Here is a 72,089-nt window from a genome sequence, read left to right as displayed (position 1 = left end):
CCACTTGTTCATCTCACCTCATTGTGGTATCCCTTTTCTATGGAACAGCCAGCTTGACCTACCTACGGCCCAAATCCAAACAGTCTCCCGAGAGCAAGAAGCTAGTATCATTGTCCTACACTGTCATCACACCGATGTTAAACCCCATCATCTACAGCCTAAGGAACAATGAAGTGAAGGGGGCAGTCAAGAGGACATTCACTCGAAAAGTCTTGCAGAAGTTAGGTGTGCTTTGAATTAAATTGTGTCAAGTTTTTCTAGACAAAGTAGGGGCACCAGAACCCATGAACAAAAGCTGTGAAGGAGTGGAAGATTTGCTCTTACTTTGTCAGGGTCACCTACTATGATGGGTGGATCTCAGTGTCTCAGTCAGAGTCCCAGTTCAGACGGGGATAACTGAGTTCCTTTATGAAGGAATTATTCAAAAATTCACAAAAAAGACCACCTGACCTGTCTCTTGAGAAACCTGTATGCAGGTCAGGAGGCAACAGTTACAACTGGACGTGGAACAACAGACTGGTTCCAAATAGGAAAAGGAGTACGTCAAGGCTGTATATTGTCACCCTGCTTATTTGACTTATATGCAGAGTACATCATGAGAAACGCTGGGCTGGAAGAAGCACAAGCTGGAATCAAGATTGCTGGGAGAAATCTCAATAACTCCAGATATGCAGATGACACCACCGTTATGGCAGAATGTGAAGAGGAATTAAAGAGCCTTTTGATGAAAGTGAAAGAGGAGAGTGAAAAAGGTGGCTTAAAGCTCAACATTCAGAAAACTAAGATCATGGCAATTGGTCCCATCACTTCATGGGAAATAGATGGGGAAACAGTGGAAACAGTGGCGGACTTTATTTTTCTGGGCTCCAAAATCACTGCAGATGGTGACTGCAGCCATGAAATTAAAAGACGCTTACTCCTTGCAAGGAAAGTTATGACCAGTTATGACAGCATATTAAAAAGCAGAGACATCACTTGCCAACAACGGTCGATCTAGTTAAGGCCATGGTTTTTCCAGTGGTCATGTATGGATGTGAGAGTTGGACTGTGAAGAAAGCTGAGCGCCGAAGAATTGATGCTTTTGAACTGTGGTGTTGGAGAAGACTCTTGAGAGTCCCTTGGACTGCAAAGAGATCCAACCAGTCCATCTTAAAGGAGATCAGTCCTGGGTGTTCATTGGAAGGACTGATGCTGAAGCTGAAACTCCAATACTTTGGCCACCTGATGCGAAGAGCTGACTCATTTGCAAAGACCCTGATGCTGGGAAAGATTGAGGGCAGGAGGAGAAGGGGTTGACAAAGGATGAGATGGTTGGATGGCATCACTGACTCGATGGACAAGGGCTTGGGTAGACTCCGGGAGTTGGTGATGGACAGGGAGGCCTGGCATGCTGCAGTTCATGGGGTCGCAAAGAGTCGGACACGACTGAGCATCTGAACTCAACTGATTAACAAATTGTGGGGCAGCTCATATGATGGAAATGCTATGTCGCTTGATCTGAAAGGCAAAGAGAAGAGGTATTTACTGGAGCTTTGAAAAGAAAGAAAGTGAAGTTGCTCAGTCGTGTCCGACTCTTTGCGATCCCATGGACTACAGTCTAGCAGGCTTCTCTGTCCATGGGATTTTCCAGGCAGGAGTACTGGAGTGGGCTGCCATTTGCTTTAGAGAATGTTAAAACTCTAAGAAAAAGCTGCTCATTGGAAGCTTTTTTCTTTAGTAGAGAAAGGCAACCATCTCAGCCTAATTCTGCTCTGACTCTCTTACATCTACTGCTGGTATCTTTCCTTTTTTTTAATATACATTTATTTATTTTAAATGGAGGTTAATTACTTTACAATATTGTATTGGTTTTGCCATACATCAACATGAATCCACCAAAGGTATGGTATCTTTTCTTGATCAAACCAATTTGAGACAGAGGGCAAGAGTGTCCACTGGTGCAATATAATGGAAGCAATATAATAGGAGCACAGATCAGGATGGGAAAAGTTATGGAAGGTAAAGGAAAATATCTGCCACAAACCACTGTATATTCTGCAGTTAATGTGATGCAAAGACTATCATGTAATGTGTTTTAAGTGAATTTTTAAAAGATAATGAAAGGTAGAGATTTGTAGTTGCCAAAAATTCATGGTGCAAATCCTTTATAAGTGTGGTGGGTTTAAATGAGGTTACTTAAAAAATTACCTTAGTTTTAATATTTGTTAACATGCTTCTGGACTTCGTTGATCATTGGCTAAATCTGCTATTAATTTGGATTAATCAGCTATTTGTTGTTGTTGTTGTTCAGTTGTTGTGTCTGACTCCTTGTGACTCCATGAATCCAGGCCTCCCTGTCCTTCACTGTATTCTAGAAGTTGCTCAAATTCATGTCCATTGAATTGGTGACACTGTCTAATCATCTCATCCTCTGCTGTTCCCTTCTCCTTTGCCTTCAATCTTTCCCAGCATAAGGATCTTTTCCAATGAGTCAGCTCTTCATATCGTAGCCAAAGTATTGGAGCTTCAGCTTCAGCATCAGTCCTTCCAATGAATATTCAGGATTGATTTCCTTTAGGATTGACTGGTTTGATCTCCTTGGAGTCTAAGGGACCCTCAGGAGTTCTCCAGCACCACAATCAGCTATTAGAATTTAAACAACAATCTTTGCTTGACAATATTGTAAGTGAAAAATAGTAAAGTTAGTAATAGCTAACATGATTTTTCAAGTCACTGCCTTTAATAAATGCACCTGCAACAAGCCAAGAGATAGATTTTCTTTTGCTTTTATTTTTTGTAAAAGAAAAATTAGGGTCAGAAAATTAATTTGAAAAGGCAAAGAGTTATGCAGAGCTGGTCCTGAGAATTTGAATTCATACTCTTTTGAATTTGAAGTCCAATATCTTAACCTCTTAAAAGTCTCTAGCACATTTTCATCATGATAAAGTCCCCACTTACATGGTAATTTGGCCTTTCAGGCATCAAAGCACCTTGGGGCAGCATAGAACAAAATGAATAATTTAATTTTTGAAAAATCTCATATTTCTACTAGCATAAGAATATATTGACTTTGAATATGCAATTCATATATAATGATAACAGTTACTCTAAGTCTTTGTTAGCCAGTGGTTTTTTTTTTTTTAATTTTACAATTTTTTTCTTTAAGCAATAATGACTCTCAATCATTGTCAATTTTCAACAAAATTTAAAAGTCATCTCAAATTTCCAACTTTTGTTGACTATTTTAGTTTAATTGTGGTTCCCTGAAGTTTGTATCCATTGAATGTAATGGGAATTTGGGGCAGGAAATATCAGTTCCTTTAAATATTTGTCTTTCAGTGGCCTTTTAATTTTTTAAGCCTAACTCAAGTATTTTATGTTACTAAGTTCAGTGACCCTCTGGCAAGACTCTATTGCAGTGGTTTACTACTAGCTTCATGTGACTCAGAAGTAAATTTTGAGATTGTTAAATCTATTGAGTAGTGCATGTGTATGCATTTAATAAACTAGCATAATCAAACATAAAGAAGAATGAAATAAGCAGTATAGTAAAAGAACTTATGAGAGCACCTGATACATGGTAAACACTATCTGGTTGTTTGATAAAATTATTGCTGCTGCTGCTAAGTCACTTCAGTCGTGTCCGACTCTGTGCGACCCCATAGATGGCAGCCCACCAGGCTCCGCTGTCCCTGGGATTCTCCATGCAAGAACACTGGAGTGGGCTGCCATTTCCTTCTCCAGGGCATGCAAGTGAGAAGTGAAAGTGAAGATGCTCAGCGACTCTTAGAGACTAACAGAAAATATGGGATGGACCCCACATATTATAGGGTATGTTTTTGTTATGCATATATTCCCTTCTGATCGAAATGCAAATTAATTTCTTCTATAAGATGAAAGAAAAAATGTTCATAAATCGTATACCTATTGCATATTCTGTGTGATTGATAGTCTACAAGTTTTTACAGAGAATTTATAATTATTATGATTCAAATAGTTTTATTAAAATTGATAAAAGTTGCTTAACTGAAAGGAGGGGGGATGATTTGGGAGAATGGCATTAAAACATGTATAATATTAAAAAAAAAAAAGAAATCCCCCCCCCCAAAAAATAGATTTAATTGCAAGATGCATTACATGTAAATTCAGAACTCTTCACAGCTCAAAAAGAAAAAATAATAAATAAATAAACTTTTCAGCCTCAATTTACAAGTTGATTTTTTCTGTTTTTATAAATTTTTATTTATTTATTTTGGCTGCACTGGGTCTTCACTGCTACTCACAGGCTTTCTCTAGTTGCATGAAGTGGGGATTGTTCTTCCTCATGGTGCGTGGGCTTCTCATTGTGGTGGTCTCTCTTGTTGCCTCCATGCTCTAGAGGAGCCATGGAGCATGGGCTCAGTTGCTCTACAGAATGTGGAATCTTCCTGGACCAGGGATGGAACCGCGTGTTCCCTGCATTGGCAGGCGAATTCTTATCCACTGAGCCACCAGGGGCATTCTTTAAAGTTCCAAAAGCTAATTAATGAAGTCATTATTATATCTAGAGTTATGATTGAAAAGATTGATTTGATGACTTTTTCCTCTCAAATCAGTGGTGTCTAACATTTTCTTTACTAACAGTAATTCCTGGATTTGTGGTAGTGGTTTATTCTCTCAGTTGTGTCTGACTCTTGCAACCCCTTGGATTGTAACCCACCAGGCTCCTCTGTCCATGGGATTTCCCAGGCAAGAAAGGGGTTGCCATTTCCTTCTCCAGTGGAATCTTCTCAACCCAGGAATTGAACCGGTTCTTCTGAATTGCAGGTGGATTCTTTACTGACTGAGCTACAAGGGAAGCCCCAGGGTTTACTTTGGGCCCTATATTTTTATCACTGTTACTATGATGATATCATTGACATTTTTGCAGAAAATGTTTTGCATACAGTCCTTCCTTTGTTTTCAGTTTCATAGATGGCTTTCAAATATATGTCCCCACATTGTTATTTACAAGCAATTCTGGAAATATTTCCTTTAAATGTCCTTAACTTTGCGTATTAGAGGGTGTCCTCCAATGCCAAACCTGGTACACAAAAGAATTAGCTAGATTGGTTAGTTTGCATAGTATCCAATCCTGTTACATATATGGGAGCTGAGGTAAGAAGAAAAAGTGATCAAACATATTTCATATTTCAGTATAGCTTAAAAAGTTTGTGTGGTTTATTTCAGTGGCACTCTAGTGAAATTAATGAATCCAATCCAATGTATATCATAGTTTATATTTATATTTTAACATGAAATAAATAAAACTGTCCTAAAGGAATTTTAGATTTGGTTAAGAGGTATGACTTAAGAACAATTAGCTAGTAAAAATACAACTATATAATGATGACATAAAGCAAAATTCTTAACCTCCAAAGTCAATATTATAATAACAAATACATGCACATTTATAAACTTATTATAAATACTGATAGTGAGTTCTGTGAAAGTTCAGGTAGTATAGAGAATTAAATGTATGTAACATGGTGATTCACTGTGAAATAAAACCTACAGACTTGATAGATAATCACTAATTTGAATTCTGAACCCAATACTGAGTAAGTATTTATCTTCCATGAATTTTCATTTCTGTCCATGTTTTTGGCAAAGTCATTTGAGCTTTTATTGTGCTATTACAATTTAATATATTCAGAAAGGAGGGGGCAGGAGTTATCTATGGATCACTTAGCCTCTGGACTCCTCATTTTACGATTCTAAAGGCAAGGAAGAAACCGTCTACCATGGAGAAGAGATGACGGTCGGATAGACCATGTTTTACCAGATTCCCTTATGGCTAGTTTGAACATAGGTAACTTAAGCTCAGTTAATCATATTTTGAATTGCAATTTAACCGTGTAAAGAGATAGGACAGTGGGGATTCACATGAAGCCAGTGGCTCCCAGCGTCCAGGAACAAAGGAGACCACAGTGACTATGGCAGGTCCCCGTGTCCAGTACTCGGGGTGCAAGCTTAAGCCATGGCATTCAGATGATAGTTGTGCCACAGCAGAGTACTTATACAACTGATTCTGGAGTATAAATTTAAATTTCACAACAGTCTTGATTTTTTTTACATTTTCCTTTCCATTTCTATGCAGTAGGCTTCTAAATATGTTTTGAATGTTTCTCCTATGTAAATCATCAAAAGTCAGTTTATTTTTTAAAAATGAAAAATTCTAATGAATAAAAAATCAAACAATTCAGGAAGCAAATGCCATTTGATTGAATTTATTTATAAGTTCCATCAAAATATCTTAGACAGAAGCCTATGAAATGAACATTTTGAAATGAGAGGCACATTTTTTTGCATATATATGTAACAATCATATATGAGAATTTGATTTCTCTTAAGCACTTTTTAAAATTATTATATTTTTTTTACTTTATAATATTGTATTGGTTTTTCCATACATGAACATGCATCCACCACAGGTGTACACGTGCTCCCCATCCCAAACCCCCCTCCCACCTCCGTCCCCATACCATCCCTCTGGGTCATCCCAGTGCACCAGCCCCAAGCTTCCTGTATCCTGCATCGAATCTGGACTGGCGATTTGTTTTTTATATGATATTATACATGTTTTAATGCCATTCTCTCAAATCACCCCCCCTCCCTCTCCCACAGAGTCCAAAAGACTGTTCTATATATCTGTGTCTCTTTTGCTGTCTCACATATAGGGTTGTCGTTACCATCTTTAAATTCCATATATATTTTGATAGAATATATATGATCACTCTTGTGGACTGATTTGTGTCCCCCAAAAGATATGCTGAAGTCCTACCTTATTTGGAAATAGAGTATTTATAATCAGATGAAGATGAGGTTATAATGGATTGAAAGTGAAAGTCACTCAGTTGTGTCCAACTCTTTGCAACTCCATGGACTATACAGTCCATGGACTTCTCCATGCCAGAATACTGGAGTGGGCAGTCTTTCCCTTCTCCAGGGGATCTTCCCAACCCAGGGATTGAACCCAAGTCTCCCCAAGTCTCCTGCTTTGCAGGAAGATTCTTTACCAGCTGAGCCACAAGGGAAGCTCTAATGGATTAGAGTGGGTGATAAATCCAATGACTAGTGTCATTACATAAGGAAAGATTTAGAGACACAGAGATATACAGACCTGTAAAAACACAGCCATGTGAAGATGGAGGCAGGAGCTGAAGAGATGTAGCTATATGCCAGGAACACCGGGATTGTTGGCAAGTTCCCATCCTGCTCACAGCTTGGTTTCAGACTTCTTGGCTCCTGATCTGTGAGAGAGTAAATTTCAATTATTTTAAGCCACTTCCTTTGTTGTAATTTGATTGCAAAAGCCCTAGGATGTACTAAGACACATCACAGTTTTGAAAGTAATTAGGTAATTCCTCATTAACTGTATGGTGATGAATAGACAGGTGGTCATATTCTTTAGAATGTGATTCTTCATCTCCATTGGAGAAATGCCTATTTTTTCCATCCTTTGAATCTAATCTAGACCTGTTGACTTGCTCTTGCGAAAAGAATGTGACTAAAGAAATGTTGTACTAAAGTGTAAGAGTCAAGAAACCAAGCACACATCCTCTATCTCTTGGACCATGTGATTCTCATGAGACACAAGACAAGGCTAATCTGCTGGAACAAGAAAGATATACTTAAGCAGAGCTCCTTCATCCCAACTGAAGCATTCTAGATCAGCTTATAGCCAATTGATTTCCCCAAATGTAGGAAAATCCAGACCAGATCAGCAGAACCTCCTAGCTGAACCATAGACTCATGAGAAATAACAGAAGTTTGTTGTTTTCAGACACTAAGTTTAGGAAAGATTTGTTATATAGAAATGACAAAGTGATAAAAGATGCATAACTAATTTCAGATAATGAAATTAAGAAAACATCTGTCAGAACCACCCATAACTACCACTGAAATTGTTTGTGGTGTGCAGCATGGTATAGAGAAGCTATAAATATTAGCCATTTATAGCCACTGTGTGTGCGTGCATGCTCAGTGGCTTCAATCATGTCCAACTCTTTGTGACTCTATGGACTATGGCCCAGCAGGCTCCTCTGTCCATGGGATTCTCTAGTCAAGCATACTGAAGTGAGTTGCCATGCCCTCCTCCAGGGGATCTTCTCCCACCAGGGATTGAACCCAGGTCTCCTGCATTGCAGGTGGATTCTTTACTGCTGAGCCACCAGGGAAGCCCTCAAAGCCACTGTAGCAGAGCCTATTTCCTATACTTACCTTAATACTACGCACCTGATTTATTGAAATCTACCTCCCTTCATCTGTCTGTCTCTCTGAATATTAACTCCATCTTCAAGCTTCAAATATTTTTTCTGTCTTCTACTTGGACTCCTTTACAATCTGAGTCTGACTTTACATTGATCATGGCATGAATCATAGCTTTAGTTAGGAAATACAACAATCTCATTAACCCACAAATACTACTGTTCTTCAGTTCAGTTCAGTTCAGTTGCTCAGTAGTGTCCGGCTCTTTTTTGACCCCATGAACTGCAGCATGCCAGGCCTCCTTGTCTATCCCCAACTCCCAGAGTCCACCCAAACCCATGTCCATTGAGTCGGTGATGCCATCCAACCATCTCATCCTCTGTTGTCCCCTTCTGCTCTGATTCTTAGTATAGTCTATACTGTAAATTACTTTATAGCAAATAAAATACTCATTTACTGAGGTTTATAATAAAAAGTGATTGATAATAACTAACCATAGATAGCATTGGTGTTAGTCACTATATACTATATATTTAAAAACTGTAGATAAGAAAACAAGGGTTGCACTCTGATATTGGGTATTCATGGAAAATATGCAAAGAAACAGAATATCAAAACATCTTCCTTTATGCTTATTATATGTAATTGGAGAAATTAGAGTTGGCAGTTGATAAAAATAGGTCCTCTATCCATTTCCATCTGAATAACACTTAACTGCACAGTTGCGAAGTTGATAGTTCCCTGATAGCTCAGTTGATAAAGAATCCACCTGCAATACAAGAGACCCTGGCTGGATTTCTGGGTTGGGAAGATCCACTGGAGAAAGGATAGGCTACTCACTCCACTGTTCTTGGGCTTCCCTTGTACCTCAGCTGGTAAAGAATCTGTCTGCAATGTGGGAGACCTGGGTTCAATCCCTGTGTTGGGAAGGTCCCCTGGAGAAGGGAAAGACTGCCCACTCCTGTATTCTGGCATGGAGAATTCCATGGACGTCCACGGAGTCACAAAGAGTCAGACATGACTGAGCAACTTTCACTTTTCCTAATGAACCTATCTATTATGTGAAAGCTGGCTCAGAATAGAATAATATTAGAGCTTAACACCTATATAGCACTGACTATGTGCTTATATATCCCAGTAAACTAAAGTAAATGCTAATATAATCTCCATTTTACAGATGAGGAAACTGCAGCATAGATGTTAGAAATGTAATTGTTATTTTCTTACTCATTTTTTTATGGCAAATTCACCTATCAATCACTTCCTTGACCCACCTTTCAGCCCAAACCCTATGACCTTATCTTCTTTCATGAGTGATATCAAGCTTTCTTATTAAATAAATTTAGTTTGTTCTCTAAAAAGAAACAATGTTCAGTTCAATTCAGTCACTCAGTCATGTCAACTCTTTGCAACCCCATGAATCGCAGCATGCCAGGCCTCCCTGTCCATCACCAACTCCCGGATTTCACTCAAATAGGTCCATCGAGTAGGTGATGCCATCCAGCCATCTCATCCTCTGTTGTCCCCTTCTCCTCCTGCCCCCAATCCCTTCCAGCATCAGAGTCTTTTCCAATGAGTCAACTCTTTGCATGAGGTGGCCAAAGTATTGGAGTTTCAGCTTCAGCATCATTCCTTCCAAAGAACACCCGGGACTGATCTCCTTTAGAATGGACTGGTTGGATTTCCTTGCAGTCCAAGGGACTCTCAAGAGTCTTCTCCAACACCACAGTTCAAAAGCATCAATTCTTCAGTGCTCAGCTTTCTTCATAGTCCAACTCTCACATTCATACATGACCACTGGAAAAACCATGGCCTTGACTAGACGGACCTTTGTTGGCAAAGTAATGTCCAATGTTAGCTAGTGAAAATAACAATCGTTTTCACCTCTCATCCTGCTACAGTTATGGGAAGTGGTATGGAAGGTGTCCTGAGGCATATCTTGTACTTGAGTATGTCCACATCATGATCAGAGGGCTGTAGGTTTGCTAGTTTGAGGTGCTAAAATGTTTGAAGTTAATTATTGGCAAAAAAAAAAAAAAATAGATTTGAAATGTGTGTTTATGCCATAGTGCAGAAGAATTGGATGCCAGGTATTATATTAGAAATAGTGTGTGGTTAATGGGGTGGTTTTCAAAAAAGATAATTACAACATTAAAAGGAGAGAGATGTGAATTTGTGAACATTAAATGTGGTACAAATGTGAACATTACATGTGGTACAAATATATGAACATTAAATGTGGTACAAATGTGAACTTTAAAATGGGAGAAAGTGAAAGTGAAGTCGCTCAGTCGTGTCCAACTCTTTGCGACCTCATGAGCAGTAGCCTGCACCAGGCTCCTCCGTCCATGGGATTTTCTAGGCAAGAGTACTGGGGTGGGTTGCCATTTCCTTCTCCAGGGAATCTTCCTGACCCAGGGATTGAACCCAGGTCTCCTGCATTGTAGACAGACGCTTTACTGTCTGAGCCACCAGGGAAGTAAAATGGGAGAAATGTGGTGCAAAACACAGGCTTGATTCAGACATACCAATTAGGATATTACTGTAGCAGGTGGCACTAGTGGTAAAGAACCAGCCCCTCAATGCAGGAGACACAGGAGATGCAGGTTTGATCACAAAGAAGTTATTTGATAATTCCTTGACTTTACAAGGCAAGAGAAAAAGAATAACAAGTGTATTTTAGAGGCTAGGAAAGTAGTGGAGTTAGTAACAGATTATAGGCTTCTGTACAGGGATTTGGAGAACAGAAGATAGGGAACAGTTGGAAGGACAACACATATGATGCTTCTAATCATGGAATTTTGTATCCATTAATATCTTTATATAAAGCTAACCTACTTCTTTGGATACATATATGTGCTGTGCTAAGTCACTTCAGCTGTGTCCAACTGTTTGTGACCCTATGGACTGCAGCCTGCCAGGATCCTCTGTCCATGGGATTCTCAAGGAGAGAATACTGAGGTGGGTTGCCATGCCCTCTTCCAGGGGATCCTTCTGACCCAGGGATTGAATCCACATTTCTTATGTCTCCTTCATTGATAGCGGTGTTCTTTATTATTAATGCCAATATATGCATGCATACTCATACATATATATACATACTCATGACTTTTTCTTTAAATGCATAATATAAACTCTGTACTGCAGGATTTTTTCCTTGTTCTATTCTCATATTTATTACTGTTGTTCATGAATTGGAAGACTCAATATTGTTATGTCAGTTCAACCAAAAATTGTTTCAATGAAATTCCAATAAAAATACCTAGGAATAAACTTAACCAAGGAAGTGGTTACTATACTATACTTTGAGAGCTGTAAAAAATTTATGAAGGTATTTGAAAATGATAAAGAAGGAAAGATATCTTGTGTTCTTGGATTGGAAGCATGAATAGTTTTAAGATACAATAGTTTTTAGACTACCCAAACAGTCTAAAGATTTAATGGCACTGTATCAAAATACCCCTGACATTTTCCCCAAAACTAGAACTGATACTCTTAAAATTTATATGGAACCACAGAAGATCTCAAATTGCTATATTAATCTTTAGAAAAAAAAATGAAAACTGGAAGCATAACTGTCCCACACTTTAGACTACATTAATTAAAGCAGTATGGTGGGAATTTCCTGGTAGTCCAGTGGTTGGGACTCAGCACTTTCACTGCAGGGGCCTGGGTTTGGTCCCTGGTTGGGGAACTAAGATCTGTAAGCTGCTTGGCACAGGCAAAAAAGAGAGAGAGAGAGAGAGAGAGAGAGAGAGAGAGAGAGAGAGAGAGAGAGAGAGAGAGAAAGTATGGCACTGGAACAAAAGGAAAAAAAAAGGACACAGAGATTAATGGCACAGAATACAGAGTCCAGAAATTAATCCACACATTTATGGTCAATTAATCTGTAACAAAGGAGGCAAGAAAATACAGTGGGCAGCTACATGTAAAAGAATGAGATTAGAACATTTCCTCACACCATATACAAAAATAAACCGAAAATGATGGGTTAAAGACCTAAATGTAAGTCCTGAAACCATAAAACTCCTAGAAGAGAACATAGGCAGAACACTTTGATGTACGTTGTAGCAATAGTTTTTTTGATCTGTCTCCTGAGATACATATAGCGCAATATTCATCAGTTCAGTTCAGTTCAGTCTCTCAGTCGTGTCTCTTTGTGACCCCATGAAAATCGCAGCATGCCAGGCCTCGCTGTCCATCACCAAATCCTGGAGTTCACTCAAACTCACATCCATCGAGTCGGTGATGCCATCCAGCCATCTCATCCTCTGTCGTCCCCTTCTCCTCCTGCCCCCAATCCCTCCCAGCATGAGTCTTTTCCAGTGAGTCAACTCTTCCCATGAGGTGGCCAAAGTACTGGAGTTTCAGCTTTAGCATCATTCCTTCCAAAGAACACCCAGGGCTGATCTCCTGTAGAATGGACTGCAAAGTATCATGTCTAGTAAAATTGATAACTCAACAATTTTCAACCATTTTAACTTCCAGGATTTCTCAGTTAAAACATTTGAGAAATGTCTGTGTGAATAAATCTAACCAGTTTATAAATGGCAAAATACTCGTGTACAAAAACAGTAGAACTAAAGAGTTAAAGGAAATGTAGATATTTCCAAAAATAATACAATAAGGGCCATAAGAAGGTATAGAAGACTGCTGACTCTTGGGGAAATGACCAACATATTAATGACAAAAAATACCTAACCCAGGTTTCAAAAATCACTTGGATATACAAGCCTACTTCCTATGGTTTGTACAACAATAAATGAGTTGAAGGAATTACAAATCATAAATAGTACACATATTTTCCCATGTATCATAAGGAAGATGATAAAGGAAAGCATTTTTGGTTTCTGTTTCACTCAGCTTTCTTAAAGCTCTGTCCTTTTATATGATACAGATTTTGAAAGTGTAAACTCATTCCTTGGACTAAAGATAAAACAATATAATAAATATATCTGCAGGCTAATACATTTAGCAAAAAATAAGATACTTATTAAAAAATAATAAATGAGATTTTCTGTGTTAAATGAACACTGGTGGTTATAAGGGCTGTAAGTTAAATTCAGATACTGATGGAAAAATAAAATGTGAAAAGTATGAAGTGAAGTGAAAGTTGCTTAGTCATTTCTGACTCTTTGCGACCCCATGAACTATGCAGTCCATGGAATTCTCCAGGCCAGAATACTGGAGTGAGTAGCCCTTCCCTTCTCCAGGGGATCTTCACAACCCAGGGATTGAACCCAGGTTTCCCGCATTGCAGGCGAATTCTTTACCAACTGAGACACCAGGGTAGCCCATGAAAAGTATAAATAATTTTGTGTAGAAATATGTGTAGAAATAACATGCTGTGATGAGAGACTAAACGATTTCCTAGAGTGTAGCTAATTATTTTTTGACACTTTTGGGGATCTTCCAAATTTTATATTCCTATGTTTTGTGACTACTCTGTTGTGGTTCAGACTGTTTTATTGCCTGATCATTATGTACAGCAAAATGTGCTATCAGCTTGTACTTGGCTCCTTGAAACTGGATTACTAAATTAATCTTTTGATAATTTAGCACAGAACATAATTATTTTGATGGTATTTGGGTATCCACTTTTTCCTGTAGTATTCAGTTCAGTTCAGTCACTTAGTCGTGTCCGACTCTTTGTGACCCCATGAATGGCAGCACACCAGGCCTCCCTGTCCATCACCAACTCCAGAGTTCACTCAGACTCACGTCCATCAAGTCGGTGATGACATCCAGCCATCTCATCCTCTGTTGTCCCCTTCTCCTCCTGCCCCCAATCCCTCCCAGGATCAGAGTCTTTTCCAATGAATCAACTCTTCACATGAGGTGGCCAGAGTACTGGACTTTCAGCTTTAGCATCATTCCTTCCAAAGAAATCCCAGGGCTGATCTCCTTCAGAATGGACTGTTTGGATCTCCTTGCAGTCCAGGGGACTCTCAAGAGTCTTGTCCAACACCACAGTTCAAAAGCATCAATTCTTTGGTGCTCAGCTTTCTTCACAGTCCAACTCTCACATCCATACATGACCAATGGAAAAACCATAGCCTTGACTAGATGGACCTTTGTTGGCAAAGTAATCTCTCTGCTTTTCAATATGCTATCTAGGTTGGTCATAACTTGCCTTCCAAGGAGTAAGTGTCTTTTAATTTTATGGCTGTAGTCACCATCTGCAGTTATTTTGGAGCCCCCCAAAATAAAGTCTGACACTGTTTCCACTGTTTCCCCATCTATTTCCCATTAAGTGATGGGACCAGAGGCCATGATGTTCATTTTCTGAATGTTGAGTTTTAAGCCAACTTTTTCACTCTTCTCTTTCACCTTCATCAAGAGGCTTTTAGTTCCTCTTCACTTTCTGCCATAAGTGTGGTGTCATCTGCATATATGAGGTTATTGATATTTATCCCAGCAATCTTGATTCCAGTTTGTGCTTCTTCCAGCCCAGCATTTCTCATGACGTACTCTGCATATAAGTTAAATAAGCAGGTGACAATATACAGCCTTGATGTACTCCTTTTCCTATTTGGAACCAGTCTGTTGTTCCATGTCCAGTTCTAACTGTAGTGTTGGGTTGGCCAAACATTTCATTCAGATTTTTCTACTGGATGTAACATCACAGAAATACAGACATATCGAGCCAAAATTTCAGAATCAATTATTCTGGAACTCTGGACACAAGCAAATGTTTATAACAATCAAGAAAGTGTTGAATAAAGAAAAATAAACTGAAATCATAGGAGAGGTTTGCAGCATTTTTATTTTCCCTTGTTCAGCCCCGTCTCTGGGTTTGTATTGGTCCTGGTAGTGGCAACCCTGTGTTCACTGTGTGGGACCTTGTTTACTAAGTTGAAGTAAAGTAGAACAGACCTTATTTTCACTTCTGCATTTTATGATTTTAATAGCTTAATTAATGTGTGGCTTGCTGTGATTTTCCTTATTCTAAATAACATCCATTTATGTTTCTAATTCTGAAAGAGATGGGAATATCACACCACCTGATCTGCCTCTTGAGAAATTTGTATGCAGGTCAGGAACCAACAGTTAGAACTGGACATGAGACAACAGACTGGTTCCAAATAGGAAAAGGAGTTTGTCAAGGCCGTATATTGTCACCCTGTTTATTTAACTTATATGCAGATTACATCATGAGAAACGCTGGACTGGAAGAAACACAAGCTGTAATCAAGATTGCCGGGAGAAATATCAATAACCTCAGATGTGCAGATGACACCACCCTTATGGCAGAAAGTGAAGAGGAACTCAAAAGCCTCTTGATGAAAGTGAAAGTGGAGAGTGAAAAAGTTGGCTTAAAGCTCAACATTCAGAAAACAAAGATCATGGCATCCGGTCCCACCACTTCATGGGAAACAGATGGGGAAACAGTGTCAGACTTTATTTTTCTGGGCTCCAAAATCATTGCTGATGGTGACTGCAGCCATGAAATTAAAAGACACTTACTCCTTGGAAGGCAAGTTATGACCAACCTAGATAGCATATTGAAAAGCAGAGAGATTACTTTGCCAACAAAGGTTTGTCTAGTCAAGGCTATGGTTTTTCCTGTGGTCATGTATGGATGTGAGAGTTGGACTGTGAAGAAGGCTGAGCGCCGAAGAATTGATGCTTTTGAACTGTGGTGTTGGAGAAGACTCTTGAGAGTCCCTTGGACTGCAAGGAGGTCCAACCAGTCCATTCTGAAGGAGATCAGCCCTGGGATTTCTTTGGAAGGAATGATGCTAAAGCTGAAACTCCATTACTTTGGCCACCTCATGTGAAGAGTTGATTCATTGGAAAAGACTCTGATGCTGGGAGGGATTGGGGGCAGGAGGAGAAGGGGACGACAGAGGATGAGATGGCTGGATGGCATCACTGACTCGATGGACATGAGTCTGAGTGAACTCCGGGAGTTGGTGATGGACAGGGAGGCCTGGTGTGCTGCGATTCATGGGGTAGCAAAGAGTCAAACATGACTGAGCGACTGATCTGATCTGATCTGATGTTTCTAATTCCATATTTATAAATTTTGGTCTCATAATTTTTTGTTGTGGCCTTAAAGAGTGTCACTATAATATTAGGAAGTTCAAATATCCCCCAAACATGTAACTACACTTGGAAAGAGGAGAAAGGTAAAAGTACTCTTCATGTATATGGGAAACAGGCATTTCTATACAAGAGTTGTACATCGAACCTAGAAACAATCCATGCTGACATGGCTGCGAGCAAAAAGTGTTCCAGAACAGGTGATGCTGAGGAAAGAGAAAATGAAGATGGATGCTTGCCTAATGTATTTGTTATTTTTGAGGATATAGTCGCACTTCTGGATTCTGGCCTGAGTCGGGAATACTGAAAAATATGTAAATACTTATGCAATTATTTTAATGTAAATTGATCCCTGTGGATACAAAATATTGTTAAATAGAGAAAAAGCATGTAGACAAAGATGTTGTTCAGCTTGAAAAATAATTTCATTGTCAAAATAGTGTAAATTATGATAAAACTTGTGATCACTATAAAAGTATGAAAAATATAATAAAAATGAGAAATATTAATAGAAATTATTTTTGTGGTGGTGATTTAGTCTCTACATTGTCTCAGACTCTTTGCAACCCCATGGGCTGTAGCCTGCCAGGCTCCTCTGTCCATGGGATTACCCAGGCAAGAATACTGGGAAGTCTCCTCTGTTTGTCTCCTGCATTGCAAGTAGATTATTTACCCACTGAGCCACTGGGGAAGCCAACAAGAATACTGGAGTGAGTTTCCATTTCCTTCTCCAGGGCATGTTCCCAACCCAGGGAAGGAGTAAGGATATAAGAAAATAAATAACTAATTTTTAATACTAGAAATCCAATAGCCTAAACTGAAAATGTCATTTAAGAAATAGTAATAAATATCAAAGGGGACAAAAACTGACACTGTAAGTATCTAGAGAATAAGAGTTAACGATAGGTGAGGGATGAAGCAGGAGGCTACTAATTTTCATTGGCAGAGTTCCAGAATTTTTCACTTTTTGAACTTTGCATATATACATGTATCTTTAATTTTTTTAAAAAAGCAATTTTATTAAAGTAGTACTCAGGTTGAAAAAGTAACACAATAATTAAACTACTTTTAAATACTTTTAAATTTGTATTTATTTATTTGGCTGTACCAAGTCTTAGTTATGGCACGTGGGATCTTTGATTTTTGTTGCGGCATGCAAACACTTGGTTGTACCATGTGAACTTATTTACTTATTTTTTTTGAAGCATAGGTCATTACAGAGTATTGAGTAGAATTCCCTGTGCCATCTCCTCTAAATTCTCCCCGTTCTTACTGCCCAGACTTCCTGTTGCTATGCTTGGTCATATTTAGTGAATTTGCCTTATTTCTTGTTCTGTTCTATCTTTATCAAAATTTTAGAATAAACTTCATCAGCTCTCCTATCAAGATAATTCTGTTTTTAACTCATCACATATATTTATTCAGTTGCTACTTAGTACCAGGGTCATTTCAGATCCTAAAATTATATGGATGAAAAATATAATAGACAAGGTTCTACTATGATGCAACTGGAATTTTGTAGGAGAACCAGATTTAAAAAGTGAAGAAATGACATGTAGAAATAAATATTGATAGAATTATAAACAATAAGTCTATACATAAAATCCATGAGAAGAGAAATGTCTCCTCACAAATGGTCACTGTGCAAATTGACTTTTTTATGGAGATATATTGGGTTGCCCAAAAAGTGAATTCAGGCTTTTCCATGAAAATGTTAAGGAAAAATCTGAATGAACTTTTTGGCCAACCCAAAATAATCTGAGGTTTGGAGTTTGGTGATGGAGTGAGAGCAGAGATGGGGAGAGAGGTGACAAAGAGTTCGAGAATGAAATATAAAAAGAAAAGAGTGGAAGAACATGAAGATAGGACAGGAAGGAAGTGAGGAGTTATACCAAGGATTCTTTGCTGGTCCCTGGTACCTTGCCATTCAATTATGTTTCAGGACATAATTTTAGCAATGATGTGAGATAATATGAATTAAATTTTAAAGGACATATTTTTATCTCTTCTATAGAAAATGGATTGGATGAGGGAAGGAAGCAAAGATTATTTAGACATCTCCTAAAAGGAGAAGATTATTAAGGCTATTAATTAAGACTAGGTGGAAGGTAGTGGTTTATTGTATTTATATGTTAGAATGGTGGCAGTTGTAGCAGCAGAGAAGGCAATGGCACCCCACTCCAGTACTCTTGCCTGGAAAATCCCATGGACGGAGGGCCTGGTGGGCTGTAGTCCATGGGGTCTCGACTGAGTGACTTCACTTTCACTTTCATGCATTGGAGAAGGAAATGGCAACCCACTCTAATGTTGCCTGGAGAATCCCAGGGACGGGGGAGCCTCGTGGGCTGCCGTCTATGGGGTCACAGACATGACTGAAGCGACTTAGCAGCAGTTGTAGCAAACACTGTCTTCTAATTACAAAATGTTTCCTGCTGGACTGAAAATTAGATAGGTGCCTTTCACTTTTCTTCTTCTTTTGTTTTTAATGTATAGTTGTCATGGACATGTAGGGTAACTTAGTATTATTTTTTTTTTAATTCCTATGGTTTGCAACTTATGAAAATGAGAAGTGAAAGTGTAGTCCCTCAGTTGTGTCCAACTCTTTGTGACCCCAAGGGCTGTATCCAACCAGGCTCCTCTGTCCATGGGATTCTCCAGGCAAGAATACTGGAGTGGGTTGCCATTCCCTTCTCCAGGCAATCTTCCCAACCCAGGGACTGAACCCTTGTCTTCCGCATTGCAAGTAGGTTCTTTATCATCTGAGCCACCAGGGAAGCCCTCTTACAACTTAGAGCTGCCTTAAAAAAAAAAAAAAAGTGTTTTTGTCTTGTTCTATATGGAGCTTATGGATTATAATTTCTCCATTCAGTCATTTTTCATATAGTCTTAACATCTTGTGCAGTGTTCTCCAGGGAAAACTTTCCTTTAAAAAAATATTTTAAATCAGTTAATCCTCTTGAGACACATGACATACTGCTTAAAAAAGGATGATACCTATAATCTTAAAGCTACAAAATAAACAACTGGGCTTTCCATGTAAGACAGAACCATTTCAATATAAAAAGGAGCCTGAAATCTTCTCCTTTTATTCATTTTTTCTTAACTGCTTAAAAAAAGAAAAAACTATTTGTTTTGCTCTAATCTTGAAAAATATGCTCCAAGTTAAATAAAACATAAATTGGAGAATATTTCCTATCTTGAAAAAATGAGAAGAAATGAAACTGAGTTTCTTACTGTGACAGAATCCTTGAATTTACACATTTGAGTGCATATTACTGAAGCTAACGTTGTTTGGATAAGACTGCAAAATAAAAGGATGGGTTAAAGCAAAATATAAAAACATGGTGGATAGGCAACATTAGAAATTCCCTCTATCCTGGAACTCATGTCAAAAGAAGAAACTCAAGAATGAATTGCTACTAAAGACATTAAGGTTTGGGGGAAAAGTCCGTTTTTATTTTAATTATAATAACTTTATTGCATGAAACTGGAAGAAATATTCAATCCCTGTTTATCAGTTGAAATAGGATGGCATGCAGTTAGAAATATTTTTCTTTCACAAATAAACATTAAATTGACTTTTAAAATTTACACTGAAGGCATCAATTGTTCTATTGTAATAAAAAATCTTTGAACCTTTCATTTCCTAGAATCTGGCTTTCAATAGATATTCTTCTCAGTATTAAACAGAATCTCAGAAATGCTCTTTACTAAATGAATGCTGTTTACCTCAGATAATTGTAAATGCATGTTCCTTTAGTGCACAGAGTCAGTGTAAATAATGTGGATTATGACACTGGACTGAACTTGGGAAATTATTTTTGTATTTATCAAGCAGTAGTATTGAATTTAATAGAATTTAAGCCTTTCAAGAGCTGTCTAATTTTAATATTATAAGAGAATCTCTTATCTTGTACCTGTAAATTGTCAAAGCAGTTACGGAAGCCCTTGGGACTGTGTGCTTGTGCTTAGTTGCTCAGTAGTGTCCGACTCTTTGCAAACCCTTGGTCAGTAGCCCACCAGGCTTCTCTGTCCGTGGGGATTCTCCAGGCAAGAATACTAGAGTGGGTTGCCATGCCCTCCTCCAGGGGATCTTCCCAACCCAGGGACTGAACCAGGTCTCCTGCATTGCAGGCCGATTCTTTACCAGCTGAGCTACCAGGGAAGTCTCCCTGGGACTGTAATAGTAGTTAAACAATGACTATTTTACTTTTACCCAGCAAGAATTTATTTGAGGAATTAGGAAGAAAATAATGTTGTTATGGAGTTTGGAATACTTGTTTAGAATGTTGTAATTTAAGGTTAGGCTAGTGTGTGTGCCTAGTTGCTTAGCTGTGTTGACTCTTTGTGACTCCATGGACTGCAGCCTGCCAGGCTCCTCTGTACATGGGATTCCCTAGGAAGGATACTGGAGTGGGTTGCCATTTCCTTCTCCAGAAGATCTTCCTGACCCAGACATGGAAGCTGGGTCTCCTGCATTGCAGGAAGATTCTATACCATTTGAGCCACCAGGGAAGCCCCTATAAAATAGAGTAACCATTTATGAATCTACCTCTGACAAAATACCCTGGCAGTTTATATAGCTCATCACAATTTATTGATATTTGCCTATACATTTCACCTTTAAAGTCAACTAACTTTATATTTCTAAAATCTCACTGAGTATAAATTTTACTTACAATATAAACACATTTAGAAAAAAGGATCCATTGAAGAGGATAGAAAACAAAGGAGGTAAAAGAAGAAAGACAAAAATTTTAGTTGCATTGTATTCATTTATAATCATTTGAGATGTTTGCATATTAAGTCTACAATTGGAATATAGAAATATAATAGGGATAAAATAGTTTCAGAGATGATATCATATTATGCTTAAGGAAAATATTTTCATTCTCTAGAAAGAATTGATGATACACTTTAGTGGTGATGAATGTAAGATGTAAGGATGATTTTGAAGAAGATAAAAAAATAAGAAAACAAGATGGAGAACAGAATTTCAAATTGTCATGTATTGAACCAGAAAGAAATGAGGTTAGAGGTGAATAAATAAGAAGTGGCTCCCATGGCAAGAGGGGGAGACACATGGAGCAGTGATGCACCAGGCATGTCTAGATAATCTTTTATTGTTTTAAATACCTTATTCGAGAACCTTGCTCATTACTGCAGATATTTAGTAAGGTGTGCTATATAACACACTCCATTCAGGATGATATACTTTGTATCTGCTTGAGTGAATATCAGAAAAAAGAGCACAGCCAGAGTGAGTAAGATGAAAGTAAATTCTAATCTTCAGGTAGAGTGGAAAAAGCAGAAATAAAAGTGGTCGTGAGGATTTAAATATTGAAGTGTACAGAAGTTTGGTAAAAGTAATTCCCACTTTATATAGGCTAGGGATATTTAGGTCAAGTTATGTTAATTTTTAAAGGTGAAAATTTCACCTCAGGTGAAATCTGACTTCCAGAAGTATAAAGTTTACCTTAAACTGTAATAAACACAAAAAGAGATGTTTGGCAGAGTAGAATTAATCATCTTCCTGTAAATTGAAGATAATGACATTTAACCTTTCTTAAGTAAATGGCTTTCTGAAGATCTTTGGAGGCTCTGTGTAGCTTTAGAATCTGTGACCCAAGAAGATAGTTCCATCACTTTGTATTTTCATTTGTATAAACATAAATGATTCTTTTAATAAAGAAAGAAGAAGAAAGTTATGTAAATAATGTAATGTATACTAAATAGATTGGAAACTTTGAAAATACAGAATATACAATTTAAGATACAATTTTTTTCTTTTCTATTTTTATATGATTATCAATGTACTATGTTTTCCTTTGGGAACACATGAATTTATGACACTTGAGGAAACAAACAAAAAACCTCATGAATTGCACTCAGTGAAATTTTGAATAAAGATTATATGAGTACATTTTTATAGGCTGTTATTCCTTTTTGATTCTTCTTTCTTACTTTTTTTAAATAGAAGTCAGCGATGAGAAACCACACAACAGTAACAACCTTTATTCTTCTTGGACTAAGCAATGACCCACAATTACAGGTGGTTATTTTTCTTCTCCTTTTTTTCACTTACTCATTGAGCGTCACTGGAAATCTAATCATCATCATCCTTACACTGCTAGATTCACACCTCAAGACACCTATGTATTTCTTTCTTCGAAATTTCTCATTTTTAGAAATCTTATTCACAACTGTCTGCATCCCCAAATTTCTTGTCAGTATGGCAACAGGTGATAAGACCATTTCTTACAACAATTGTGCAGCACAGCTGTTTTTTACTATTCTCTTGGGTGCAACCGAATTTTTTCTTCTGGCTGCCATGTCCTATGACCGCTACGTGGCCATCTGCAAACCCCTGCATTACATGACCATCATGAGTGACAGAGTGTGCAACTTACTGGTCTTTGCGTCATGGTTGGCTGGTTTCATAATAATTTTTCCACCACTCCTCGTGGGTCTCCAGCTTGATTTCTGTGCAGCCAACACTGTAGATCATTTCGTCTGTGATGTATCTCCTATATTACAACTCTCTTGCACAGACACAGAAAAAGTAGAAATAATGATGCTTCTCTCAGCCATTTTAACTCTCCTGGTTACTCTGGTGTTAGTGATTTTTCTCCTACACAAACATCATTAGGACTATTCTGAAGATACCTTCTTCTCAAAAGAGGAGGAAAGCCTTTTCTACATGTTCTTCTCACATGGTGGTTGTGTCCATTTCTTATGGAAGTTGCATCTTCATGTATGTGAAACCCTCTGCCAAGCAAAGAGTGTCTTTAAATAAAGGGATAGCTCTGCTCAGTACTTCTGTTGCCCCCATGTTGAATCCTTTTATTTATACACTGAGAAACAGACAAGTGAAATATGCTTTTAAGCTCATGATCAAAAATATTGAGGCTTTCTTAATGAAGTGAACAACATTAGTGACATTCTTGAGTTTATAAGTAAAATAAATCAACAAGTGTGAAGTGTGTTGTACATCTCTTCTATTTGTGTTTTACATAATATTACTATCTTCCGTGACTTACAATGTTCATTGTGACTTGCCTAAAAATCCCAGTCTAACTTTCACTTCTATTTTCTCCTCATGCTCAGATCACATATACATTTCTTAATATGATCATATTCATTTGCCTTTTGATTTGGTGACTCTGTTGATTTCCTTTAAAAATTCCCTCAGAGGAAGATAAAGTGAGACTTCAATTTTCCATGTTCCTTTCCACCGTTCAGAAATTTAGAGATTCAGTTTGGTGTATGTTCTATGCAGAGTTTAGTACCCCACCTAGATTTGATCACCTAATCAGCTTTTCTGTAGGGGATTCCAAGTTTGAATTCTGAATAGAAATTTGGAACAAACCAATTTAATGCATTTCTTAAACTACACACATTGATAGTTTCAAATTTTCAACCAGGCTTGGACTACTGGTATATGTTTAGAAACAGATTGAAGGAAATCTAGAGATGTTATGGCATTATGCCTTGCAATAACCAGATAAATTATTGCTAATATTAACTAATTATTTACAATGGCCAGGTTTGTGAAATGTACTAGCCTGCATCTTGAAAACAGCATAAGACATGTATTATCATGCTCACTTACGAATAACAATCTGTAGCCTATTTAAAGCTTAAGTAACTCGCTGGATTAGAATAATTAATATTGTGAAAGTGACCATAGTACCCAGATTCAGTGATTCCCTATTAAAAAAGATCAGTTTTCATTCCAGTCCCAAACAAAGGCAATGCCAAAGAGTGTTTAAACTACTACACAATTGCACTCATTTCACATCCTAGCATGTAATGCTCAAAACCCTTCAAGCTAGGTTTCAATAGTAGGTGAACTGAGAAGTTCCATATGTACAGGCTGGATTTAGAAAAGGCAGAGGAACCAGGGATCAAATTGCCAACAGCCATTGGATCATAGAAAAAGCAATGGAATTTCAGAAAGACATCTGCTTCATCAAATATGCTAAAGCCTTTGACTGTGTGGATCACAACAAACTGTGGAAAATTCTGAAAAGAGATGGGAATAGCAGACCACCTAACCTGCCTCCTGAAAAACCTGTACTCAGGTCAAGAAGCAATAGTTAGAACTAGGCATGGAGCAACCAACTGTTTCAAAATTGGGAAAGGAGTACATCAAGGCTGTATATTGTCACCCTACTTATTTAACTATTATGCAGAGTTCATCATGCGAATGATGGGCTGAATCAATCACAAGCTGGAATCAAGATTGCCAGAAGAAATATCAATAACCTCAGATATGCAGATAACATCACCCTTATGGCAGAAAGTGAAGAAGAACTAAAGAGCCTCTTGATGAAGGTGAAAGAAGAGAGTGAAAAGCTGGCTTAAAGCTCAACAGTCAAAACACTAATATCATGTCATTGGATCCTATCACTTCATGGCAAATAGATGGGGAAAACAATGGAAACAGTGAGAGACTTTATTTTCTTGCACTCCAAAATCATTGAGGATGGTGACTGCAGCCATCAAATTAAAAGACGCTTATTCCTTGGGAGAAAAGCTATGAAAACCCAGACAGTGTATTAAAAAGCAGAGACATCACTTTGCTGACAAAGGTCCATCTAATCAAAGCTATGGTTTTTCCAGTAGCATGTACGGATGTCAGAGTTGGACCATAAAGAATGCTGAGCACTAAAGAACTGATGTTTTCAAACTGTGTAGTGGAGAAGACTCTTGAGAGACCCTTAGACAGCAAGCTCAAACCAGTCAATCTTAAAGGAAATCAACCCTGAATATTCTTTGGAAGGACTGATGCTGAAGTTAAGTTCCAATACTTTGGCTACTTGATGCCAAGCATTGGAAAAGACCCTGATGCTGGGAAAGACTGAGGGCACAGGGAGAAAGGGGCAGCAGAGGATAAGTTGGTTGGATGGCATCATCAACTCAATGGACATGAGTTTGAGCAAACTCCGGGAGATAATGAAGGACAGAAACCTGGCATGCTGCAATCCATGGGGTCATGAAGAGTTGAACATGACTGAGCAATTGAAAGACAGAATCAAAATATCCATATTTTTCACAGAACTAGGACAAATAATCTTAACATTTATATAGACCCCAAATAGACCCATAATTTCAAAATGATCCTGAGAAAAAGATCAAAGCTGGAAGTATAACTCTTCCATATTTCAGACAATACTTCGAAGCCACAGTGATGAAAACAATGTGCTATGGACACAAAAACAGACACGTAGATCAATGGAACAGAATAAAGAGCCCAGAAATACACTAACCCATCTATGGGCAGTTAGTTGACAACAAAGGAAGGAAGAGGGCTTCTCAGATAACACTGGTGGTAAAAGACTTGCTTGCCAATGCAGGAGACATAAGAGATGATGGTTCTATCCTGGGTTTGGGAAGTTCCCCTGGAGGAGGGCATGACAACCCACTCCAGTATTCTTGCCTGGAAAATTCCATGGACAGAGGAGCCTTGTGGACTACAGTCTGTGGAGTCACAAAGAGTTGGGTGTCACTGAAGTGACTAAGACTGCAGACATGCATGCACAAAGGAAGGAAGAAGGTACAATGGAGAAATGACCATCTCTTCGTTAAGTTTTGAATATCCATTCATCCATGAGGGTCATACCTTGGTGGTGGCAAATTATGCTGTAGTTTACATGGGGGCCCTTATATCTTTTTGAATAAAAGTTAATTTTCTTCAGATAAATGCCAAGAAGTGGAATTTCTAGATCATATAGTAGTTCCATTTTTAATTTCTTTGTGAACTTTATAGTATTTCCCGTAGTGGCTACATCATTTACATTCCCACCAATAATTCACAATTGTTCTTTCTCCACATCACTTGTTATTTTTTGTCTTTTTTATAATAGTCACTCTAAAATGTGTGAATTGATATCTCATTGCAGTATTAGTTTGCATTTCTCCAACGATCACAATTTTGAGTTATCTTTTCATGTGTTAGTTGTCCATCTGTATGCCTTTTTTGAAAAATGTCTATTCAGCATTTCCACATATTTTGCCAATATTTCAAGTTAGGGATCAGTTGGTTGCATCTACACTATTTTGGTTCTATATACTAATCTCTGTCAAGTGTTCAGCTCTTCAGAGAAACTGAAATTTGACCACATTTATTGGGCAAACTGATGAGCAAAAGTCAGATTTCATCTCCCTCATCTCTTCCTGATCCCTGGGACCTAGTTAAAGGATGTAGTCACTGAATCCAACTGTTCCCAGAAAGGAGTTATCTCCTTTCATTTCTTCTTGGTAGTGATCAGAATAAGGGTATTGGGGATAAAGAGATACACACATCTACTTGGAAAACCCAAGATTCCATCTAGATTATTATTCTTGGGAATGCTGTTTTACTTTCCCCTAACTGCATCCCCTAGTCAGTCTGATTGGCACGACTTCCAGGTGGCAACATCTTCACAGGGGAGGACCTTATGGATTTGCACTTAATTCTGGTTTAGTTCAGTTCAGTGGCTCAGTCATGTCTGACTGTTTGCAACCCCATGGACTACAGAACGCCAGACCTCCCTGTCCATCACCAACTCCCAGAGTTTACTCAAACTCATGTGCATTTAGTCAGTAATGCCATCCAACCATCTCTTCCTTTGTTGTCCCCTTCTTCTCCTGCCTTCAGTCTTTCCCAGCACCAGGGTCTTTTCAAATGAGTCAGTTCTTCAAATCAAAAGGCCAAAGTATTGGAGTTTCAGTTTTGGCATCAGTCCTTCCAATGAATATTCAGGACTCATTTCCTTTACAATGAACTGGTTGGATCTCCTTGCAGTCCAAGGGGCTCTCAAGAGCTTTCTCCAACACTACAGTTCAAAAGCATCAATTCTTCCGTGTTCAGCCTTCTTTATAGTCCAACTCTCACATTCATACATGACTACTGGAAAAACCATAACTTTGACTGGACAGACTTTGTTGGCAAAGTAATGTCTCTGTTTTTTAATATGCTGTCTGTGTTGGTCATAACTTTTCCAAGGAGCAAGTGTCTTTTAATTTCATGACTGCAGTCACCATCTGCAGTGATTGTGGAGTCCCAAAAAATAAAGTCTGTCACTGTTTCCACTGTTTCCCCATCTATTTGCCATGAATTGATGGGACCAGGTGCCGTGATCTTAGTTTTCTGAATGTTGAGTTTTAAGCCAGTTTTTTCACTCTTCTATTTCACTTTCATCAAGAGGCTCTTTAGTTCTTCACTTTCTGCCATAAGGGTCGTGTCATCTGTATATCTGAAGTTATTGATATTTGTCCCCAGTCTTGATTCCAGCTTGTGCTTCATCCAGCCCAGTGTTTCTCATGATGTACTCTGCATATAAGTTGAATAAGCAGGGTGACAATATACAGCCTTGATGTGCTCCTTTCCTATTTGGAACCAGTCTGTTGTTGCATGTTCAGTTCTGCCTGTTGCTTCCTGACCTCCATCAGATTTCTAAGAGGCAGGTCAGGTGGTCTGTTATTCCCACCTCTTTCAGAATTTTCAACAGTTTGTTGTGATCCACACAATCAAAAATGTGGCAAAGTCAATAAAGCAGAATTAGATATTTTTCTGGAACTCCCTTTCTTTTTCGATGATCCGGTGGATGTTTGTAATTTGATCTCTAGTTCTTCTGCCTTTTCTAAATCCAGCTTGAACATCTGAAAATTCACAGTTCACGTATTGCTGAAGTCTGGCTTGGAGAATTTTGAGCATTAATTTACTAATATATGAGATCAGTGCAATTCTGTGTTAGTTTGAGCATTCTTTGCATTGCCTTTCTTTGGGATTGGAATGAAAACTGACCTTTTCCAATTCTGGTTAAGTTTCATTAAAAGGGGCTTGTCATTCAGTCACTTGACTCTTCTGAAAAAAAGTCTGAGTGTGAGTAGGTGATGTTGGAAACACTGATGAAATTATACTAACTGAAAAGGAGCACCAATTTTTCTGGAAGTGCAGGGACAGAATAACCTAGCATTTAGTGAGAAAATACCTTCAGTTCAGTTCAGTTCAGTCGCTCAGTCATGTCCGACTCTTTGTGACCCCATGAATTGCAGCACGCCAGGCCTTGACTCTCAAGAGTCTTCTCCAACACCGCAGTTCAAAAGCATCAATTCTTCAGCACTCAGCTTTCTTCACAGTCCAACTCTCACATCCATACATGACTAGTGGAAAAATCGTAGCCTTGACTAGACAGACCTTTGTTGGGAAAGTAATGTCTCTTGGCATTACTTGACCTTAGACCTTGGCAAGCATGAGTTGAGACAAACATTTATGATCTTTCTTCAGTAAGAACTATCCCTGGAGCCTCTCTCCAGAAGAAAAACACTCCACTGGCAGATCTCTTGAACAGTTGCAAACAAGTTTACATGACAGTTGGTTCTGAAATCCTCACTCAGAAAGCTTATCAAGATAATAGACACAATAGGGGAGGTCACTAGCAGCAACCCCCACCATCCTAAGGTGAATACTTCTTGATGCTTTTCCCACCCCTACTCTCAGCCAGTGAGTAAGGGTGAAAAATACCACATGTCTGATGGCATGAACAAATAGGACAGATTGGATTGATTTAGGATTAAATTGGATTAAAGTAAATAGGACAGATTGAATTAAAACATTCCATCCAAAACCAAGTTTCAGGATGGGAACCCTGAGGCTTACCAGCCAAGTGAAAGGCTATGCTGGTATAATAAGATTTTAATCTGGGTGCTTCTTGCAGCAAAATTGTAAACACTTTCTTTCTAAGAAACCTCATGCGCACTTGGGTTTGTATTTCTTGTGTGAAGACTGAGCATTGGGCTGACTCTTCTGAAATATTTGTGACTTGCACCTTAGGAGTGAGAGAAAAGTCCTCCATTTTAATTAGAGAGCTCACCAGAATGATGTACTTAGGAGAAATTTCAACAGAAGTCAAAATGCTTTAGAAATGAGGGGTGGCTTTATTTGTATATATGTCTGTACCTCTTGTGGTCAGTCTTATCCTGGACTGCATTCTCAAGAATGTTTTACATCTTTGGCAGGTTTTTCATTTCCTTCAGAAAATTAAAGACATTGTCTTCTAATTGGATAAGTTTAGGCAGATTTTCCCTTTGAAAAGTTGAGAATTAACTAAACTTGGGGTTCCTCTAAGGTTGTTGTTGATAGAGGAACATATTGTAAACAACATCCACTAGGGGTTCTCATGGAATTTAGAGGAAAATGGGAAACATGAGAACATGAAGCTCATGCTTTCACCTGTGTAGTGAATAATAAAATTTCCATCTCTGTGGCAGTAGGCTGTGTTCTTTTGTCAATATTTGTGAAGTGGTGATGGGCTAACCTGTTTGCCTCTTAACTGGAATAAAACTTCATACCGTTCTTAGATTTGTATAATATCTTAGATTTGGTAGAGTATGAGAAAGATAAATATCATAGTGGTTTAAAAATTGTTTATTTTTATCTTATTTAAATATTCAGGCTGATATGCTAAAAACTCTTCATTAAGTCAGTGTTTCTATGCTGACGTAGGCTATGATCCGCTCTGGAACCTGGGTATGTTCTGTCTTGTTGATTCACCATTCCTACTGAGATTTCGAATACTCATGGCTCAGAATACTTCCATCCCACTGCGTTAGAACAGTGGGGGAGGGGGGAGAAAAAGAGGAGAACAAAGCCCTTCTATCAAAGGATATGCCTGAAAGTTGCACAAAGTACCTCCATTTACATCTTTTGAATAGAATTTAGTCAAATGACCACAACAAGTTGCAAGAAAGGCTAGCTACATGTACACATAGATGAATATTCTATTTATAGTGAAGAAATGGAGAATTCTCAGTTATTGTGAACTATTAATTTGTGTTCTACTAGACAATACCACAGACACTATTTGAAAAACAAAAAAGAACAACTTTTCTTTGGGCATGCCTGAATTGTTAATAATTATGCATTTAGCCTAAGATACAATGTTTTCTATAACAAGCTATGTTCTCCATCTAATGTTCTTACTATTTATTACTAATTAAAATAAAATAATCTTTTTTCTTTCTCCTTTCAAATCTTTATCTTTGTATCTGGGATTTCAAAACAGGAATGTGTAGAAGGGCAATAATATATTAGACAGATTATACTTAATTCTTTGAAGATACATTAAAAGCAGTTATGTCTATATATATATTAAATTATTTAGTGCCTAGAGAGAACACTTTATAACATGCAAATTAGTTGCCCATTGGGAAATAGTGTTCATGAATCTCATCCTCCTTAGAATTCTCCATCATCTTTAGATATTTTCCTTCGGGGCACAGAAGGCATAAACACTACATGTGGTCAAGAGTTTATTAATTTGTATGGCACTCTGGGTAGTACATAGAAAAGTATTCAGTATATAATGGGGACTTTAAAGTAGTAGCCTAAAAACTGTGTTAAAAGATCTAATCAAATTGTTTCAAACTTTGCAATATATGTAAAAAACTATAATCACAGATTATGAAGTGGAGTGAAATGCATTTGGAGAGGAATGAAATATCAGTACCCTGTTCCGCATGATGACAAAAACTAAATATTGAAGCAAAGATATGTCAGATGAATCAATATGTATATATGTCTTCTGTAAAGAAGATGTTGGATTTTTAAATGTTTTTGGCAGAATGATTTAGGATTCAACATATGAAAAGACTTGGTATGTTTTAAAATGTAAAGATAATATTTTCTTTTGTGTACATATATGTGTGTATATGTATATACACATTAGTTCTATTTTACCTTATTTTTGTTAACCTTTTAAATTTTGATTTAGGGAAAAACAGTGAAAGAAGTGTAATGCAACATAACAAAAATTTAGTCTTGAAATTCTTTCGTGTGTGTGTGTGTGTGTGTGTGTGTAATTTAGCTGATATTCACAATATCTAACACAGCTAACCCTAACTGTGTTCATAGACCTTCTTTCTAAAGGTTTGTAATGTAAATTTTTTATAGTCTGTTGGGGAATCATTGCTGTGATATGATTGGTGAAGCTGGACAAAGGAATGATGTAACATGATAAAATTCTTGTAAGATTATTTAGATATATGCATTCTACAATCATTGCCATTGTGATAAATGGTGTAAATGAGAAAAAAAATTATAGCAGATTGCTGCACAATTTTCTGGATGTTCAAATAATGTCCAAGAAAATGTCATCTCTTTTCATTCATAAATTTGTATATATTAATATGTATGGTTTTGATACATGAATTTGAGCAAATACACTGTATTCTAGCTTCTAATTATTCATAAAAATGTTTTACTACTAAGGGGACAGCTTTAGAGAGAACACACTTTCAATTAATCTTCATGTCCACTTTTACTGGCTGTGCAAACCTGAATAATCTGTCTCACTCATTATATGCCAGTGAGGGGAGTAGTTGTAAATAGACAATATTTCTTTAATTGCACATTATCCAGACACTTAATATCCTTACAATAGGGACATATGCGTCTCTTAATATTTGTGTCACCCTATTATGTGATTCATTATGTATTAAAATTTACCAGTTAATCGTCTTTTTTAGACTATGTTACTCTCAAAATTGTTCATGTTTTCAGTCTGTATTTTAGATAGAGAACAAAAAGGTAAGTATAAGGAATATAAGCAGATGGAGAGAAATTTCATTCATAAAAATTTCCTCCTTTAATATTTACATATTTTAACCTTACTTTAACTTTTCCTTCAAACTCACTACCCTATCCCTGAAAACCTTTTCTTACCTCTCTTGATTTACATAGAGCTTTACCATTATGTTTATATTTCTCTTATCTTAACTTCCTCCACTTCACACAATCTCATGATGCCATATTTATATTTCTCTCTTTGCCTCTGTATCCCTTATCCTTATTTTTCACTTTATTCTACCACATCCATTCTCAGAATCATAACCTGCAGAGGAAAACTGCAATTTCTCAATACACGCATTGACTTTATAGACTGTACTTGCAGATGTTGTTTTAGCATACAAAATGGGAAGGATAGGTTACATCAGAGACTAAGGAGATGGAACTACTATAAAGAACAAAAACTAAGACTTAAAAAAAATTATATTTATTTAGCTAGTTAATTTTGGCTGGGCTTCCCCGGTGGCTTACATGGTAATGCAGTAGACGTGGGTTGGATTGCTGGGTTGGGAAGATCCCCTGGAGAAAGGAATGGCAACCCACTCCAGTATTCTTGCCTGGAGAATCCCATGGTCAGAGGAACCTGGCAGCCAGTCCATGGGGTCACAAAGAGTCGGACACAACTGAACGACTAACACGTACACATTTTTGGCTACTCTGGATCTTCGTTGCTGTGCGGGCTTTCTCTAATTCCTGGGAGTGTGGTCTACTCTGTATAGTTGTAGTGTACGGGCTTTTCATCAGAGTGGCTTCTCTCATTGCAGATCACAGGCTCTAGGGTGCAGGCTCAGCAGTTGTGCGTGATGCAGGGGCCTACTCACTGTGCAGCATATGAGATTCTCTTGAACCCGAAGTCCAACTGGTGTCCCCTTCATTGCATGGCGAACTCTCAACCACTGGGCCACCAGGGAAACCCAAGAACAGAAAATAAGACTATTTCCAATGCCCCATATTAATTTATATGAAATCGGATGAGGTTAGCTATGAAGATAAATGAGTCTAAAATCAGGCATTTGAGTTTGGTTAATTGAGTAAAATGGAAAAGATGTACTGCTGCTGCTGCCGCTAAGTCGCTTCAGTCGTGTCCGACTCTGGGCGACCCCACAGACAGCAACCTATCAGGCTCCCCCATCCCTGGGATTCTCCAGGCAACAACACTGGAGTGGATTGCCATTTCCTTCTCCAATGCATGAAAATGAAAAGTGGAAGTGAAGTCGCTCAGTCGTGTCTGACTCTTTGCGATCCCACGGACTGTAGCCCACCAGGCTCCTCCATCCATGGGATTTACCAGGCAAGAGTACTGCAGTGGGGTGCCATTGCCTTCTCCTACCTCTGTTTATTGAGGATGAATAGTGTGTGTGTGTATGAAACCCGGGCTTCAATGATAGATATAATTTTGGTTCTAGTCTGAGAACTTAATTGAACAGGAAATGGCACATATCCAAACTCTGGGATAATATAAAGAGAGAAAAAGCATTATACTTTAAAAGTTCTTTATATCCCTGATTGACTTACATAAAAACTATCAACAATTACTACTGTTATATAGATGATTCTCTAAAAGAACTGCAAGCTGAACTTTTAATTAATCTATCCAGGTATTTTGCACATGTATTTATTACTATTTCTGAAAAAAAAAAAACCACACTTTTAAAACATGAATGAGAATTGTTTTGCTGTACAAGAAAATTTGCTTTGCTGATGCTGCTGCTAAGTCACTTCAGTCGTGTCCGACTCTGTGAGACCACATAGAGGGTAGCACACCAGGCTTCTCCATCCCTGGGATTCTCCAGGCAAGAACACTGGAGTGGGTTGCCATTTCCTTCTCCAATGCATGAAAGTGAAAAGTGAAAGTGAAGTTGCTCAGTTATGTCCAACTCTTCACGACCCCATGGACTGCAGCCTACCAGGCTCCTCCGTCCATGGGATTCTCCAGTAAGAGTACCGGAGTGGGTTGTCATTACCTAACTTTACCTTAAATAATGATTATTTCTCTTATGTCTCCCTTGGGTTCATTTTATTTTTTTCTTTTTCTTCTATTCAGACAGAGCAATTGTCAGAAAACTGGAATGGGAAATCATACAAGGGTTGTAGTGTTTATTCTAGCAGGTTTAACAAGTAACCCACAAATGAAAATTGCTTTATTTATCTTTCTACTACTCACCTACGTGCTAAGCATCACTTGCAATCTGATTATCATCACGCTCACCCTGGTAGATACTCACCTGAAGACCCCCATGTACTTTTTCCTTCGAAATTTTTCCTTTTTAGAAATTTCGTATACTACTACATGCATTCCTAAATTGCTGGTTATGATGGCAACAGGGGACAAAACCATTTCCTATAACAGTTGTGTGAGTCAAGTGTTTTTTGCCTTTCTTCTTGGAGCGTCTGAATTTTACTTACTGGCAGCAATGTCCTATGACCGCTATGTTGCCATCTGTAAGCCCTTGCATTACACAACCATCATGAACAGTAAAATCTGCATGCAGCTTGTCCTCAGTTGTTGGGTTGCTGGATTCTTTGTCATCTTTCCACCACTCCTCTATGGCCTAAACCTTGACTTCTGTGCCTCCAACGTTGTTGATCATTTCTATTGTGACACCACTCCCCTCCTACAAATCTCCTGCTCAGATACAAAGTTAATCGAGATGATAGGATTCATCTCAGCTGCGGTGACACTGGTGATCACATTGGTAATGGTGATCATATCATATACCTGTATTGCCTTGACCATTCTAAGAATTTCCTCAGCTAGTCATAGGAGAAAGGCTTTTTCAACGTGTTCTTCTCACATGATTGTGATATCCCTTTCTTATGGCAGCTGCATCTTTATGTATGTTAAACCTTCAGTCAAACAAAGAATATCTTTTTCCAAAGGAATTTCAGTGCTCAACACCTCTGTTGCTCCACTTTTGAATCCTTTCATTTATACCTTAAGGAACCAACAAGTGAAGAAAGCCTTCATGAATATGATACATAGAGTTGTTTCTTTCTCAAAGGAATGAATATGATTTGCACTATACATAAAGAAGATAAGCAAAAGGGCATCAATCAACAACAGCATATACAATGTAGTTCTAATACATATTTCCTCTGCTTTTCCTCTCATTTTTACATTAATCTTTATTTAAAGCTTTATTTGTACACAAATTTTGTGCTAGAATTTTAATTTTATTTATATTCATCTATAGAGATTTATTTTGAATCTCACCTTCTTTGTACATGTGAAAGAAATTGAGACACATTTTTAATTTGTTTCTTTATCTCTCAGTTCTAGTTAGTCAAGCCTAAAAGTATCCTTACATTTTAAGTATATTTAAAGCAGCTTGTGATACCATGTTATTACTATCTTTTAGTTGTTATCACTTAATACCTACTTAAATCTAACATCCATTTATATTTTTCATACTACTAATTTATTAATGCATATTCTATTTAAAATAATTGAAAATTAAAACATAAATTAATATAATGTTCACATTCATATTTTAAATGTTTATTAAAATATGATTATTGTTTTAATACATTCTTTAGAAATTAGTTCTTTATAAGAAAGTATATTTGACTACTATCTTATGAGCAAAATAAGTGATAGGCAGGAAGAAAACTACATATAATATGTAATTGACCAGACAATTTTATATGTTTATTTAAAAACCATAAAATGAACTATATTTTAAAGGCTCTTTGGGTCTTAAACATAATTGTAGGGAAAATGTATATTTAAACAAATTATTACATTTTTGGTGATAATTTAAGTATCATTTTTATCCATTTTGTGAAAGTAGAGCTAATGACTCTAAAGCATTATTAAACTTTTAGAAATTTTAAGAACACAAAAGTTGAAGAACATACAAATATACATTTTGAGACAATCTAATTAAAATAAGACTTAACACTCTAAATTCCTGACTAATTTTGATTATGTTATGTGCTAATTGGGAGGGATGTCCTTTGAAAACATAAGTTCAAATTAAATCACTACTTTATCATTGAGCTATTCTGAAATATTATATATTTTTAAAAGTTCTATCATCTACACTGTATTTAACATAGAGCATGTACTGAAACTCTTGATAAGGATCCAGCAGTTTTAAACTAAAATGTCCCAATTCCTATTTCTTTCTGTACCAAGGTAGATTAAAGTTACATCATCTGTCATCTTCATTATTTCAGTTTGTCTATGAAATATCAATTTGATTATTTCTAATCATGCTGGTACCATCACCTTGGAATCCTGAATCCTCAGAGAATTTTCTACTACTTTTTGTTTGTTTTTGATTAAAATCGATCTCTAACATAACTTTTAAATAGAAGTACAACTTACTTCTTAAGAAGGCTTCCATGTGAAATGCTAAACTACTTTATCCTTAATTTATCCTATCCTATCCTTATCCTAAAAGCATTTATTCTTAAATGCTTTCACCTTTTCATCTCTACTGAAGTAGGCTGAACAACAAATATGGTATTAGAGATAAGAACTCTGTTTATTGACTACTCCATAAATGACAGAAACTGGTAGGTGTTTTATGCAAATCATATAATTTTAGAAACAATAATGTGATATAAAATTTATTATCATTATGCATAAGAGCAAATGATAGCTCAGTGAAGCTACTAGAAAGAAAAATCAAGAAGACAATCCTATTAATAATTGCATCAAAAAGAATAAATTGCTCAAGAAGAATTTTAACCAGTGTTGTGAAATATTTCTATTCTGAAGTATAAAACATTGATGAAAGGCATTGAGTATGATGCAGATATATGGAAAGATATCCTGGGTTTACGGATTAGAAGAATTATGTTTTTAATATATCCATACTACCCAAAGTTATCTATAAATTTAATGAAATCCCTGTTAAGATTATGACATTTTTCACAAAATTAGAACAAATAATCCTAAAATTTTATGGAATCACAATAGATCCCAAATAGTCAATGAAATTTTCAGAAAAAAAGAACAGTGCTGGAGATCTCACATTCATTTACTTCAGACCATATTATAAAGTTACAGTCATCAAATCAGTATGGTCTGCAAAAAAAAAAAAAAAAAGACACTGAGATCAATGGAACAGAACAGAAAGCCCAGAAACAGTGCATGATGCCTAAGTAACTTCAGTCATGTCCAGCTCTTTGTGACCCTATGGACTATAGGCCACCAGGCTCCTCTGTCCATGAGATTCTCCAGGTAAGAATACTGGACTGGGTTGCCATTCCTTAGCAAACAACTCAATTAAAAATTGGACAGAGGGCCTGAATAGACATTCCCCCCCCCCAAAGAAGACATACAGATGGCCCACAGACCCATGAAAAGGTGCTCTACATCCCTGATCATCAGGAAAAAACCAAGCAAAACCACAATGAGATACCATGTCAAACCTATCAGCATGCCTATCATCAAAAAGACAGTAAATAATACATGTTGGTGAGAATGTGGGGGAAAGGCAGCCCTGGTGCACTGTTGATGTGAATTTAAACCGATGTAGCCATTGTGGAGAACATCATGGTGATTACTCAAAAATTAAAAATAGAACTATCCACACAATCCAGCCATTCCACTCATGAATATTTATCTAAAGAAAGCAAAAACACTAATTTGAAAAAAAATAGATGCACCCCAATGTCCATAGTAGCATTATTTATAGTAGCCAATATATGGAAGTAACCTAAAGTCCAGCAAGAGATGAATGGATAAGGAAGAAGGGGTGCCTGTATGTAGGCAATTGAGTATTACTCAACCACGAAATGAAATGAAATTTTGTCATTTGTGGAAACATGATGAAGCTGAAGGGTATTATACTTAAGGAAGTAAGTCAGACAGAGAAAGACAAATGCCAAATGTTTCACTTATATGTGGAATCAAAGATAAAACAAATTTAACAGAACAGAAAGAGACTGACAGATACAGAGAAGAAACTAGGGGTTACCAAAGGGAAGAGGAGTTGGTGGAGGGTTAAAATAGGTGAAGGGGATTAAAAGATATGAAGCAATATTTTTAAAACAAATTACTTAGGGAGATGAAAATGTCAGAGTAGGAAGATGCTGAGCTCACCTCCCCCAGTGAATACATCGAAAACACATATACCTATGGAACAATTCTCACTGAAAACAAATTGGAGACTGCCAGAAAGATTGCTATACAACTAAAGGTGTAAAGAAAGATCCCCTCAGAGTCAGGTAGGAAGGAAAAAGAAGCAATCCGGTAGGGAACTTCAGCCTTAGGAGGGGACACTGAAGAGGGGAGAGGTTACATGGATTCAGAAGTCCTCTCTGGGGAGTGAGCAGTTTGAACCACATATCCACCACAGTCCTAGAGTCTAAGACTGGGAAAACAAGTTTCCTTGGCTGACTTAAAAACCTATGGAGCTGGCAGCAGGGCTTTGGGAAACTTATACTCTGTGAAGAGCATATATACTTGCTTGCTCCTGAAACAAGGTGGAAGAAGCAGATTGAGACTCCCTGGGACTCTGGTCATTTTCCCATACTGGCCACATGTGTTCCCTGGCCAATGTCAAGTGTTCACTTCAGCCCCTCTTGCTCCATGGTGCAACTCCCAACTAGGGCAAGGGGATAAAGTCAGTTAAAATCTGGCACTACATCTGAACATGGTAGGGGTGGCCTTTGCTGGTGGTACTCATAGAGGTAGCATATCAGGTCCAGTCTTGAATACTAGTGTGCCAGAGCCCCCCAAGAACACACCCTGGCTTGCAACAGGTGCCCATTCTGGCCCCTCTTACTCCAGCTCTAGCCCCTTCTGGATAAAGGTGTTGATGATGAGAGGCAGGGAGAGCACACACTTAAACGGAACAGGAAATCAGATATAACCTGACCCTCAGTGCTTCTTCTTCAACACCAAGGGACAGTCCATATATTGATGGGGCTGTGTTGGCCTCTGACCATAGAAAAAGCCCCAGCTTACATCTGGCTCTGATTCTAGCCCCTTCATCTCCAACTGCCATCCCACCAAGTTGATAGCCGCCAGCACAGTCCAGGGGAAATAGGATTTGTACTCACTTCTGATCCAGATCTCTGACCAAAGTCACTAGGCACATACAGACTGTCTAGTGATGCACCCACACAAGACAGCCTTCAAGACAGGGATAGATATGACTGTTTCACCGGATTTCATAAAGACAGAAATTTAAGCCACAAGAAGATGGAGTAATTTGTTTCAAATCAAACAAAAGAAATTTGAACAAACAACTAGTGAAATGAAAATAAATAATTTAACAGATAAACAGTTCAAAATATTAGTAATGAAAATGTTAACTGAACTAGGGGAAACAATAGATGAACAGAGTGATAATTTTAACAAGGAACTAGAAAATATGAAAAAAGAAAACTATCAGAGTTAGCTCTTGTTCAGTTGCTCAGTTGTGTCTGACTCTTTGGACTGCAGCATGCCAAGCTTCCCTGTTCCTCATTATCTCCTGGAGTTTGCTCAGACTCATGCCCATTAAATGTGTGATAATATCTAATCATCTTATCCTCTGTCATCCCCTTCTCCTCCTGCCTTCAGTCTTTCCCAGCATCAGGCTTGTTGCCAATCAATCAGCTCTTCACATCAGGTGCCCAAAGTATTGGAGCTTCAACTTCAGCATCAGTCCTTCCAGTGAATATTCAGGACTGATTTCCTTTAGGGTTCACAGGTTTGATCTCCTTGCTGACTAAGGGATTCTCAAGAATCTTCTTCAGCAACATAGTTTGAAAGCATCAGTTCTTTGGCATTCTGCCTTCTTTATGATTCAGCACTCACATGCATACATGACTACTGGAAAAATTATAGCTTGACTATATGGGTTTTTGTTAGCAAAGTGATGTCTCTGTCTAGGTTTCTCATAGCTTTTCTTCCAAGGAGTGAGTATCTTTTAATTTAATGGCTGCACTCACCTTCCGTGGTTATTTTGGAGCCCAAGACAATAGTCTGTTACTGCTTCCACTTTTTCCCTATCTATTTGCCATGAAGTGATGGGACTCAAGCCATAATCTTAGTTTTTTGAATGTTGAGTTTTAAGCCAGCTTTTTCACTCTCTTCTTTCACTTTCATCAAGAGGCTCTTTAGTTCCTCTTTGCTTTCTGCCATTAAAGTGGTATTATCTCCATATCTGAAGTTGCTGATATTTCTCCTGGAAATCTTGATTCCAGCTTGTGAGACATCCATTGTGGCATTTCATTTGATGTACTCTGCATATAAGCTTAAAAAGCAGAGTGACAATATACAGCCTTGGCATACTCCTTTTTGAATTTTGTACCAGTCCATTGTTCCACGTCCAGTTCTAAATGTTTCTTCTTGAACTGCATACAGGAGGCAGGCATTCCATTCCAGGGGGTCTGGTATTCCATCTTTAAGAATTTTCTACCGTTTGTTGTGATCCACACAGTCAAAGGCTTTAGCATAGTCAATGAAGCAAAAATCGATGTTTTTCTGGAATTGTCTTATTTTTTCTACGACCCAGTGTATGCTGGCAATATAATCCCTGGTTCCTCTGCCTTTTCTAAATCCAGCTTCCACATCTGGAATTCTCAGTTCAAGTGCTGTTGAAGCCTTTTTTGAAGGATTTTTTACATAGTCTTTCTAGCATGTGAAATAAATGCAATTTTAAGGTAGTTTAAACATCGGTATTGCTTTTCTATGGGATTGGAATGAAAAATCACCTTTTACAGTCCTGTGACCACTGCTGAATTTTCCAAATTTGCTTGTATAATAAACGCAGCACTTTAACAGCATCATCTTTTAGGACTTGAAATAGCTCAGCTGGAATCCCATCACCTCTACTAGTTTTGCTTGTAGTAATGCTTCCTAAGGCCCACTTGAGCCATGCACAGGATGTCTGGCTTTAAGTGAATGACCACATGATCATAGTTATCTGAGTCATTAAGCACTTTTTTTGTACAGTTCTTTTGTATATTCTTGCTACCTCTTGTTAATATCTTCTGCTTCTGTTAGGTCTTTGAGCATTTTTTGTCCTTTATTGTGCCTATCTTTGCATGAAATGCTCCCTTGATATCTCCAATTTTCTTAAAGAGATCTCTAGTCTTTCACATTCTATAGTTTTCCTCTATTTCTTTTCATTGTTCACTTAAGAAGGCTTTCTTATATCCCCTTGCTATTCTTCGGAACTCTACATTCAGTTGGGTATATCTTTCCCTTTGCCTTTCACTTCTCTTCTTTCCTCAGCTATTTGTAAGGCCTCCTCAGACAACTATTTTGCCTTCTTCCATTTCTGTTTCTTGGGGATGGTTTTGTTCACCGCCTCCTTTAAAATGTCATGAATCTCTATCCATAGATCGTCAGGCAACCTAACAGGTATAACCCCTTGAATCTGTTCATCACTTCCATTGTGTAATCATAAGAGATTTGATTTAGGTCATACTTGAATGACCTAGTGGTTTCCCCTACCATATTCAATTTAAATTTGAACATTGTAATAATTGATGATCTGAGCCACAGTCAGCTCCAGGTCTTGTTTTTACTGACTGTATAGAGCCTCTCCATCTTTGGCTGCAAAGAATATAATCAATCGGATTTCGGTATTAAACATCTGGTGATGTTCATGTGTAGAGTCGTCTTTTGTGTTGTTGGAAGAGGGTGTTTGATATAACCAGTGTGTTCCCTTGGCAAAGCTCTGTTAGCCTTTGCCCTGCTTCATTTTGTACTCCAAGGCCAAACCTGCCTGTAAGGATTAAAGACATACATATCCATTAATTATAATCATAAAATAAAGGATCGTGAGAGAAGACACATGGGCATAGTAAACAAGTTAAACAAATATGAAATATCAGTCCAGTTAACAGGTTTTGAAAATATATATTTTATATAGTATGAGAAAAATAGCATAGCATGTAAAGAAAAAAATAATTTATTTCTATCTTTAATAGTTATGCTATGAAAGGTATTGCTAAGCCATGAAAGATGCCAAGATTCTTGGCTGCCAGAGTAGAGTAATTCAATCCAGGGCCAGTGATAAGGCTTGATTGCTCAGAGCTTTTGTGTAATCAATTTTTATCAAAGTATAAAAGAGATAGAGAAAGCTTCTGACATAGATATCAGAATAAGGCAGAAAGAGTGCCCCCCCTGCTTGTCTTCAGCAGAAAGTTATGGTGATGGACAGGGAGGCCTGGTGTGCTGCAATTAAAGGGGTCGCAAAGAGCCAGACACGACTGAGTGACTGAACCGAACTGAACTATATACCTACTAGCAGGCTGCTAATAGAGAAAGGAAATACCTCAAAACTCAGATAGAGGCAATAGGCCTCTCACCCACAACATGCATTTTGAGACAACATTGGCTCAAGGTGAGTCATCCTGGGCCATAAAACGATTGACATGAAAGGCAGGTTTCCAAGCAAATACATAGTCTTATTAACATAGATTAGGAGAATAATTGTATGAGTAAAACATCCTGGTTTGTTAAGCCATTATCAGTTCTAGTCTTAGTTGGAACAGACTTGAAGAAAGATAGTTCAGTTCAGTTCAGTTCATTTCAGTTGCTCAATTGTGTCCGACTCTTTGTAACCCCATGGACTGTAGCACACCAGTTGTCCTTGTCCATCACCAATTCCCGGAGATTACTCAAACTCATGTCCATTGAGTTGGTGATGCCGTCCAATCATTTCATCCTCTGTTGTCCGCTTCTCCTCTTACCTTCAATCTTTCCCAGCATCAGGGTCTTTTCAAATGTGTCAGCTCTTTGCATCAGTTGGCCAAAGTATTAGAGTTTCAGCTTCAGCATCAGTCCTTCCAAGGAATATTCAGGACTGATTTCCTTTAGGATGGACTGGTTGGATCTCCTTGCAGTCCAAGGGTCTCTCAAGAGTCTTCTCCAACACCACAGTTCAAAAGCATCAATTCTTTGGCACTCAGCTTTCTTTACAGTCCAATTCTCACATCCCTACATGACTACTGGAAAAACCATAGCCTTGACTAGATGGACCTTTGTTGGCAAAGTAATGTCTTTTTTAATATGCCATCTAGGTTGGTCATAACTTTTCTTCCAAGGAGTAAGTGTCTTAATTTCACGGCTGAAGTCATCATCTGCAGTGATTTTGGAGCCCCCCCCCCAAAAAAAAAAATTCTGCCACTGTTTCCACTGTTTTTCCATCTATTTGTCATGAATTGATGGGACTAGATGCCATGATCTTTGTTTTCTGAATGTTGAGCTTTAAGCCAACTTTTTCACTCTGCTCTTTCACTTTCATCAAGAGGCTCTTTATTTCCTTTTCACTTTCTGCCATAAGGGTGGTGTCATCTGCCTACCTGAGGTTATTGATATATCTCCTGGCAATCTTGATTCCAGCTTGTGCTTCCTCCAGCTCAGCATTTCTCATGAGTACTCTGCATATAAGTTAAATAAGCAGGGTGACAATATACAGCCTTGATGTACTCCTTTCCTGATTTGGAACCAGTCTGTTGTTCCGTGTCCAGTTCTAATTGTTGCTTCCTGACCTGCATACAGATTTCTCAAGGGGCGAGTCAGGTGGTCTGGTGTCTAGGGTAAATACCTAGTTCATTAACATAGCTTAAGAAAAACATTTCCATAAGGAAAACTCATTGGTTAGCTCAAGGTTTGAGAAAAGTCAAGTTCAGGTGGAACCAGGTGTCATCATTGCAAAAGAGAATTTTTTAAAAACCTCTTTTTAATTTTGTATCAACTCAGTTCAGTTCAGTCACTCAGTCGTGTCCAACTCTTTGTGACCTCATGAATCGCAGCACGCCAGGCCTCCCTGTCCATCACCAACTCCCAGAGTTCACTCAAACGCATGGCCATTGAGTTGGTGATGCCATCCAGCCATCTCATCCTCTGTCGTCCCCTTCTCCTCCTGCCCCAATCCCTCCTAGCATCAGAGTCTTTTCCAATTAGTCAACTCTTTGCATAAGCTGGCCAAAGTACTGGAGTGAGAAGGGGGAAAAAATCTGGCACTTGTAGCTTTGTTTCGTCCTTTTGCTTAAGAAGGATATAAAAAATGCCTTGACACTTGCAGCCTGTTTTCTCCTGCCCCTAGCCTTCCTGCCTATTATCCTCTCAGCTGGTATGCTAAAACTCCCCCATAATGTGATTCTGTCTTTATGTTGGTATGGTCTACAGTCCTGTCAGGAACCTATGTGTGTTCTATCTTGTTTATTCATCATTTCTACTGTAATTGATCATAGCCATGTCTCCAAACAGCTTGCCATCACATCTGCATTTCAGCAGTAAGTGGGATCAAGAGGAAGAGGAGTGAAAATTCCATTTTTCAGAGTATGACCCCTGAAATTTGCACAGGTATCTCCATTTACATCCTTTGGACAGAATTTTGGCACATGGCTGCAACATGTTGCATGATTGGCCAGGTATAGACATACATAAAGGGTTTAAAACTGTAGAAGTGGAGAATGCTTAGTTACTGTGAACCTTCTGTTGAAGATCAAATAAAAAATATCACAAAGACTATTTGGAGAAAACAGTTTTCGAAAAAGAAACTGAGGTAATATGGGACATGAAATGCTAGGTGTGTCTGGAGAATTAATGATACTGCATTTATACTGAGGTATAATGTTTCCTGGACAGGCTAATCATCTTATATTGTTACTTCTTGTTATCGACATAAGCAATCTTTTCTGTTCCTGCTTCCAAATCCTACCTATGTGTTTGGGATTTCAAAACATGAGTTTGTGGAAGAAAAATTCTTATTGGAGATACCTATACTGAAGCGACTTAGCAGCAGCAGCAGCATACTGAGATCTCTGGGGACATAGTTAAATATATATATATTTTTAATATATAAATATTTTAACAGTAAAATTATATATTAAATATATATATTTAATATATATATTTAAAATATTTAGTGCCTGGGGAGAACATTTGAATAATAAATGTTTGATCTTTGCAATTGGTATTCTTAGATTTCCTATCCTCCTAAGAATAATACACAAATTTTAGGTATCTTCCTACAGAGCACAGAAAGCATAAATACTCCATGGGTCAAGTGTTGCTTTATTTTATGGCATTTTGGGTGATACTTAAAAAAAAAAATTCAATACATAAGTATGTATTTATTTATGTACTTTTCTAAGAATTTGTCCATTTCTTCTAGATTGTTCATTTAGTAATGGAAAAATTTAATACAATAATCCAAAACCTGAAGGAAAACAAAGTGCTAATCAAAACATGCACAAAGTAGCCTTAAAATGATCTGAGAGAAGAATCGTATGTTGAGGAGTTGAGTGAGATCCGTTCAGAGAAGAATGGAATATCAGTGTGCTCTGTTCAGCATGATGATAGAAGTATTAACTACTGGGCAGAGATGATTTTGTCTGAATAAATCTGTGTATATATTTTCTTAAAAATTGTTTGAAATTTTAAGTATTTTGGGGAGACTGATTTAGCACTGAAAAACATGAAAAGAATTGGTATGTGAAAAATTTTAAATTTAAAAACTGGATTTCCTTTTAGATATGTTTTAATTCACTTTTGTTCTATTTTTATCATTAAACATTAACCTCACTTTTCCAATCTTTTAAAAATTGTTTTAGGAAAGGCATATAGAATACACAGGTGATTTATTATTGAGAAACTTTTCCTTTTCAAATATATTTCCCTTTCATAATAGCTAATACAACTAAACATTATTGCATTCATAGGCTGACTTCTAATGGTTTTGTAATTTAACTTTATTTGTTTATTTTTTACAGTGTGTGTTGGGGAGAGTTTCTGTGTTAAATTGTTGAAGTTGAAGAAAGATAATTTGACATGGTAAAGTTATATTTAGGTGTTTAGTATATGCATTGTGACAATTTTTGTCATTGAGTCATGTGTGTAAATAAACATTTATTATTGATTGCTCCATAATTATTTGCATATAAAGTGAATGTCCAGGAAAAATAATAGTCTCTTCCTTTACCTATATTTATCTACATTATTAACTGCATGATTTCGACAGCAGATCTTATTTCTTTATCTTAGAATTCTCCTATAAATTCCTCTGGATATTACTGAAAACAACTTTCATTTGTCCATATATGATTATTTTTATTTGTATAGTTGTATTTTCAATAATAACATATGTTTCAGAGATTAGAAATAAACCTGGATATTCTAAACAGAGAAAACATTGTCTTCTCTGTCTCCCATCACAAAAGCTTGATCATTTTATGTGTTTGATGAGGAAGATACCAAGGAAGTTACATTTCCCTAGAGATATCATTAATCATTTTTTTTTGTTTAAGAAATATGCTATATTTGGTCTAAAACTATTTATACAAACTTTGACACATCTATGAAGACAAATTTAGAAAATACACTCTTTCAGCTCTTCATCCCATTCCCCAGTTGCTAGCTATGCAACCCTAAACGATTCACTCTCACTTGAAATATGCCTGTCATTGAAAATAGTTATATCTAGGTAATATTTCATAACTTACATGTTAGCCATACATTTTAATATTCTTATGATATGGAAATGTATGCCTCATAAACTTTGTCAACAATTCTGAGATTTATTGTGTGTTTGAAATTTACCAAGTACTTACTCCTCATCTCTTAGGCGTGTTGATCTCAAAACTGGTCATTGTATAAAATGGCAAATGTAAATAACAAGTAGATGGAGAGAATTTTCAATGGTACCTACTTTCTTCTTGTAAATTTTATTTATTAATTTTATATACTAAGTTGCACATTTTAATAATATGTACAGTTTTAATTTTTATTAAATTTTACTTATGATTTACACAGTTTTAATAGCTTTCCTCAAATTCACTGTCTTATCACTAAAAACCCAACTTACCTTTCTAGATTTCCATAAACTTTGTCTTTATCTTTCTCTTGCTTTTAATTCTGACACCTCATGTAATTTCCTGAGTACATAGTTATGCATTTCTATCCACTCCTAAATCCTGCCTTTTTTTTTTTTCATTTTCACTTTAGCTGACCTACTCTTAGAGTCAAACCATGTAGAGGAAAACTTCTGTTTTCTTGTTATATATTCAGGTCATCAGAATAGTCTTGCTTATATTTTTTTAAGAACACAAACTGGAGAGGATGAGGATGGTGATAGATATCAAGGAAATGGAAATACCAGTAAGGACACCAAATAAGTATATTCCTGATGTCTCATATTCATATACATAAAACTGGATCTCATTTGCCATGAAAGTAAATGAAACATTAATCAGAAATTTGAGTTTGATTGAGTACAATAGCAAAAGTGTACTAGTCTTATTTATTGATGATAGCTAGGGGTGTGTGTGTGTGTGTGTGTGTTTGCGTTAAATACGAAACATGGAGTGATGACGTGTACTCAGGCGCTCTTATGCAAAACAGAAAATGACATCCATCATAATTCTTGTCCAAAATTAAGGGTGGAAAAACGTGTTTCTATGCTTTAATAGTCTGCTTAATTTTCCTTGAATTTATTCACTTAAAATCAACCAACAATTAATATGATCACATGTATTTTTCAGTGGTCAAATTAGAAGGGAAACTTTGAATCAACTGTCCAGATACCCTGGAAATGCAAAGGATTGTTCTTCCTGGCATTAACCATTTTTATAACATGAAGGAGCAGTGTGTTTCCCATCTGAAATTTCAATTTTCTAACTCTACCTTAGACACTAGTTATCTCCCTTGTCATTTTCCAAATGGGAACATTGTTTTCTTCCTTTCCATTTTGTTTTTTTTCCCTCTGTGTAGACCTCGTAAAGTAGAGGGCATTAATGGGAAATCACACAAGAATGACAGTGTTTATCCTGGCAGGTTTGACTGATGATCCACAAATGAAAATTGTATTATTTATCTTCCTACTTCTCACCTACTTTTTAAGCATCACTGGTAACCTCACCATCATCACTCTCACCATGGTGGATCCTCACCTCAAGACCCCCATATATTTTTTTCTTCAGAATATTTCCTTTTTAGAAATATTCTTTACTACTGCTGCTGCTGCTGCTAAGTCGCTTCAGTCGTGTTTGACTCTGTGCGACCCCAGAGACGGCAGCCCACCAGGCTTCTCTGTCCCTGGGATTCTCCAGGCAAGAACACTGGAGTGGGTTGCCATTTCCTTCTCCAAAGCATGAAAGTGAAAAGTGAAAGTGAAGTCGCTTAGTCGTGTCCGACTCTTAGCGACCTCATGAACTGCAGCCTACCAGGCTCCTCCATCAATGGGGTTTTCCAGGCAAGAGTACTGGAGTGGGGTGCCATTGCCTTCTCCGACTACTACTACTACTACATGCATCCCTAAATTTCTAATTATTATGGAAATGGAGGACAAAACTATTTCCTATAATGGTTGTATTGCACAGTTGTTTTTAGCTTATTACTTGAAGCATTTGAATTTTACTTGTTGGCAGCTGTGTCCCATGACTGCTATGTTGCCATCCATAAGCCCCTGCATTATACAGCCATCATGAACAGTAAAATCTGCACACTTCTTATCTTCTGTTGTTGGATTGCTGGCTTTTTGATCATCTTTGTACCTCTCCTTTTAACCCTAAACCTTGGCTTTTGTGCTTCCAACATTGTTGATCATTTCATGTGTGACCCAGCTACCTTCCTGCAGATCTCCTGCTCAGACACACAGCTCACTGAGACAATGGGATTCCTTTCTGCTTTGATGACTCTTGTGGTCCCATTGTCAATGGTATTCACATCATGTACCTATATTGCGTTAACAATTCTGAAAATCCCTTCAACTAAGCAGAGGAAAAAAGCATTTTCAACATGTTCTCACATGATTGTGATATTCTTTTCTAATCGCAGCTGCATCTTCATGTATGTTAAACCATCAGTCAAAGAGAATGTTTTTAAAAGGGAATAGCACTACTCAATACCTCCATTGCCACGCTTTTGAATCTTTTCATCTATAGCTTACAGAACCAACAAGTGAAAAAAGCTTTAGTGAATATAATACACACAGTTGTTTCTTTTTCAAACAAGTGAATATGTTATTGCATGATGTATTAAGGAAATAAATGAAGGTGTCTATAATAATAATAATAGTGTATATAATTGTAGTTTCCTCCCTTTTATTACATTTGATAATCATCTTTCTCTCTTTTCACAGTGATTTTTACAAAAGCCTTGTTTCAATGAAGCTAATTTTCTTCCTGTTCTTCAATAGAAACTTTTTTCTCATCTCTCTTCCTTTTCCTCTGACTATATGAAAGTAGTTATTCCAATTTTCAAAGTGTTTCTTTTCTCTTTGAGTTTTAGTTATTAGGAATATAAACTAGTTTTATGTAAGTTATATTTAATGTAGCAAGCAATGTAAATATTATACTACATTTATATTTAGGTTCAGTTCAGTTCAGTTCAGTCACTCAGTTGTGTCCAACTCTTGGCGACCCCATGACTGCAGCATGCCAGGCTTCCCTATCCATTACCAGCTCCCCGAGTTTACTCAAACTCATGTCCATAGAGTCGGTGATGCCATCCAACCATCTCATCCTCTGTTGTCCCCTTCTCCTCCTGCCTTCAATTTTTCCCAGCATCAGGGTCTTTTCTACTGAGTCAGCTCTTCGCATCAGGTGGCCCAAGTATTGGAGTTTCAGCTTCAACATCAGTCCTTCCAATGAATATTCAGGACTGATTTCCTTTAGGATTGACTGGCTTGATTTCCTTGCAGTCCGAGAGACTCTCAAGGGTCTTTTCCAAACCACAGTTCAAAAGCATCAGTTCTTTGGCTCTCAGCTTTCTTTATAGTCCAACTCTCACATCCATACATGACTACTGGAAAAACTACAGCTTTGATTAGATGGACCTTTGTTGGCAAAGTAATGTCTCTGCTTTTTAATATGCTGTCTAGGTTGGTCATAACTTTTCTTCCAAGGAAGGAGCAAGTGTCTTTTAATTTCATGGCTACAGTCACCATCTGCAGCGATTTTGCTGCTGCTGCTGCTAAGTCGCTTCAGTCGTGTCTGACTCTGTGCAACCCCAGAGACGGCAGCTCACCAAGCTCCCCTGTCCCTGGGATTCTCCAGGCAAGAACACTAGACTGGGTTGCCATTTCCTTCTTCAATGCATGAAAGTGAAAAGTGAAAGTTAAGTCGCTCAGTCGTGTCCGACTCCTAGCGACCCCATGAACTGCAGCCTACCAGGCTCCTCCATCCATGGGATTTTCCAGGCAAGAATACTGGAGTGGGGTGCCATTGTCTGTCACTGTTTCCATTGTTTCCCCATCTATTTGCCATGAAGTGATAGGATCAGATGCCATGGTCTTAGTCTTCTTAATGTTGAGTTTTAAGTCAACGTTTTCACTCTTCTCTTTCACTTTCAAGGGGCTCTTTAGTTCGTCTTTGCTTTCTACCATAAGTGTGGTGTCATCTGCATGTCTGAGGTTAAATATTAACATTAATTTATATTTTGTAATACAACCAATTTATTCATGCATAATCTATTTAATGAGCTGAAAGAAACGTGTAGCAGAGATTAAACATTAGAGCTATTATTCAAATTAGGAGATATTTTAAAAAATGATTGCTATGTGACTTTCCCTAGGAACTAGTTGTTTGGTTTCTATTTGAGAATTGTTAAGTTTTATAAGTAGTTGAATTATGAAAGAAAAGTGTATTATCTTGCTGGTTTATTTTAAAAATTAAAATTAAAAATGAAATACAATGTTTACATACCCAATAAGCACCCCCTTCAATAACTTGGTACACTTCTGAAGCTAATTGGAGAGTGATTGTAAATATCTGCTAAATGAAGGAGAACAATGCTCACCAAATGTATTCATTCCTTTCAGAGTGTCATACACATGGACATAAAAATATATGCCTATATCTCTTAACAATTAAACCAAATTAGTGGAATAACTGAATTTTTCCTTCCTTAAGTAATTTTGAAATTCCTATACTTAATATTCCTATTAAAAAATATATTCCTATTATACCTTTGTTGGTAATGATCAGGATTTTTTTCATCAAAGCAATTTCTATGTTTGACTAAAATTTAAAATATGAAATATGATTAAAACATTTTCACAGAGGCTGATTCATGTCAATGTATGGCAAAACCCACCACAATATTGTAAAGTAATTAGCCAATTAAAATAAATTAAAAATTTTTCACAGGTACACAGTATGTTTGATGATTTTTTGCCAGAAATATACGAGCATTAAACCATAATATATTTTTTACTTCTTTTTTACTTTAACTATGGGTCTTGATTTGAATACTATCTAAAAGAATAGAATACAGTGTAGTCAGGGAGAAATACACATAAATTATGTAATTGATTGGATTATTTTACAGATTTCTGTTCAGCTTGGTAATGAGGTGAACATTAAAACATATTTTATCCATGAATAGTATTTTTGAAAGAGTAAAATAATTAAATTTTCTCTTGATTATTTGTATATCTACATTTTCCATTTTGAGAAAATAGATATAATGCTCATGGAGCATTATATAACTTCTGTAAGTTTTAAGAGCACATAAGTGAAAATAATATATATATGTTATATATATGTATGCATGTTCCATATTGAGACAGTCTAACATAGGAAAAGATTAAGAATCTCTCAATATTCTCAAGTTATGATTCTGTTATGTGTTAACCAAGATAGAGTTTGATTAAAAATACATTGCCTTCCAGTTGAGCCATTAATTTTTCATTAGAGTACTCTGAAATGCTTCATTTCAATATTTTCAATAGTTACTTACCATAAAAGATACACTGACACTCCTAATAAGGACCTAGCATTATTGAGGTCTTCTCTTCCCAATTCCAGGAAGATTAAAGTTATATTCTCAATCTTCTCTACTACTTCTAATAGTCTATGATATATCACCTCCCATTAGCACTGACCTCTGAATTCTGATTCCCCAATAGTTTACTAGTGTTATTGTTGTTTTTAATTGTCTTGAATATGTAGCACAGCTTGTCAAATTTAGGTAGAACTTCTTAAGAGAAAGTAGGACTCTTTGTGCCCCCATGGACTAGAGTCCATGGGAATTTTCCAGGCCAGAATTCTGGACTGGCTAGCTTTTCCCTTCTCCAGGGGATCTTCCCAACCCAGGGACCGAACCCAGGTCTCCTGCATTGCAGGCGGATACTTTAACAGCTGAGCCACAAACATTTAGAATATATTGGTGGTGGTTGTCGCTAAGTCGTGTCTGACTATTGCAACCCCATGGACTGTAGCCTGCCAGGTTCCTCTGTCCATAGGATTCTCTGGGCAAGAATGATGGAGTGGGTTGCCATTTCCTTCTCCAGGGGATATTCCTGATCCAAGAATTGAACCCAGGTCTTCTGCATTGCAGGCAGATTCTTTATCAACTAAGCTACTAGGGAAGCTCTTTAGAATATATTACAACTATTCTTTTAATATCATTAGAAAGTATAATTCAAAGGACATATGCCTTGACTCTTTAAAACATTCCTATTGTAGGAGTCACACTGGAAATATTAAAAAAATATATGTTTTGACAAATAGGGACTATACAAATTAACAGGAAAGAAGTCTTAGAATATCATGATCTCAAAAGCAGTTTGCTACATAACTGTATCATATGATACTTATGCAGAAAAAATAGGTGCTCATGAATAGGATTCTGAAAAAGTTTCTTTCTTTGCTTGTCAGTTTAATATTACCTTTCACTAGTTATCATGTGGTTTTGATAAATACATAAAAGAAAATTGAGAACCAATGACTGGAGATAGAGTTCATTCAGCTTAGACTGACAGATTAACCATACTGTAAATTGTTATTTTCCTGTTTCTATTTTGCAAGAGTAATAATGTAGACTATGATTGAGAGCTTATCCTCTTGATCCTGCTGAATTTTTTCCTAAACATTTTACTATATTTTTTCCTCTGAAATTTCTCCTTCTAAAGAATCTCATCCCCACTGGTCTATAAATTCCTGATAACCATTGTGAAGTGAAGTGAAGTGAAAGTCAGTCAGTCATGTCCAACTCTGTGACCCCATGGAATACAGTCCATGGAATTCTCCAGGCCACAAAACTGGAGTGGGTAGCTGTTCCCTTCGATGTTTCATGTTGTCTTCTTTCATGAACCTTTATTCCTCTACTTCTAATTATTGGCTAAGTATTCCTTGGACTCTTCATACCAATTATTTTACATTGGTAATTAGCTCTTTATTGAAATTATTTCTCATTATTTTCAAACTGTAAGGTAAATATGTGTGGATATTCTTGAGTCTCTTTTTATTTCTGTTATTTTCATGGCTTCTGTTCTCTGAATCTCTCTCTGGTATGATTATGAATTTTCTTTCTTTTCTTTTACCGCATACTCAAAACTGTATGCAAATGTTGAGGGCTCTGGATGATGATTAACACTACACATAAGATGTAATCTATGATTGTCCACAGTTAAGGCAGGAAATCTTAACCAAAATAAGGTATGAGATTATTCAAATCTGTGTTCACATATTTTTCAAGAAATGGTGGATTCATTGTGCTTCTTAGGGAATAAGATTTCAGTGCTCAGAGCTAAACACCTAAGTTCTGACCCAGAATTTTCCACTTTGACAAAGCTTAAATGTTGAATTTTGGCTTCAGAAATGAAGAGACAGCAGGAATTTCTTGAGATTCTTCATACATAGGTGCTTTTTATTTTTTGTAAGTACATTTTTTGGTAATGCTACCAGTTTATTTGTGCATACACTATCTAATGAAATTAAAACTAATTGTAGCAGAGATTAACCATTATTGTTATTGCTCAAATTAGAGTATGTTTAGTTTAAAAATCATTGTCTTAAAGCATTTTCCATAGAAACTAGTTGTCGGTACCTATAAAGGAACTTTTAACATTACAAATATTTCAATTACAGGTGAAAAATGCCTTCTATTGGGTGCTTATTTTATTTTTATTGAAGTATAATTGCTTTACAATTTTGTGTTAATTCCTGCTGTACAAGGAAGTGAATCAACTACATGTATACATATATCTTCTGTTCCTTAAGCCACCATCCGACTGTCCCCATCCCACCCCTCTAGGTCATCACAGGGTAACACGTTGTGCTATACAGTAGCTTCCCACTAGCTCTGTGTTTGATATATGGTAGTGTATACATCAGAGGAGGCAATGGCACCCCACTCCAGTACTCTTGCCTGGAAAATCCCAGCTACGGGGGAGCCTGGTGGGCTGCTGGCTATGGGGTCGCACAGAGTAGGACAAGACTGAAGTGACTTAGCAGTAGCAGTAGCAGCAATGTACCTGTGGACTATTAAGGAAAGTAACATAAGTTTATTATAAACTGAATAAAATAAAAGCAAGATTAATATAGAAATACTAATTTTAGTTTTTCTGTGTTTTTACCTTAGTCATATATATTTAAAGATTGTTAATGACTGAGAATTTTCTCATGTGAAATTTAGAGTGTTAGTCATTCGCTCATGTACAACTATTTGCTATCCCCTGGAGTATAGTCGGCCATGCTCCTCTGTCTATGGAATTTCCCAGGCAAGAATACTGGAGTGAGTCTCCATTCCCTTCTCCTGGGGATCTTCCTGACCCAGGGATGGAACCCAGGTCTCCTCTGTTGCAGGCAGATTCTTTATGGGCTGAGTCACCAAGGAAGCCCTGTTAATAAAGTATATGGAGAGACAAGCAAATGGAGGTAAAGAAAATGCACTCTCTGTGCTCAGTCATGTCTGAGTCTCTGCTACCCCATGGGCTGTAACCCGCCAGGGTCCTCTGTCCATGAGATTTTCCTAGCATGAATACTGGAGTGAGTTGCCATTTCCTCCTTCAGGGGATCTTCCCCACCCAGGGATCAAACCAGTGTCTCTTGAGTCTCCTGCATTGGCAGGTGGATTCTTTACCTGTGACCAATAGGGAAGACTGTTAAGAAAATAACTGAAAGAAGATAATAACAAAGTACATAAGAAAGAAATAGAAATGGAACTTATAAATTTTATAAAACTTAAAATTTATTAAAAAATTTATAAATTTTATCAATTTATAAAAATGATGAGATATTTGCTAGATTCAGAAAACAGAAAATATGAACATATAAATAATATGTTAGGATAAGGTCTTTCAAAGGTGGCTCAATGATTGACACTGAATTGCAGAGAAAAATTTCAAATAATTTAGTCTTCTATTAATGGTAAGTAGGACTTCTGTCAAGGAGAAAATCTCATATTTATATAAATGATTGACATTGACCAACATATTCATTTTGATGGAATCAAAGTAGACTTGAGAAAATATTTGCACAGAGGTATGTTTCTGAATATGGAACATTCTATGGCTGAGAATGAAGAAAACTCTTTTCTAACTTGTAACTTAGTTTTTGTTTCCTTTAGCTTTGATAAGAGGGGGAAATGAAGAACCATTCAGTGGAAATAGACTTCCTACTCCTAGGATTGACAGATGACCCACAATTGCAAATTGTGATTTTCCTGTTTCTATTTTTCAACTACATCCTGAGTGTAAGGGGGAATTTAATCATTATCCTCCTCACCTTTCTGGATCTCTGTCTCAGGACTCCAATGTATCTCTTCCTTCAAAATTTCTCTTTCTTGGAGATTTCATTCACAACTGCCTGCATTCCAAAATTCTTGATCAGCCTTTTGACTGGAGACAAAACAATTTCTTACAGTGGCAGTGTAACACAATTGTTATTTTTTCTTCTATTAGGAGCTACAGAATTTTATCTTTTGGCTGCCATATCCTATGACTGCTATGCTGCCATCTATAAGCCATTGCATTACCCAATCATTATGAACAGAAAAGTGTGCCATCAGTTTGTGCTCAGCTCTTGGATAACTGGCTTCCTAATTATATTTCCTCCTTTGGTCTTAGAACTTAAGCTGGGTTTCTATGCTTCCAAAATAATTGACCAGTTCCTCTGTGACACTTCCCCTATCCTTCAGCTCTCTTACACAGACACACATATCCCAGAATTGATGGCTTTTGTCTTAGTTGTGGTGACACTTGTAGTCACTCTGTTGTTGGTGGTCCTCTCCTACACATACATCGTAAAAAATCATTCTAAAATTGCCTTCTGTTCAACTACCAACAAAAGCCTTTTCCACCTGTTACTCACACATGGTTGTTGGGTCTATCACTTATGGGAGTTGTATTTTTACATATATGAAATCATCAGCTAAGAAAAGTGTGACTTTAAGTAAAGTTGTAGCTGTGCTCAGCACCTCTGTTGGTCCTTTACTAAACCCCTTCATTTACACCTTAAGGAACCAGCAGGTGAAAGAAGCTCTCAAAGATGTGCTTCAAAGGTTTTGTTATTTTCAAAACAATGAGCAAAAATGTAGATATCAGTAAGATGTTGTTGAAATATGAGTGAAGGAATTGAAAACAGTTTTCAATTCAACAGTTCATAGCTATGACATTTCTCTGCTCATTGATTCATTTCACATTGGGTTTACTCAACCTTATGAATCTCTGCAATTTTTTCTGTTCTTTCTGAGTAGATAATTTTATTCTTTAATAGTAAACTGCTTTCTTCCATGCAGAATATTAAATTCTACCTCTAACTAGAAATAGCTCTTCTCATCAAAGATTTTATCATGTGCTGACTGCTTTCTAAATATGAACTTTACTGTATATTCTTTTTTGTTGTTTGAACAAGTGTTTCATTTTTACTGTACAATATTATATTGGTTTTGTCTTAACTACTTCAACATCTGTGCTAATTGATAAGCACTGCATCTGCTCTTTTTTTTTAATGGTATATTTTTCTTTTATTTTTTAAAATATAAATTTATTTATTTTAATTGGAGGTTAATTACTTTAAAATATTGTATTGGTTTTGCCATACATCAACATGAATCTACCACAGGTATACACGTGTTCCCCATCACGAATGCCCCTTCCTCCTCCCTCCCCATACCATCCCTCTGGGTTGTCCCAGTGCACCAGCCCCAAGCAACCAGTATCTTGCATCGAACTGCATCTGCTCTTAATATTTTGTTCTGCTAAAAATGTTCGACAAACTCAAACCCTGATCATTATTACCTGATCATAATTGACATTGTGATGGAAATCAGGTAGAAATCAGATTAATTTTAAAGATCAAAATGCCCTTCCAGGAAAAATGTTTATTGATTTCAACCTTGAAAGATGAATAAGGAAATAAATATTTCAAAAGAGCTGTAACCAGAGGCATAAAATGTGTAAAGGAACTGAGATTCTACTAAATAAGTTTCACCTAGAGAGCTAAAATATTTTAAAATATGGTATCAATATTTGTATAAATTATCATTATTTTGTATAAAAGTAATTAAACTCCATGCTTTGGTTAAAATTGCTCATATTCAATATAATAATATAGTCTTACTCCAATAATGATAGTAAGCTGTGAAACAAATTCAAGGTAACTGATTTATATCTGGTTTTTGGGATCTTTCTATATATTTTAAAAACATTTGTAAATTATAAATATCCTAATCCATGCTACTATATCAATTTAATCAAATTTATTAAGTACACCATACATACAAGCACACACTATCATTTTAGATTTTTTAATTGGTGTCTAATTGCTTTACAGTATTGTGTGAGTTTCTGTTACACAAAAGAGCTTACGTATACCTATAAGCCCTCCCTCCTGAGCCGCCCCATCTTACTCCTCTTGGTCATCACAGAGCACTGAATGAGCTCCCTGTGTTATACAGCAGCTTCCTGCTAGCTATTTTATACATGATAGTGTATATATAAAATCAGTGGATTTGACCAAATATTGAGACCCATGCAACAATAAAAATAGAGATCATTTACAACTTGCTAGGTAATTCCCTTTGCTGCTTCACAGCCATCACCCCACCCCATTGCACCATTAACATCCTTTCAATCACTAAAAATGAGTTATACCTTTTTGTAATTTCTTATTTTTTTTTAAAAAAAATTATGTGCTGTAAGCTTCACTTACTCATCATAAAGGTTTTGAGGTTGACCCAAGCTGATGCCTGCATCCTTAGTTCATTCCTTTTTGTAATACAATTTAGCAGAATGTTAGTTTTTTTTTTTTTTTTTCCACAGCTTGTATACTGTCTCCTATTCTTGGGCCTTGGTATTGTTACTCTGAGGAACCTTCATCAATATTGAATCACTTATAACAACCAGTTGAAAAATCAGCACATACCACATTTTAAAATGCCATTCACTGAAAAAAATCTATTGTCTCATAATGTCCTTTGAAATACTTGTTTGCCTGAAGGAATTTGATTGAAAGAGGTTGCTCCTCTGTATTTTGGTGACTCTACTGATCACTTCCTATTCTCCAAAGCAGTGGAAGCAACAGAAAGTGTCTCTAAAGAGAAAGAGAAGGATCCAACACCATTGATCATTTGGTTTTTCATTTATGAGTCCATCTCAATTCCAAATTAGTTTACTAGTTTGTTTTAATGCAACAGGTTCCAAGACTCAACTTGAGTTTTAAAAAGTGAGGAAAAACAGTGTGCATATGTTGGCTAGAATCATATTGAGAAAACTAATATGAAAGATCTCAGATTGCAGCTGTGTAGAGAGTGGTTCAGGAAATCTTGTGGGAAAAGGCAGTAGCTCTCAGTAATTTCTGAGAAATTACTTATTAATAGCCTTAGCAGTAAAGTTTGTCGTTCTCCCTTACTAAGAATTGACCATGGATCTTGCCTCTGCTCACCTGTCTGTCCACAGATACTTCTGGAGAAGATAGCCTCTGCTTCTCTTCCAATTTCCAACTTTTGTACCAGTACCTCTCACAGACAAACTGAAATAAGCAACATAAGGGGAAAAAACTCTGGAAAAAGGCATGCTGGTTTCTCCATCACACTTAGAAAACCTCTCAGAAAGTCATGCATGATGATTTGGCCACAGAGAATTCAATGCAGATAATTTGAAAACAACCAGACATATGGGCTTAGAATTGCAGGGTTTTGCTTTTATCACTAGCTCTGCCTGACAAATGAAGTCATTATTAGGAGCAAATTAGAACACCTGAGATTTTTTTTTGCATGTTCTTGTTAAACTCACCCTCATTATATAGAAGAGTACTTAAAGATGTTGGCATTATGAATGCTTAAATTGAGGCAATCTATTCATATTATTTAAAACACCTTTAACACCCTGATTGAAAGTCATGTTTCTACAGGATATGGTAGATGGGGTTTCTGATGAAGGGAAGAATCGAGAAAAGAGTGATAAAAGTTAAAAAAAAAATGTATGTTGCTTTTAAAGTAATTTAAGTTTCCCATGTGGCTCATACAAGTTTAGATAGAAGTATGGCCAAAGGAGAGCAAGACCTACAAGATCTAGGATAAATTATTGGTTAAAAAAAAATTAAAGATTATTATTGATGAGAACCATTTTTAAAATATTTATTGAATTTTTACAATATTGTTTCTGTTTTATGTTTTGGATTTTTGCCAGGAGGCATGTGGGATCTTAGCTCCTTGATCAGGGATTGAACCCACACCCCCTGCATTAGAAGGTGAAATCTTAACCACTGGAAGGGAAGTAAGGGAAGTCCCATAGTATAAATTCTTTATATTCAGCAAATCACTGAAAAGAGAATGGTGTTTGCTTTTCATTCATTATTGCAACAAATCTAAAAGCTTGAAGTGGTTGAAGAGTGCATGCAAGACATAGTTCTTGACACTGAATGTTTATAATTTAATTGATTACACAGAAAGCGATTCATTGAATAAAAGTGTCTTAATATAAGAATTGCATTTATGTCTTAAATCACATGATAGAAGGTTTTAAGAGTTCTTTGTGTTGAAAGTATTTCACTTAATAAATGTTCTTCTGCATAGTCATTACCTCTTATATAATTAAAGGGGCCAAAATACATGGACCATAATAAATTTGATTTGCAAATATTAAAAGCTTAAAGAATCTTGCTAGTCTAGTAGGGCATTATTAGCACCATGTAGACTTGAAATTCCAAGCAAATGTTAGTCTCTCCAAATCTAAAGACTTTCCTTAACAATCTTTGCAAATAAGTATGTATGTATGTATGTGTATATATATATATATATATATATATATATATATATATACACACACACATACACACACACATACATGTACATGTATATATACATATTTAAACAAATTGAAAACAGTGCTCTTTATTAGTGAATAAAATGATTCAATTTTGGGTTATATGTTATTACTCGATAGTTGAAATATATAACAAAGATGCTTTCAGAAGAAATTATATATTAATATCATTTATTGCATTATTCATTATATATTGACTCTTTTTTTTTTTTTTTCTTCTAGGTCCTTGCTAAACCTTTCTTGCATCTTCCCTATCCTTGTCTCCAGGCTACTTATCTGTAAATCCAATTAGTTTTCAAGATTTTGGATCATTTTCACTATCATTATTCAGAATTCTTTTTCAGGTAGATTCCCTATCTCTTCCTCTTTTTTGGGTTTGGTGGGCATTTATTCTGTTCCTTTATCTGCTGGGTATTTATCTGCCTTTTCATCTTGTTTATATTGCTGTGTTTGGGGTGGCCTTTCTGTATTCTAGCAGTTGGTGGTTCTTCTTTATTGTGGAGGTTCCTTGCTGTGGATGTGGTGGATGGGTGGCTTGTCAAGGTTTTCTGGTTAGGGAAGCTTGTGTCGGTGTTCTGGTGGGTGGATCTCGATTTCTTCTTTCTGGAGGGCAATGAAATGTCCAGTAGTAAGTTTTGAGATGTCAATGGGTTTGAAGTGACTTTGGTCAGCATGTATATTGAGACTCAGGCTCAATATATGTTCCAGTGTTATGTTCCAGTGTTGCTGGAGAATTTGCATGGTATGTTTTGCTCTGGAGCTTGTTGACCCTTGGGTGGTGGTTGGTTTCAGTGTAGGTATGGAGGCGTTTGATGAGCTCCTATCGATGAATGTTCCCTAGAGTCAGGAGTGCTCTGGTGTTCTCAGGATTTGGACTTAAGCCTCCTGCCTTTGGTTTTCAGTCTTATTCTTACAGTAGCCTCAAGACTTCTCCGTCTATACAGCACCAATGATAAAACATCTAGGTTAATGATGAAAAGTTTCTCCACAGTGAGGGACACCCAGAGAGGCACACAGAGTTACATGGAGAAGAGAAGAGGGAGGAGGGAGATAGAGGTGACCAGGAGGAGAAGAGGGGGAATCAAAAGGTGAGAGAGCATGCTAGCCAGTAATCACTTCCCTATATGCTCTCCTCAGTCTGGATCCCTCAGAGATGTTCACAGCATTACACAGAGAAGCAAAGAGGGAGGAAGGAGATGGAGGTGGCCAGGAAGATACAAGGGGGGGATCAAAAGGAGAGAGACAGATCCAGCCAATAATCAGTTCCCTGTGTTCTCTATAGCCCGGAACACACAAAGAGATTCACTGAGTTGTATAGAGAAGAAAAGGGGGAGGGGGAGATAGAGGCAACCTCGTGGAGAAAAAGGAGAGTCAAAAGGGGGAGACAGCAATCAGACTAGTGATCTCACTCCCAAGTAAAAATGGGTACTGAAGATTGGGATTCTTAAAAGTACAAAGTTGATAACAAATAACAAAAAGCAAAGATTAAAAATCTTGAGTAGAGGTTAGATTCTCAAAAATACAGTATTAAAAAAAAAAAATTGAAAGCATTTTCCCTAAAGTCAGGAACAAAACAAGGGTGCCCACTCTCACCACTACTATTCAACATAGTTTTGGAAGTTTTGGCCACAGCAATCAGAGCAGAAAAAGAAAAGAAAAAAGGAATCCAAACTGGAAAAGAAGTAAAACTCTCACTGTTTGTAGATGACATGATCCTCTACATAGAAAACCCTAAAGGCTCCAATAGAAAATTACTAGAGGTAATCAATGAACATAGTAAATATGCAGGATATAAAATCAACACACAGAAATCCTTTGCATTCCTATACACTAACAATGAGAAAACAGAAAAGTATAAAATACTTAGGAATATATCTACCTAAAGAAATAAAAGAGCTATATATAGAAAACTATAAAACACTGGTGAAAGAAATCAAAAAGGACACAAATAGATGGAGAAATATACCATGTTCATGGATCGGAAGACTCAATATAGTGAAAATGAGTATACTACCCAAAGCAATCTATAGATTCAATGCAATCCCTATCAAGCTACCAACGTTATTTTCCAGAGAACTAAAACAAATAATTTCACAATTTGTATGGAAATACAAAAAACCTCGAATAGCCAAAGCAATCTTGAGAAAGAAGAAAGGAACTGGAGGAATCAACCTGCCTGACTGCAGGCTCTACTACAAAGCCACAGTCATCAAGACAGTATGGTACTGGCACAAAGACAGAAATACAGATGATGGAACAAAATAGACAGCCCAGAGATAAATCCACGCACCTATGGACACCTTATCTTTGACAAATGAGGCAAGAATATACAATGGATTAAAGACAATCTCTTTAACAAGTGGTGCTGGGAAAACTGGTCAACCACTTGTAAAAGAATGAAACTAGAACACTTTCTAACACCATACACAAAAATAAACTCAAAATGGATTAAAGATCTAAATGTAAGACCAGAAACTTTTAAACTCCTAGAAGAAAATAAGCAAAACACACTCCGACATAAACCACAGCAGGATCCTCTATGACCCATCTCCCAGAATATTGGAAATAAAAGCAAAAATAAACAAATGGGACCTAGTTAAAATTAAAAGCTTCTGCACAACAAAGGAAACTATAAGTAAGGTGACAAGACAGCCTTCAGAATGGGAGAAAATAATAGTAAACAAACCAATGGACAAAGAATTAATCTCAAAAATATACAAGCAACACCCGCAGCTCAATTCTAGAAAAATAAAAGACCCAATCAAAAAGTGGGCCAAAGAACTAAACTGACATTTCTCCAAAGAAGACATACAGATGGCTAACAGACATGAAAAGATGTTCAACATCACTCATTATCAAAGAAATGCAAATCAAAACCATAGTGAGGTACCATTTCACGCCAGTCAGAAGGGCTGCTATCCAAAAGTCTACAAGCAGTAAATGCTGGAGAGGGTGTGGAGAAAAGGGAACCCTCTTACACTGTTGGTGGGAATGCAAACTAGTACAGCCACTATGGAGAACAGTATGGAGATTCCTTAAAAAACTGGAAATAGAACTGCCATACAACCCAGCAATCCCACTGCTGGGCATACACACAGAGGAAACCAGAATTGAAAGAGACATGTGTATCCCAATGTTCGTCGCAGGACTGTTTATAATAACTAGGACATGGAAACAACCTAGATGCCCATCAGCAGATGAATGGATAATAAAGCTGTGGTATATATACACAAAGGAATATTACTCAGCCATTAAAAAGAATACATTTGAATCAGTTCTAATGAGGTGGATGAAACCGGAGCCTATTACACAGAGTGAAGTAAGCCAGAAAGAAAATCAACAATATAGTATCAGATCAGATCAGTCACTCAGTTGTGTCTGACTCTTTGCGACCGCATGAATCGCAGCATGCCAGGACTCCCTGTCCATCACCAACTCCCGGATTTCACTCAGACTCACATCCATCAAGTCAGTGATGCCATACAGCCATATCATCCTCTGTCGTCCCCTTCTCCTCTTGCCCCCAATCCCTCCCAGCATCAGAGTCTTTTCCAATGAGTCAACTCTTCGCATGAGGTGGCCCAAGTACTGGAGTTTCAGCTTTAGCATCATTCCTTCCAAAGAAATCCCAGGGCTGATCTCCTTCAGAATGTACTGGTTGGATCTCCTTGCAGTCCAAGGGACTCTCAAGAGTCTTCTTCAACACCACAGTTCAACAGCATCGATTCTTCAGCACTCAGCCTTCTTCACAGTCCAACTCTCACAACCATACATGACCACAGGAAAAACCATAGACTTGACTAGACGAACCTTTGTTGGCAAAATAATGTCTCTGCTTTTGAATATGCTATCTAGGTTGGTCATAACCTTCCTTCCAAGGAGTAAGCGTCTTTTAATTTCATGGCTGCAATCACTATCTGTAGTGATTTTGGAGCCCAGAAAAATAAAGTCTGACACTGTTTCCACTGTTTCCCCATCTATTTCCCATGAAGTGATGGGATGGGATGCCATGATCTTCGTTTTTGAATGTTGAGCTTTAAGCCAACTTTTTCACTCTCCACTTTCACTTTCATAAGAGGCTTTTGAGTTCCTCTTCACTTTCTGTCATAAGGGTGGTGTCATCTGCATATCTGAGGTTATTGATATTTCTCCCAGCAATCTTGATTCCAGCTATACTAACACATATATATGGAATTTAGAAAGAAAGTAATGATAACCCTGTATGCAAGACAGCAAAAGAGATGCAGATGCATAGAACAGGCTTTTGGACTCTGTGGGAAAGGGCTAGGGTGGGATGATATGGGAGAATGGCACTGAAACATGTAAAATATCATATTGGAAGTGAATCGCCAGCCCAGATTTGATGCATGATACAGGGTGCTCGGGGCTCGTGCACTGGGATGATCCAGAGGGATGGGATGGGGAGGGACGTCAGGGGGAGGTTCAGGATGGGGAACACATGTACACTCCTGGCGGATTCAAGTAAATGTATGGCAAAACCAAAACAATATTGTAAAGTAAAATTAATTAATTACTTAATTAAAAAAAGAAAATACAAATAGAATTATAGGAATAGATCATTCGGAAAAAAATTATAGCATTAGATTCTCAGAATCATTCAATGATAATAATAGTAATTAAACATATGAGTGCTAAGTTGCTTCAGTCATACCTAATCTTTGTGAATCTATGGACTACAGCCCACCAGGCTCCTCTGTCCATGGGATTCTCCAGGCAAGTACACTGAAATGGGTTGCCATGCCCTCCTTTAGGGGATCTTCCCAAGTGAGGGACTGAACCCACATCTCATTTTGTTTCCTGCATTTGCAGGCAGGTTCTTGGCTGGCACCACCAGGGTAAAAATAAAAGTACTTTGAAAATTTGTACATGAAATAACAATTTACTGTTGCCCATATACTGATATAATGGTACAAACACAGGGCATGGTATATCAGATTTTAAAAACAGCCACCAAATAGTTTATGTTGGGCTGACCAACAGGTGGAAGAATTATAAGGTCTTATAAGCAAGAACAAAGAGAATGAGATAGAAAAGGTGTGATACTATCACCTCTAAAAGCAAGTTAGTGGATGGAATAGTTGCACAAAGAAAATGTATCTTTCTTGGTTGGAAATTTGCTGAAATAGTAAATATACAGACCCACACTAGTGACACCACAGTAAAAGAGTATATCCCTTATTTCCTGGATTAGAATTACTTAATTTATAAAGAAAAGGAATTGGAATTGAGAGAAAACTGACTTTGAGAATTAAACCTAACGTTAGCTACTGATATTAAGTGACACTCTGTTGCTATGAAACAAAGTTGGATTTATCTCATAACTCAGTTTTAGAAAATGGTGATCCATGGGGTCACTAAGAGTCAGACATGACTGAGAACCTGGAGCACATAGTGAAAAGGCACATTTTATTATGTGATATTAAGAAGAGGTGGCAAGAATACATGGAAGAACTGTCCAAAAAGAAAAAGGTCTTACTGACCCAAATACCCATGATAGTGTGATCCCTCACCTAGAGCCAGACATCCTGGAGTGTGAAGTCAAGTGGGCCTTTGGAAGCATTACTACAAACAAAGCTAGAGGAGGTGATGGAATTCCAGTTGAGCTATTTCAAATCCTAAAAGTTTCTGCTGCTAAAGTGCTGTACTCAATATGCCAGCACATTTGGAAAACTCAGCAGTGGCCACAGGACTGGAAAAGGTCAGATTTTATTCCAGTCCCAAAGAAAGGCAATGCCAAAGAATGTTCAAACTACTGCAAAATTGCATTCATTCTATATGTTAGCAAACTAATGCTCAAAATCCTTAAAGCTAGGCTTCAACAGTTCATGAACTGAGAAGTTCCAGATATACAAGCTGACTTTAGAAAAGGCAGAGGAACCAAGAACTCACCTTGCCAACTTCCTTTGAATCACACACAAAAAAAATCAAGAGAATTCCAGAAAAGCATCTAATTCTGCTTCACTGACTATGCTAAAGCCTTTAACTGTGCAGATCACAACAAAATGTGGAAAATTTTTAAAGAGATGGAAATACCAGACCACCTTACCTGCCTTCTGAGAAAGAAGAGAAAGGTACCTCTTTTCTAATTTATCTATTTGCAAATGGTTTCTCAAGTGTGCAACTTCCAGTGCTTCTTAATTACATGCTACGGTCAACATAAATTCTTTCTTTACCAGCTAAGCCACAAGGGAAGCCCTCAAAAAGCAGTCAACATAAATTCTTTCCATATATGAGTTCTCTTCAGAATAATATTTCTCATAATTTTTCCCCTGAAAATGGGATGGGTTTATATGTCTCCAGACCTATCCCTTAAAAGTGGATTCTACTCTGCACATATAAGTAAAATAAAATGGTATCAGTTATTATAAATGTATTTCCTTTTATTTCCATTTAACTGTCAGGAGCCGCGTTAGGCATTACTGACAAAATGGAGGCACAGCCCCAACTCCCTCTCCTTATCCTGCAGGCACGGACCCAGGATGAAGGAGTTAGGCCTTGTGAATCTGACTTGTTTTTCCCTCTCCTTGGCTGAGTTGGCTGAAAAGAATACTGAGGTGCTTATTGTTCTTGAGAGGAGCATGGGAAGGCACAAAGCCTTCTGCAGCTGTGCTCAGAGAATAATTCATGAAGTTAATCACTGACATTCGTTAAAGGACCTTTACAAAAGAGTGTTCCAGGATGAGCACATAAGCTGCAGCTTGAGGTCATGGGAGGGATTGCTATCTGAAACCTATTTGTGAGGGAAATGTTTATGGCAAAGGGGTTTGCTGAATTTAGGGCTTAGGAATAATATAAATCGTTAGAAGCTAAAGATTTAAGGAATGTTGTAATGCTAGCATATTTTACTATAGCTTATAGAGATTAGGAATTTTGGAGATATTAGTAGTTAGAAGCCTTTTTAGAGAAAGTGAGCTCAGGATACTAGGGGCAAACAGGATTTAGAAAGATAAGAAATAATCTGAGGAATGTGGTATGCAGCTCAGACATTAGCATGAGTTACAGTGTATTCACAAGGACACATGAGAAGTAGATAAGAGAATCGCTGAGGCGGAACTCCTTTTGAGGGGCAACAGTGATTTATGGAGACAACAAATCTGGGTCAGGGGGAACTGAAAAAGTCAAACCTCTGACCTAATGCTTTTGTAAAAGTATAAAAGAGAACCTTAAGCTTAAAATAAATATGCAGTCCAAGAAAACTGAGAGGCTGCATCGTTTCTTGCCAACACCGCTCATCTCTTCAGGTTGATTCCCTGGCTGCTGGAGCTGGACTCCGGCATTTAACCTGTGCAAGGCTATGGTTTTTCCAGTGGTCATGTATGGATGTGAGAGTTGGACTATAAAGAAAGCTGAGTGCAGAAGAATTGATGGTTTTGAACTGTGGCATTGGAGAAGACTCTTGAGAGTCCCTTGGACTGCAAGGAAATCCAACCAGTCCATCCTGGGGGAGATCAGTCCTGGGTGTTCATTGGAAGGATTGATGTTGAGGCTGACTCTCCCATACTTTGGCCACCTGATGCGAAGAGCTGACTCATTGGAAAAGACCCTGATGCTGGGAAAGATTGAGGGCAGGAGGAGTAGGGGATGACAGAGGATGAGATGGTTGGATGGCATCACCAAGTCAATGGACATGGGTTTGGGTGGACTCCGGGAGTTGGTGATGGACAAGGAGGCCTGGTGTGCTGCGATTCATGGGGTCACAAAGGGTCGGACACAAGTGAGCGACTGAACTGAACTGAACCGAACTGAACCTGTGCAAAGTCATTAAGATGCTTTGTCTTATTAGAAAGAGAGTATCTGGGTGTTTATTCAAAAATCAGTGTTTAGAGTTATATTACAATTCCTGTGATGGTCAGTGACTGAGACAGCATTGATTTCTAGTAATTAAAGATTTGACTTCTAATAGATCTGAAATCTTTTTTGCAATACGTATATACCATTTTTACTATTAATTTTCTTTATTGGTTTTGCTATACTCAATGGATAGTTGTTTTCCAGTATATATGACAAGTAAACAATACAAAACATAGTAAAAACAAACATTTTAATGAAAAGTATCGTGTCCGTATTATTTCAATTAATCTTTTTTGAGTTGTTTTCCTATATGCATGCATGCTCAGTCGTGTCAAATCTTTGTGACTCCATAGACTATAGCCCACTAGGCTCCTCTATCCATGGGATTTCCAAGGCAGTAATATTGGAGGTGGTTGCCATTTCCTACTCCAGGAATCAAACTCCTGTCTCCTGCACCCCTTGCAATGGCAGGCAGATTCTGTACCGCTCAGCCTGCGAAGATCATTTTCCTATATGTGTCTATGCAGTTTGACGCACTATATTTCTTACATCCTCCATACTCTTTATAAAAATATTCAATGCCCCAGGAATTAAATTACCCCTGATGCTTTCTAAATAAAAGAATTCTATTTACTTCCATGTTGTACTGATCCCTTTTATGTTAAACATGTTGATTTCATTGTATTCATTGCTTGTGGATGTTTAAAGAAATGATTTACTAAAGCACTCTGTTAAATTTATTCTTTTACATTTGTATTATTAATATTGTTATCCCAAGTATTTATTACTTTTTCCTTATTTGAAAAAAAAATTAAACTATGATATCTATACTTGATGTGATTTTCCAAAGCAGATATTAGAGAATAACTTTAATGTTATTAATGGCAATGTCAAATTTGCATTCTTCAGCTACTAAGTGGTAGCTGAACCTTTTATTGTAAAAGAATATAATTATGCCCTTCTATGACTTCCATACTTGTTCTATTTCTGATTTGAAAATCTATATTCTAAGAGTTAGTCATACAATTTCTTCAACAAGGTGGGCCTAACAGATTCTTCTACAATTATGGTATCTCACTTTTTAGAGAAGTCTTGACATTTTGAAGATGATTTGCAGTCACCTTATTAACAAATTAGAAATAATATTGCTAATTTTAATTTTGAATAGCTCAAAGAATCTGTCTCAAGCGTTCTCAGAAAACAAGTAAGAACTGATTTTTATGAAATGAGTGGAAGGAAATACAAAGCTTAGTAACCTAAACCACATTCTTCCAGGGGGAAATACGGACTTGTGTTCAGAAATAAAAGCCAAAAACACGAGTTATATGCTTGGAGATATGATTTTTTTTCATAGACATCCTTTTTATATTCATGTAATTATAGAGCAAACTACTATAAAGTTTTCTTCATTTACAGACACAGTTCAGTGGAAACAATTGTAGGCATATGTATATATAAAACACTTAACTCAGAATTTTACTGTGTCAAATCATTTCTTGTTTGAACTTCAATAATTACACACACCAAATAATCCCAATACACAGTGTAAAAGAATTACAAGGCTCACATTACAAAACCATTAGATGCTTGCCCTATTAATGCAATGATGTCTAGTTGTGTTAGATATTGTGAAGATCAGATAAATTTTAAAGGAAATTTTTTTAGTACTAAATTACTACTGTATTCCATATGTTATTTTTTTTTAACCATTTTCCCTAAATCAAACTGTAAGAGGTTTAGAAAAAAGAAGTTAATACTTACGGCAAAAATAGACCAGTGTAGGTTAAAATGTATCTGAAAGAAAATATGGTTTTTAAATTTTATTTGTGTGCTCAGGCACTCAGCCATGTCCAACTCTGTGGCCTGATGAACTGTGTCCCTCCACACTCCTGTCAATGGAGTTTTCCAGGCAAGAATACTGGAGTAGGTTGCCAGTTCCTACTCCAGGGGATCTTCCTGATCCACAGATCAAGCCTGCGTTTCTTGCATCTCCTGCATTGGTACGTGGATTCTTTACCTCTAGTGCCACCTTTTAGACATATCAATTCTTTTCATCTGTTTGGACTCAAGTAGTCTGCCAAAAACACCTAAAAACTCAAATATTTTTTCAGAGAAGATATATACAAAGATTTATTCAGAAAAAGTCATCTCTACCTCAATATTTAATTTTTTTATCATCATACTGAACAGAGTGTGCTGATATTTTATTCTTCTCTGAATGGATCTCACTCCACCCCTCAGTGAATGATTGTTTTTTGTAATCTATTTTTGACAAATTTGTAAATGTAAATACTTTGTAATTAAAGCCTATTTTTAGATTTTTTGACTAGTGTATTGCATTTGCCCATTACAATTTGTTATATATGTAATGAATATATTTCTAAGTATTACTACTATGCTATATAAAATTATTCAACACTTGATCCCCGGGTCACCTCTAACTCCCTCCTCCCTCTTCTCTTCTCCATGTAACGCTGTGAACGTCTCTGGGTGAGCCTCACGGTGGAGAAACTTTTCATCTTTAACCTAGATATTTTATCAATGGTGCTGTATAGAAGGAGAAGTTTTGAAACTACAGTAAAAATAAGACCGATAACTGGAAGCAGGAGGCTTAAGTCCAAACCCTGACTCCAGGGAACATTAATTGACAGGAGCTCATCAAACGCCTCCATACCTACACTGAAACCAAGCACCACACAAGAGCCAACAAGTTCCAGGGCAAGACATACCAAACAAATTCTCCAGCAACAAAGGAACACAGCCCTGAGCTCCAAGATACAGGCTGCCCAAAGTCACCCCAAAACCATAGACATCTCATAACTCATAACTGGAAACTTCATTGCACTCCAGAGAGAAGACATACAGCTCCACCCACCAGAACACCAACACAAGCTTCCCTAACCAAGAAACCTTGACAAGCCACCTGTACAAACCCACACACAATGAGGAAACTCCACAATAAAGAGAACTCCACAAACTGCAAGAATACAGAAAGGACACCCCAAACTCAGCGACTGAAACAAGATGAACAGACAGAGGAATACCCAGCAGATAAAGGAACAGGATAAATGCCCACCAAACCAAACAAAAGAGGAAGAGATAGGGAATCTACCTGATAAAGAATTCCGAATAATGATAGTGAAAATGATCCAAAATCTTGAAATCAAAATGGAATCACAGATAAATAGCCTGGAGGCAAGGATTGAGAAAATGCAAGAAAGGTTTAACAAGCACCCAGAAGAAATAAAAAAGAGTCAATAAATAATGAATAATGCGAAAAATGAAATTAAAAACACTCTGGGAGCAACAAATAGTAGAGTAACAGAGGCAGAAGATAGGATTAGTGAATTAGAAGATAGAATGGTAGAAATAAATGAATCAGAGAGGAAAAAAGAAAAACGAATTAAAAGAAATGAGGACAATCTCAGAGACCTCCAGGACAATATTAAATGCTACAACATTCGAATCATAGGGGTCCCAGAAGAAGAAACAAAAAGAAAGACCATGAGAAAATACTTGAGGAGATAATAGTTGAAAACTTCCCTAAAATGGGGAAAGAATTAATCATTCAAGTCCGAGAAACCCAGAGTCCTCAACAGGATAAACCCAAGGCGAAACACCCCAAGACACATATTAATCAAATTAACAAAGATCAAACACAAAGAACAAATATTAAAAGCAGCAAGGGAAAATCAACAAATAACACAAAAGGGAATTCCCATAAGGATAACAGGTGATCTTTCAATAGAAACTCTTCAAACCAGGAGGGAATGGCAAGACATACTTAAAGTGATCAAAGAAAATAACCTACAGCCCAGATTATTGTACCCAGCAAGGATCTCATTCAAATATGAAGGAGAAATCAAAAGCTTTACAGACAAGCAAAAGCTGAGAGAATTCAGCACCACCAAACCAGCTCTCCAACAAATACTAAAGGATATTATCTAGACAGGAAACACAGAAACGGTATATAAATTCGAACCCAAAACAATAAAGTAAATGGCAACGGGATCATACTTATCAGTAATTACCTTAAACGTAAATGGGTTGAATGCCCCAACCAAAAGACAAAGACTGGCTGAATGGATACAAAAACAAGACCCCTACATATGTTGTCTACAAGAGACCCACCTCAAAACAGGGGACACATACAGACTGAAAGTGAAGGGCTGGAAAAAGATTTTCCATGCAAATAGAGACCAAAGGAAAGCAGGAGTAGTAATATTCATATCAGATAAAATAGACTTTAAAACAAAGGCTGTGAAAAGAGACAAAGATGGTCACTACATAATGATCAAAGGATCAATCCAAGAAGAAGATATAAAAATTATAAATATATATGCACCCAACATGGGAGCATCGCAATATGTAAGACAAATGCTAACAAGTATGAAAGGAGAAATTAACAATAACACACTAATAGTTGGAGACTTTTATACCCCACTCACACCTATGGA

The 72,089-nt window shown here is 37.1% G+C and overlaps 3 protein-coding genes and 2 pseudogenes across 3 annotated transcripts in view; all 5 read left to right on the top strand.

Moving 5' to 3' along the window:
• Nucleotides 1–660, top strand: part of LOC133248912 (olfactory receptor 10A7) — a 1,375-nt gene extending 715 nt beyond the window's left edge. Inside the window, exon 1 of the mRNA XM_061419185.1 lies at nt 1–660. This exon is cut by the window's left edge and continues 715 nt beyond it. Within this exon, the coding sequence (XP_061275169.1) occupies nt 1–236 (236 nt within the window). The 3' untranslated portion in view covers nt 237–660.
• Nucleotides 661–22,214: 21,554 nt separating this feature from the next.
• LOC133248911 (olfactory receptor 6C74-like) lies at nt 22,215–23,180 on the top strand. The gene is given in 2 exon segments (XM_061419183.1): nt 22,215–22,879; nt 22,881–23,180. Coding segments are annotated over 2 exon segments (939 nt in total). The 5' UTR covers nt 22,215–22,240.
• A 10,756-nt stretch (nt 23,181–33,936) lies between these two features.
• On the top strand, nt 33,937–34,875 carry LOC133248910 (olfactory receptor 6C74-like). Its single transcript, XM_061419182.1, has one exon. It carries the CDS (start codon nt 33,937–33,939, stop codon nt 34,873–34,875), a length of 939 nt encoding a protein of 312 aa, XP_061275166.1.
• A 12,688-nt stretch (nt 34,876–47,563) lies between these two features.
• LOC133248909 (olfactory receptor 6C3-like) lies at nt 47,564–48,785 on the top strand (annotated as a pseudogene).
• A 6,354-nt stretch (nt 48,786–55,139) lies between these two features.
• On the top strand, nt 55,140–56,100 carry LOC133248908 (olfactory receptor 6C6-like; annotated as a pseudogene).
• The last annotated feature ends 15,989 nt before the right edge of the window (nt 56,101–72,089 follow it).

The sequence above is a fragment of the Bos javanicus genome, chromosome 5, assembly GCF_032452875.1.
Source record: "Bos javanicus breed banteng chromosome 5, ARS-OSU_banteng_1.0, whole genome shotgun sequence".
Lineage (NCBI taxonomy): Eukaryota > Metazoa > Chordata > Mammalia > Artiodactyla > Bovidae > Bos > Bos javanicus.
Note: the sequence above shows the minus strand (reverse complement) of the source record. Positions and strands in the feature narration are given on the sequence as shown.

Coding starts and splice junctions, on each gene's coding strand:
- LOC133248910 (XM_061419182.1), top strand. CDS start 33,937: ATGGGAAATCATACAAGGGTTGTAGTGTTTATTCTAGCAGGTTTAACA.